The following is a 72089-nucleotide window of genomic DNA, read 5'->3' as shown; positions in this document are numbered from 1 at the left end:
AGTTATATTCTCAATGAGCGCTTCACGGGGTTAAATCAACTTTATTTTTGGATATAATTTAATCGATCACCAATGTAGTTGCTATGACCCAATTTGACACAATATACTGATTATATACATAACTAGCGATCCGCACCGGCTTTGCACGGGTTTACAAAAAAAAAATATATACACCTTTCTCAAGAATTACTCTATTGATAGGTGAAAACGTTCGGTTGTTTTTGAGTTTATCGCGAACATGCATACATATTGACAGACAAACGTGGCGGTGGCTTTGTTTTATTGTTATTTCTGATCAACTTATTTTAACTACATAATGTTTGTAAATACCACGGCTGTAAAGGAATTGCTGTAATTATTATCTGGCAATTTAATGACTTGTTCTCAAATTACTCAAATAAAAAAGTTAAACATTTAAGCATCCTTTTGTTGCCTTTCGCGTAATTAAAAGATTAAGGGGCATCATTTTCTCATTCTTTGACACAAACAAGCGTTCGTTGTTTGTTTTTATTTTCAACACGAATCTTTTATTTCAGAACGTCACTGCGGTACGAAGGTATTATAAAAACTTGTTTAATGTTTAAATATTTATAACTGGTTACAAAAACAATGAGTACATGGAGTAATATTTTTAATGTTGACTCGGAATCTTGTTGTTTTTATGAAAGATTAGTAACGTGATATGTGACAAAGCTTATAATGGCACCTCTGCTATGTAAATTTGTTATAAAGGTACTGCCTAAATGTACGACGTGTCAAAATATATTGTATTATTTTTCAATAAATAATCACATTCGCAATTTAAACATGTCAAAAAAAATTAAATAAATATGTACCTTAAAAACTACTACCTTTAATAAACCATTACTTACGTAAAACGAATACAACAAAACATACATCAAATACAAAAATTATCTAAATGAATAAATAACCTGAATTTAAATCTGAATTAGAGCATTTTTCCAGTCATGTTATAAAGGACCAATGGGTCATTTAATTAAATTGCACAGTACACTTTCTTGAGATATGGGTTTTTTTTTTAATTCTACTCATAAACACAAAAAAAGTGTAGTTCACAACTTTAAATACAATGGCTCATCTATCAAATAACTTTTTAATTCGGGTTAGTCCAAATATCTTGGTTTTTTTGTCTACCGAAGAAGGCGCACCGGAGAGATGTATTGATTATCTAATGTCACTACCGACTTATTTCTGAATATCGCATTATGTATGCATTTTTTACTGAAACATTATTTCACAATATAAAAAATAAAACGGGTGACTCCTCCAGTTTCCAGATGATGGTCTGCTTCAGTCAAGGAGTGCGCATTTCAATTCCGCGGACAAACTTTTGCTGCTCAGGATAAAGCCCATACTAAAGTAGATAACGCCGTGTTTAGCGTTGTCCATCAGGGTTTGGGGAAAAAAAATACAAATGCTGATTTAAATAATCTAAAGGTATTCTCTATCAGTCAACCACCAGTTCAAACAGAAACAGTAGTAAGTGCAGATATAAACAAAATGCATAACTTAAAACAAACAAGATAGCAATGAAATATTATAAATCGACGACCGGTCTGGCCTAGTGGATATTGGTAACCCTGCCTATGAAGCCGATGGTCCCGGGTTCGAAATCCCGGTAAGGGCATTTATTTGTGTGCATGATGAACACGGATAGTATGTATTTATCTATATAAGTATGATTATTGTCGCCTAGTACCATAGTACAAACTTTGCGTAGTTTGGGGCCAGGTGGATCTGTGTAAGAATATCCCCAAATATTTATTTATTTATTTCAATCGTTCAATCTACTGCATGAAAAATTACAATTAAAAGTATTGGAAACAAGTAAAATTATTTTCAGAAAATATTTTAATTTGTTTTTATTTCAAGTAAAAAGACTAGTTTATAAAATATAAACTGAAATAAATGTATTTTTCTTAGTATATGATATTTATTGAAAAAATCCCGGGGCTCTCAGCCTATAGAAATGCCACATAAATAACAGAAGTAAAAAACCCTAGGAATTTATGTTAAAGTCAGTTTACATGTTCCATTCCAAGTTGCGATTAATCGAGTTAATAGGCTGTTTACATTCGTTCAATCCCATTTATTTGGACAAGTGTTTAATCAACGTTTAGTTATTAGGAGTTCCGCTTATTTGATTGGCACTTGGTTAAGAGTCTCACGAACCTAAAGCCGTCGCTATACAATTACGTTCTCATTTTAAGATGCAGTAAGTTCATGTTCTTTTCTCACTCTCTCTAAGTGTGAGCGAGATGGAAGTGCGTGCCCGGGAGCGCGGATATAATGTTTTTTAATGTTAATATTTTTTACTCTTCTTCTTCCTCGCGTTGTCCCGGCATTTTTACCACGGCTCATGGGAGCCTGGGGACCGCTTGACAACTAATACCTAGAATTGGCATAGGCAGTAGTTTTTACGAAAGCGACTGCCATCTTACCTTCCAACCCAGATGATAAACTAAGCCTTATTGGGATTAGTCCGGTTTCCTCACGATATTTTCCTTCATCGAAAAGCGACTGGTAAAATATCAAATGATATTTTTTACATTAGTTCTTAAAAACTCATTGGTACGAACCGTTTGAAAAATTATAACGTTGGAATTAATAAAAAACCGGACGTGCGAGTAGAGACCGAGGGTTTCGTACTTTTTAGTATTCGTTGTTATAGCGGCAATAGAAATGCATCATCTGTGAAAGTTTCAACTGTCTAGCTGTCACGGTTCATGAGATACAGCCTGGTGACAGGCGGGCAGACGGAGAGATAGACGGGCGGACAGCGGAGTCTTAATAGGGTCCCGTTTTACCCTTTGGGTACGGAACTCTAAAAAGTAATCGATACGTTCTCTTATACATACATAGAAAACAATGACTCAGGAACAAATAAATATCTGTGTTCATTGCACACATACCGGGATGCGAACCCAGGACCATCGGCTTCATATGTACAAAGAGATTAGAGCAAGCATAATAAAATATGTTACGTAAATGTTCAAGCCAAGTTTCTTGTAATTTAAACATGTCGTTTTAAAATGAGATCGTAGCTTCGATTGTATGGAAGCGCTCTTTTTGGTAGCCGGTTCGTGTGATTCTTAAGGCGACATGAGCACAGAACGATATGTATGAAAAACATTGTCCGAAAGTTACTTTGTGTCAACAAGAACCTTTATTATTGAGACGAAGAAGTTTTGTAAACCTATATTTGGTACGACCTGCTTAAATAGAAAACGTGGTTAATTGACTCAAAATTTCCAGTCCCATGAGATCTCGTCTATCTTGGTTTCACTATTTGTAGTAAATATAGGATAATCATTTTGAGCACTTGATTTTGCGTACGATTTAGTTATACATCTTTCTTTAGTCCTTTTTATGAAGGGTAGGGTGATAATTGTTTTTTTTTTTCATTCCATGCCATTGACGTTTCAGACTAATCTATTTTTGACAAAAATTACTTGAATCCCAATAGGACAAAAAATACATAATCTTTGTAGCTTAGAATATCTCGTTAAAATAGACAAAATACCAAAATATTATGTCATAAAGTAAAAAGATACATTTTAATATCGTTGAGTTCCATTATATTAAACGGAACTCAATAGCAATAGAGTTTGACTCTTATCGACCGAATCTAATCCGCTCTCGTGTCAAATCGTTTAGTCGCGTCCAATTATGCAGGTCATTGACATATAATATCTAATCCAAGGCCTTAGGAACAATTAGAATGGGGCCAGTACAGCGGTGTCACGCACACGAATTCGGGCCAATCGTGCAGCCTAACGCCGCAACGCGATTGGTTGATGAGTTCACACCACGCGTGCGATTGGTCGCAACTAGTTCCGTTAGACTGCACGATTAGCTCGAATTCGAGAGTGACACCACTGAACTAGCGCCATTCTTAGTGCCCGTAAGGCCCGTCCTTAGATATATATGTCAATGATGCAGGTAAGTTTACTTAAAAATATAAATACACAGATTTAATCGAGAATCAGATAAAATCGTTTCTTATTTGCATTTTTCTAACCATATAATTGCTTTTTGAGACGTGTCAGCCTACCCTTCGAGTTTGAAAAAAAGACTATAACTGAAGAATCTATTTCAAGCATACTCGTATCGGGCGAGCATTTAGGATACTTTTACTGGCTCATATAAAATGTTAGATAAACCATTTATTCGCTTGCAACAATACACACAACTAAACAAAAAAATAATACAAATAATAGCAACACTAAAATAAAAATTAAATAAAGAACAAAAAGCATCAATAAAAGGTAATGTGTGTGTGTGCTGTGTGCGTTGCAGCAAAACAAAAGGGTTCTAGCTCAGTAATACGCTCCACTTTTTCGGGTGAAGCACTGAAAATGCCCGTTTGATGTCCCATCCAACCAAACGGCTAAAACCGATATCAAAAAAGGAGAAAATTTTATGGTCGCATCTTTTACTCCTGTGTTTAATTTAAATAAGAAATGATAAATACAACAGTTGAACTTTTTTGTGATATATGGAAAGTAGTTTCCAGCGAGATAAGACATTAATTATATTGAAACGAAGTTCCTTATCGGACGGTACGGAGTTGGCGGATGGGGGCTAGGCGAAAAAAAGTGAAAGAGTTTTCCGTCATGACACTCGCGTATTTTATTTTGTATCTCCCTTGCGATACATAGAGGTAACGCCGCCAGTGTCATGGGGTTCATGGGGTCCAACTTTCTGGACGGGGTGTTCTTTTGGTAAGTCCAGGTGGGTAAGAGAGACTTACAATACAATACAAATATCTCTTTATTGCACACCTCAATACAGAAACAGTAAATACTACAGTAAATAATACAACACATAAAGAAGAGGTAAACAACAGGTGGTCTTATCGCTAAAAAGCCATCTTACTTTATTTTTCTTGGAGCAAGAGAAACCATATGAGGTAACTCCTTCTTTTAATTTTATTTATACATTACTTTTTTTGTCTAGTATTATCATTTAGTGTTTAATATCCGTTTATCTATAAGTATTTTTTGTATTAAAGTACCTATAGTTTTATATTTGTATTGTTTCTTCTTAGTTTGCTACAATAAATTTTAAAGTTTAACTTTAATTTTAATTTTATAATATTATAATTTGTTCTTACCACACAGAATAACTGATGTAGCTGAAACTGCCGCGAAGCAAATGGGACTACCTATTCATAAAATAATTATTATTAATCCATAATATATATGTAGGAGATAAGATACATAGGTTCACATTTGAGAATTGTAATATTTGATGACATTTACCTTCATTGTTGTCAATGAAATTATGTAATATTATAATGTTGAATAAATATTGCTGTGTTATAAATTTAAACAAATAATTATTAATTCGTTATTGTATTTACAAAAACACTGCCTTATTTATTTAACTAACAGTACAGGAAAATCGTTTAAATCCTCGCACAAGTCCGGAAATTTCCAAGAATTACTAATTGAAAACGCCATTCAACCCTACGCTATTTCCATATGAATATAACGTATATTTATAGATAAGCCTCTTAAAGTATTAAAACGTATTGTCTGAAACTGAACGCACGCGTAACCTGATACAATGTCGAACAAACCTTTAAGGTACCATTCAGATTAAGACTGCAATAGCGTCATGCAGTATTGCGGCGCGCCACAAATCAGCCACCACCGCAAATGTTAAAGGTAACGTTTGGATGTCAACTAGAGATGCAACGGATGGTCACTATCCTGTATCCGGCTTATGCAGCCATATTTTTACAATTCGGCCGAAAACGAGATAGTTGCGTAGTATCCGGCCGAATACTGGATAGTAATTTAGCACGATATTTATGAATACGATATATATTTATATTTATATCATAGGCGTAACTAAATCCCACAGACTTCGCTGGCTCGGTCACCTACTCAGAATGGGGGAGGATCGCGTAGTCAAGGAAGCGTACTTGGGGCGACCAACCGGCCGTCGACCGATCGGGCGCCCCAGGTACCGCTGGTGTGATGTCGTGGAGGCGGACCTGCGTCGGCTGAATGCCAATTCATGGCAGGAAACCGCGCTGAAACAGGTGGCGTTCTCTCGTTTCGGAGGCCAAGATTCGTTTTGGATCGTTGATCCAAAGCAGTTAGTTAGTTTTTATGAATACGATATGCACTATAAACACTGAATCATCTTATAAATAACGAAACAAAGTTAGTTATTAAGCACTCGCAATGGATATATTTAAATACTTACGACAAAAAATTTTACGTTCCGATATCAAAGAGAATTTGAAATAGAGGTGGATTGTCAAAGTAAATGTTGTTACCACAGTAAATTTACGGCCATCTTTCGACACATGATTAAAACTTTTAGAACGCCATATGAAGGTATAGCGCTATAGTTCGATAAGATGCCACCATACCTTTGGCCTATGACGCCACTTTTTAATATTTAACAAATTTAATAGATATCAGTGAAAGAATAAGGATCAAAGTCAAATGGCGTTTCAAAAGTTTCAATCATGTTTTGGGAGCAAAACTTATGCACACCACCTAAGATTGTGCAAACTCGAATTACATGCATTTAGGATCAAATCAAGGTATTAAAAGATTTCCAGCTGCTGGGAATTAATCCTTCAAAACACCTTTTTATCTAATTTGATTGGTCTATATGAGTTTTTCGGATCTTATGTACGAAATATTATTTGATAACCTTTTCGGTGAGGAAAAACATCGTCAGGAAACCGGACTAATCCCAATCAGGTATAGTTTACCCTCTAGGCAGATGGCAGTAACTTTTGTAAACCTACGCCAATTCTTGGGATTAGTTGCCAAGCGGACCCTATGCTCCCATGAGCCGTAGCAAAAATTCCGGGGCAACACGAGGAAGATGAAGAACAATTTAATTGGCCTATAGGAAAAATATTCCTAAAAATTCTTTTTCAACCTATTTTTGGGCCACGTAGTAAAGCTAGTGCCGTCAGAATCCGAATAGCACCGTAAGAGACATTACGCGACGCACTGTACACTTAATAGGTATTTATGAGCACAATAACCCATTAGTGTGGCTGCCTTGTGTTTTGTTTGGTGCTGCCATATAAGAAATAGATACACAGTAGGCCCTTTCGAAAGCTAGTCACGAAAAAACATACGGTTAATTGCGAAATAGTTACATTTGACCAGTTTGAAATCCCAACCTAACACAGCTGAGGTACTTTTCTAAGTGTGGTGTCAGACGGCAGTCGCTTTTTAGGGTTCCGTAAACAACTAGGAACCCTTATTGTTTCTCAATGTCCATCTGTCTGTCCGTCCGAGGCTTTGCACCTTCGGGTACAACCCCTATAAATAAAGTGGAGATGTTTTTTTCGGATAGGTCAAAACGAATAACAACAACCATCTTCTCCAATCCTTCCTACATAAAGTAAATATTTTCGGAAATAATCGCTACTATAGAAAAAATACGTGCTCCCCCCCCCCCCCCCCCCCCCCCTCTCACTTCTGATTCATGGTTCTAAAATATGAAAAAATCGTGAAAATAAAGCTTAACAAAGACTTTCAATAAAAGTTATAATTATCAAATTAGATCGGTTAAGCAAATTCTCACAAACTCTTACAAAACTCTGCGAAGGTTGCTTGTATTGTACAGTCAGATGCAGAGAGAGGTGAACCCACCCCCTGCATAGACTGATTGCAGGGGGTGTCACCTCTCTTTGCAGCTGACTACATGAATTACATGATACTTACTAATAGCGCCCGTTAAGGCAACCTAATGATTAGATTAGATTAGATGATTAGATGATTTATTTCATGAAAGACAATTACATATTAAATTTGCATTGATGTCAAAAATATAAGAATTTCTATCATGATCGTCACAATAAAATATAAATGAAAATAATAACAATACTAATGTGACAGATTTGATGGGTAACTACCCTACACTGAGCAATGGGCATGGCCTAACATGCTCTTGTCTTACAATACACATGGCCTAGTCATCACAAACCTGTCCTACTGTGTGGTATATATCAGCTATGCTCCGGTAGCCGTAAAGGTCATTACATCTCTTGTAATGTGGTGCGATCGCCTATATTGGGTCTCCGTTGTTTTATGTCTCGGGGACTGTGTATTTCAGGCGAATAAATGCTTAGGCAAACCGGTATAAGTGCGTTAAACATTATCTTAATATTTGGAGGACATTATTGGTTACCTATATCATCTCCGAAACATTAAAGTCGATTATTAAAACTCGGAAATTTTCATTTAACCGAATGCATTTTTTCTAAGAACTGTTCCACGCAGCGGCACTGCCAAATATAGCTTCAACAGACAGATAAATAAAGATAAGTTTCTGGTAAAAGTTTCATTTTTGGTACAAGCTTTTATAGCTGACTGTACTTGTCTTACCACAGTCAACTAATATTCATCGAGACAATTCTAAAAACCAATAAGGAAATAAGGTTGAGTTGTTTTATCATAGAGTTTCCATGGCCACCGCCATTATTAGATACATACGTACATCTACATACATAAGAACAGGGAAAGTTCAATAAAAGCGCGTAATAAAACTTCTATTTTGAAAACAAAAACACACATTATTAAAATTTGAGTAAGTAAAAGTAAAAAAAACATTTCAGTAAGGTTTCTATAAACATAACAGCTGTCCCTAAATTCGGACAAAAGAAACATTTATAAACAAAAATGAAACACATCAGAAAACGTGAGAGACAATCACTCAACAACCGTTCCTCAAAACAAAAGCTCGCCTTGAGGCTATACCACACAGCACCAGTATACTTTGACCCATCATTGCTACCATTAACAACCAAAAAGTAAACTGATGTTGCATAAACGTAGGTCTTGGTGAGTGGTGACATGCGTTGATGGCAGAGGTTGCACTCTGCCTTTTGACGGTTGATCTTTTTTTGGATTACATTTTTAACGGTGAAATGCTTTTGAGTTTTAAAAACAACAATGGAAGTATTTTCACGGCGTTTTGTAGTTCGTCACAATCAGTGGACACTATTTCAATAGTATTTTTATACCAACATCGGGACAAACAAGCCGGCTTGCTGAATTGTAAGCGGACAGTAGCCTATGGATGCTTGAAATTTCAGCAGTGTCTCGATAAAGTTCACAGGTAATGCGAAAAGGGGATGAAAATATCACAGTGAATTTGTATTTACGAAACAAAAATTTCCCATAAAAACTGTATTTAATTTTTAGTTGAGTTATGAAATACCACACGTTTTCGTAAGTTTTTTTAGGAGATACGGTGGAATGAACTGTCGCCTGCGGTTTTTCAGGACCGATACGACCTTCAAGAAAAAAAGCGTTCTCCCATCTTAAAGGCCGGCAACGCACTTACAAACCATCTGGTGTGTGTCCATGGGCGGCGGTAATAGCACCCATCAGCTTACCATCAGGTGATCCGTCTGCTCGTTTGCCTCCAAAATCATAAAAAATATAATCTTGCCTTTTTAATTTTCTAGGTCCTAATTAAAGTAGTGTTCCTTATCACAAACTTAGTAAAACCTACCATCTCTCTGAAAAACATACAACAGAGTCCAGACAGACAAGACGAACAAGAGACTACGGCCCCATTCGAAGAAAGATTCGATAACGATAAGTTCTGGTTTAGATAAGTTCTTATTTAGATATCGTTTGTATGTCGTATAATTGACAGAAGCAGCTCGGTTAGGGCAACCAATGTAACTTTGACGTTAGAAATATCGTAGATAGATCTTATTGGGATCACAGCGGAATAAAGATCAATTTTGACCTGTCATTTAGTTATCGATGTTTTAAAGATATTTCCAACATCTTAAACGTGTCTTAATAGTTCTTCGAATCGGGCCGTAAGTGATAAAGTTCCAGTTAGGGTGCAGAATCCTAAAAGACAAAAATGACAGGAACGCAATATCAAAAAGCTCCTGGAAAACAAACGAATACCTAAAGTACAATTTATAACAGCAGTAGTTTTCTGTAACTAGCAGGTATTTACAAAATACCACCATTCAAGTTCTCGCTTAAAGCCAAGCACATACAAGTATACAACACCGCTTTACGCGCCACCGTTTCTCAAACAGTTTGAACCGGCAATAATGGTAAAAGTTAAAAACCCTCCCGGTTAAGACCACCATCAGAACTTGCGCCATCTGTTGTCGCGCCCGGGAACCATTACTCTCGTTTGATTTATAAATGCTGCTACGTATACTTTCAAGCGCGATGGATGGTGCAAGTTATACGCGTTTTCTTCTGTAATACGCCCTGTTAATAACGAGGGGCTTGCGATGCGAGTAACCAGTAAGACCAACAAAGAGTTGTAATGAGACTTAGAAAAAAATTGATGAGAATGGCTAACATCATACCATATACAATATACGTAAACAATTCATATCGACTTTGAATTGTTTCACACCAAATTTAACAACTTTTCTACCGTCCAGAATGACGAAAAGCTTCTGTCACTTTGAGATCTAATCAGCGGATATATATATAATATATACTTACTTAATGAAAATAAGAGTTCAGGGTTAGTTTTGTAAAAAAAGTAGCTGGTTTAATAAAATCCATCGCAGAGTGTAGTGTATGACCAAGGGTTGACTAAGCCAAATCTGGCCCCATATCCAACCACAACGGACACTCCCCGCTTCATCAGGTCACGAATTCCTGAATTTGGCCCGAAGATCCACTGGAAAACGCTTGTAACTTTTCCCACACCTTAACTCCAGAACTTAGCTAGACCAGCGAGAATTGATCCCAGCACTAAGCTCCGGGGACCGACAGCGGACAAAAAGAAAATATAACGAATGGAATACATTTCCTTTTGCGCCAATAATATTAATGGCTGTCGACGCTTACAACCTTTCAAATGAATTTATTGCGATGCAGTTGTAACCGAGATGTGTAAAAGAAATACAAAATCATAAGAAGGGTTATACATCAGTACGGGAATATTTCACCTTGTAGATGATATAATGGGATTTTTGGTGCGGGGTTTTTTTACACTAGACAAAAAAGTTAAAAACTGTAAAAAATTTGGAGCTTACCACCTTACTTATAGAAACACGAATCATTCCCGCACCAAAAACCCTGTTGTATGGTAATGATAGCTACAATAGTATACATGCTAACGACCATGAAAAATAAAATCCATAAAAATATCTTCTGAACTCCAAGTAGATTTCCATCTGATTTATGTGATCAACGGGCTACAAAAAAATATAACAAATTGGATTCTTCATTTTTTTTTTTTTTTTTTTTTTTTTTAATTTATTTAGGTAAACAAACAGTCACTACAAGAAAGGCTTAAATATAAAGTATTTTAAACAGTGTTTACAGTATGTGTGACCAACACCGTTCACCACTTATTAATTAGGTACAATTAGTTAGATTATTCGGAGATTTTATTTACAAGTTTTACAACACTGGAGCTTAAGGCTCCGGGAGGCATTGACATTGATAAATTCATGAAGAAGATTCAATAATCCTTAAAGCTTAACAGTTAACAGTGCATGCAGTGTTACTTTAATATTGAATAGTTACAATTTTTTTTTCGCTTCATATCAGTAGATGTTACATTTAGTTATTATCTCTAAGTACATCTATTACAAGTTTTTTATATACACCAGTACTGCAGCCAAAAATATCCACATGGTTAAAATGTGTGTTGTAAGTATGAACGAGCCTGCGAAGAGGAGCGCGCTCACCAGCGTGGGTGCGGCAGCGGCCGGTAACGAACAGCCGGTGCGGGCGCGTCTCTCGCTGTCTACTACGGTTGGGCACTTTATAACTCAGCTTATTATTAAGGGCAACGCAATCAAAGTGGTTATTGCAGAGGCCGTATAAAACCATTGCCTCCAGCAACATTCGCCTGGACCTTAAATCTAACAGATCATATTTTTTTAGTAACTGCTGGTAGGGTAATCTATTTTTGTAGCATCGAAAGTGCATAGTATTTAAGAATTTTTTTTGGACTGTTTCGAGCGCCTCCGAGTATTTAGTATAGTAGGGGTTCCAAATTGCGACAGCGTGTTCTAAATGGCAGCGAATTAAGGACTTGAATAACTGCAAATAAGTATTCGGTCGACGAAATTCCGTACTAGACCGCATAACAAAACCGTACATCTTGAATGCTTTACCTATTATACTATTTATGTGTAAGTCAAGGTGCAGCTTTGAGTCAAGTGTGATTCCAAGGTCCCTTATAGTTTCAACTATTGCAAGTTTTGCGTCACATAAGATATAAGAGCTATTAATATATAATCGTTTTTTGGTAAATTTAATAAGTTTGCATTTATCGAGGTTCAACTGAAGTTTATTTGCAGCACAATAGTCTGAGAAGCAATCAAGATCCTGCTGAAATTTAGTACAATCGTTTTCGTCATAAATTGTATGATATATTTTTAAATCGTCTGCGTATAAAAGGATATTACAAAATTTAAAACAAGCACCAATATCATTTATAAATAGTGTGAATAATAAGGGACCCAAAATTGAGCCCTGTGGTACACCAGAACTAATTTTTATAGCATGCGATTCGCATCCGTTAATTGTTACTTTCTGGGTTCGGTTTGTTATGTAGGATTTGAACCAGCGCCACAGATTTCCCCTTATACCATTATAAGCAATCTTTTCCAATAGTAATCGATGATCCACCCTATCAAAAGCCTTCCTGAAATCTGTGTACACACTGTCCACTTGCGTATTGTTGTCAAGGCTTTCAAATAAATATGAGGTATAAACAAGAAGATTAGTGGTTGTAGATCTATGTTGGACAAAGCCATGTTGATTAGGCAAAATTTGATTATGTAAATTTGGGTAGATTAGTTTATGTACTAACTTCTCGAAGACTTTTGACAGTGTGGACAAGATAGATATGGGTCTATAATTTTCTACGTTATTTTTGGAACCACCTTTGTGCACTGGAATTATGTTTGCAGTTTTCCATATAGAAGGGAAGACACCCTCGTTCAAGCACTTATTAAATAAAATAGCGAGAGGTGTAGTTATTGTTTTGACTGTATATTTGAGAAATATTGGGAGAATATTGTCCGGACCTTGTCCCTTTGATAAGTCAAGATGGTTTAATTCGTATGAAATATGGCTGGTTGAAATGTGCAAGTTGTGTATGTTAATATTAGATATTGGGTTATTTTCGGGAACGTCAAAGTTTTCTGGTACAGTAGAGGGCTGGTAGACCGACTGGAAAAAAGCTGAAAACATATTACAAATCTGTGTTTTGTTATCTGAAGTTATATTTTGATACTTCATAGTGTTAGGTATATCAGAACAATGGTTTCGATTAGAAATATAGGACCAAAAGTATTTTATGTTGTCGTGTATACTGTCCTCCACTCGTTCCAAATATCGTTTATAACATTTTTTTGTCTCTGTCTTAAATCTATCTCTTAACTTTGAGAATACTTCATAGTCAATCAAATTGTGGTACTTTTTCCATTTGATCCACGCTTTGTTTTTATTTTTAAATATGTGAATTAATGCAGGTGAGAACCAACATGGGAATTTATCTGAGTGTATTTTCTTATAAGGAACGTGATCCTTTTTAATTTTATAAATGCATTCATAGAACAATGACACGGCACTTTCCGCCGAGTGGTCCATTAGGAGGTCCGACCATGGAATCTTATCAATATCGTTATTAATATTAGTATAATCAGCTTTGTTAAAACAATACCTATATGTTGGTTTAGGAAAAAATGCTTTATTATGGGAATTAGGTAGGGTCATAACAACGTAGAATGGGGGATGATGGGCATCCGGGGGAACGAGTGCGAGGGGGGCAAGTGCGCTTGTGCAGCCAGTGTTGTTCGCGAGAAATAGATCTAAGATTTTACCGCGCTCGTTAAAATGTATGTTATATTGTGTGAGATTGAATACAGAAATAAAGTCAATAAGACACTTGTGGTGGCTAGATTCTCGTTCACCCGGAGACAGAGTTGCGAAATTTCCACAGTTCTTCCAAACCAAGGTCGAGAAATTATAGTCGCCTACAATCCAATAACTATTTGTGTTTGCTTGTAAAAGCAGAGTTTGCAGTTGTTCGAAGTGAATTTCATATGTTATGGTGGGTTGTTTGGGAGGTATGTACACCGCACTTATAATATGTTTGTGGTGAGTACCGAGCGGCAGAGCAACTACAATGTTATCAACGAGCGGTGAAATCGCTGGTCGGCCCGGCGGCGCGGGCAGCGGAGAGCACACGACAGCGCCAAGTTCGCGCAGCACCGCCACAAGCACGCCGCCGCCAACGCCGCGCCCGCTGCCCGTTCGATCCCTGTCACTTCGAAAAACTACATACCGAGTATCTATAAACTCATTATTCGCTATGTCAGGGCATAACCATGTTTCGGTTAAAATTATTACGTCATAATTGTGCGATAAAATGTTCATATATAGAGTATTCGTTTTAGTACGGAGACCTCGACAGTTTTGATAGTAAACTGAGAAAACACTATCCATTATTGCATAGAAGTATAATATAAATGTGTTTATAGACGGAGTGTTTAAAACGGACAAATAATGTAACATTGTAATGCAATAAGATAATGATCTCTGATAAGTTAACACCCTTGCTCATTACTATTAGGTACTTACGTATTTTGTTGTATAGGATAGATTTAAACGAAAATAATGGAATGCCCACGCGCAAATTTTGCGACTTTAATATTAAATAGGTAGTTATTATATGCCTGCAGCACTGGTATATGATTACCATAACGGAAAAAACACAACACGTATTTAGTTTAGTGAAAAATCTTGATCCATGTTGGTCAGGAACTACTCGGCGATATCTTACTCAGCTCATGGGCAGCTCGTATAGCTATTATTGGTGAAGTGTCATCTTTGCGCACCAATATAGTGGCATGTCGAACCCATACATACTTAAAGCTATGCTTCGCGGCTGCTTCGCGAGTCTGTCGTAGTAACAGCTTGTTTTTAAGTGTTAAATGCTCGTTCAGATATATTTTTTGCAGAGACCCAGTAATGTTTATTTGTGAAGTATTGAGTCCTTTCGCAAGGCGAAATGCAGCCAATATATTGTCACGTAGTATAACTGAGGTAAAACGCACTATTATGTTTTTCGGGCGAATACAGCTGGGGTCGGCGTGTGGTACACGATGTATTGAGACAATGTCACTGGGCGTAAAAGTAAATTTTATAGCGGTTCCTATGTCGCTGATAATACTAATTAAGTTTTCGCCGCGCTTCTCAGGCATGTTGCATATTTCTATGTTATTCATTCGCGATTGTTGTTCCATTTTATCTATGGTGCGTTCAAGAGTCTGGACTCTGGATACGATCCGCCTGCCATTTTTATCGTATTATGATTAGGACAGTTACTAAATGGTGAAGAAGGTCTTAGATTAACGAGTAAAGGATGACTCACGCTACACAGTGCCAGGGCCGGGCCGGGGCGGACCGGAGCGAGCCGTCACACGGACTTTCAGGAGCGCCACCGTCGCCGGACCGTTCCGGGGCCGGGGCGACCGGGCCATCATCTCTATATTATAGTATCTCTATGCGTTGACACTATCGTTGAGTCTCCGAGCGCGAGACAGGCCGGGCCGGGCTGTCCGAGCTCACCGAGCCGTCCAAATAACGGACTGTTCATGACAAATGTCACAAATGTCAATCATATTGAAAAAATTGGTTCGATGGGAAGCAAGTCGATATAGAAATAAATAATAAAATCAAAATATTGGCCCTGGCTGCCATAATAGCTGATGAAGAGAATACTGCATACTCTGGGCAATTGTGCATTTGGACATTTCGCGGACACTTTCGGAAAAAGGAGAATTACACAACATTATGTGAAGAGCTTTATTTCCACATGACCCGAGACTCTTTCGAAGCCACCGTGTTCTCTGCTTAAGGTAATGGAAATACAATGCGTGTATATTGTCTCAAATAATCATGTGCCGAAGCATATTAAACTATTAAAAGGAAAGGGGATGACCGGTTCTCCATACAAACATAGTCCCCATTTTCCTCTCTGGATATTGATATTCCCTTCGTTCTACATCCAATTTTGTAATAGTACATTACGATACAAGTGCGAAAAATAGGAAATTCGAAACAAGTGGCGATAAATTAAAACACGACCGAAGGGAATGTTTTAAATCGACACGAGTTGCGAATTACTTATTCGCACATGTATCGTACAACGTTTTACAGTACATGGCTCTTTAAATGTTCGACACAGTAACGTAATATGCTAATTTTCGCACTAGTGCGGTGAAGTAGCAACATATGTACTGTAAAAATATTATCCGTAATGGGGACTACGTTTGTATGGAAAAGCGGTCTCGTTTTGAGGTAGGTAACTACGCAGATTACTTAGAGATTGACTCATCACAAGCTGCCCTAAGTGCTTCTTAGCGAGTAGACAGGCCTATTGTTTTTCAGTATTATTTTCTTCTATTGAGGTGTGCATTTGTGTTGTATTGCAAAAATATATACGTTGGGGTTCAGTGATACCCGATAGATATTAACCCTGAATCACAAATGATCATTTTGCTTAATGCCGCGTTTTTGCATTATTTTCTCCCATCAATCCTATCATAGACTTGTTCCGTTTCAGGAATGCATGAAAAACTTAAGTTTAAAAAAGAAGATATTTAAAATGGCTGTTAGGAATACCACAACATTTTAAAGTATCGATATAAGATAATCATCTACAAACATTCAGCTACAGAGAAATACGCGTACACCACTAAGAATGTCGGTGGTGCGCTCTCAAAGTAAAAAAATAACTGTTAAGTTCGGTACACTAAGATAGAATTGTCTAACAAGTACAAAAAATAAACTACTTACTGGCTTACTTACTTCTTGCGAAAAAGGAATTTTTGATCTATAATACGAGTGGGTTAGGTAGTTGAAATTTACAGTGTGCATTTTATGGTTCCGTAGCCAAAATGGCAAAAACCCTTACAGTTTCGTCATGTCCATCTGTCTGTCTATCTGTCTGTCCGTATGTCACAGCTATTTTACTCAATAACTATAAGATAACCAAAAGAGAAAAGTGGAAAGTAGGTATTTTTTATACTACGTTGGTGGCCCGCCTGATGGTAAGCTACTACTTAGTTTAGAAGTTCAAATGTATAAAAACATAATTTTTAGGCACGCCATACATGTAACTAAAAGTGAAAAGGTTATTCAAGTAAAAGAGTATTAAATCTAAGATTTTTTTTAAGTAAGTGAGATGGCAAAGGAGTCTTGCGTAGCCCGTCATGCTAGCCCGAAATGATATGAACGCTCTGACGTCGGGCTACAGCGGCGGCCTCATATTGAGAAAGTCGGGCGTAGCCCTTGTGCTATGCGTACTCTAAGGCCGAGGGCTCCCTCATAACAAATGAATCGAGGGTAGCCTTACGTACCTAAGTAGCTTCCTCATACTAAAAAGTCGTGCAGAAGAAGATAACAATATAATTTTTTCAATATGTCAATTCCAGATTTCCTGTGTTTCTTAAATGTATAGTAACATGGCAGCAGTTTTCATCTTTAGGGTTCCGTACCCAAACGGGACCCTATTACTAAGACTCCGCTGTCCGTCCGTCCGTCCGTCTGTCACCAGGCTGTATCTCATGAACCGTGATAGACAGTTGAAATTTTCAAAGATGACGTATTTCTGTTGCCACTATAACAATATAGTATTGTGTTCCTGCCGGTGAGTAAGGTTGCCAGAGCTCAACGAGGGGAAGGAGGGTTGTTAGGCTCGGCAACGCGCATATAATTCCTCTGGAGTTGCAGGCGTACATAATAGGCTATGGAGACTGCTTACCATCAGGTGGGCCGTATGCTTGTTTGCCACCAAAGTAGTATATAAAAAACCAAATACTAAAAAGTACGGAATCACGTTGGGCGAGTCCGACTCGCCCTTGTCCGGTTTTTGTATTTATTCGTAAGCTTGCATTAATTGCCATGGCACTTTAGGCTTAGCTTGTAAGTACAGTCGAGGAAATTGATTCTTTAGCAGTTAATTTGTCACGTTACAATGGACAGCTCTTACCATAAGTATGTACAGCCAAATTTACTTGAACCGCAAGTTGCTAAAGAATCAATTTCCGCGACCGTACTAATAGGATATTCTTTGCTAATAGGTCTAATAAATAATATGTTGCGGACTCTTTTCTTAAACCTTTTTACTTGTATACTTTTTACGACATTTGACGCTGTCATGTTATTCAAATAGTAAAATAAATCTGACAAGAGAGAAAATAGTGATCTTATTTACAAAAAGATACTTAATGTATGAAAAAATAAGCAAAAATAAGAATGAATGTTTTGTGAGTGTGAAACAATTTTATTTTCTTTGACGAATAGAGCACTGCATTGCATTAACGATTATTATTATTTTAATTTGTATGTCTTTCCCATCACGGAACAATGGTATTCCGGACCTTTGAGAAGCGTGCGCCGAGCCCTAACCTAACGTAGAGGCCCTTTTGACACGTTCATGAAATGTAAGATGTACACCGAGCTGATGCTGCCCTTGCCCATGTCATAGGACGCACGCAGAGGCAGGCCCGACAGGGTGTAAGGACTATTGAGAGTTGTTGGAATCTAAAATAAACTAGGTTATTGTGTGAAAGCGATGGGCTAAACACTGAGCTATGGGATAAAAAACCAGACGCCTGCCTAATAAAACGGTATACAATTTTATTTCCGGCAGACGACACAAAAAGCGACATCTGGGATGGCTCAAGAGTAACACTGGTGTGAGCGGCTCAGGGGTATCGAGAGGCGTGCACCGCTTTCAACCCAGTGGCTGTAACAGCCACTGTGCCAACTCGCGTCTTGCACTTCCACCCTTGGAACTTATAGCTCTAACGACTCCATCCTGGCCGGCCGGCCAAGGCAACCAAGAAGAAGATAATCCTGTCCCACCCACCCTCCTTCGAATGACAGAACTCCCTAGGAACACTCGGGTACGTGAGATCGTTACTCCCCAACTGCATGCCACAAGCTGCCCGAAGTTGACTGATTGCACTGGTAAAATCAGCGGGCCATAGATTATTAGTTTGCACGACGACTTGTGATGATTTTGAAGTTTAAATATTTTTTGGCGTTGGTGTGGTAATTATACATTAATTCATAACGAGTTCAATTATTCACAACCAGTGGCAGTAAATTAAAACACGATCGAAAGGAGTGTTTTAAATCGAAACGAGTTGCCAATTATCTATTCGCACATATACAACGTTTTACAGTACATATGGCACTTTAAATTTTCGACATAGGCGCGTAAAGTGCTAATTAACGCCCTAGTGCGGTAAAGTAGTACCATATGTAGTATAAAAAATGTTGTGTTTCAGTCGTTAGAAAAAATTGTTTAACCCTCGTGTCTTCAAACCCCCGAAACGCTCAAGATTTCCACTTCTCTAAAATACATAACTGTTTTAGCCAAAAATATTAACTGTTGAACTATATTGAAGGCCCGGTTCACATTGAGTGGCTGCACCACTGTGCACATACAAAGTTTATTCTAACTGTAACTTTTTTGACCACATTATTTTCAATATTTCTCGATTTTTAGTGAGGTAATTTTTTTTTTATATTTTTTGTACCAAATAATACAAAAAAGGTACTAAAACTGGGAGTAAGCGTCAGGATGTCAGGACCATGATAGCTATTTATATCGTTATAAATAGCTATCATGGTCCTGACATCCTGACACGATACTACAATACAGTAAGGGCTATAACCGCGAACCACTTCATTAGTTCATCTATTCGCCTCTCTATCACTGCGCGATCTTTCTTTGTGCGAAAGAGAGGCGCATAGGCTTCCCCTTCCCCCTGACGCAATTATGCGTTCCACGTCTTAATCATTAATTTAAGAACAATAAAACATACGAAGAGTATTATTGTATTATTTCAGTAGTTACAGTAATAATAGGCATAAAATAGGGAATATTACGCAAAACTCTGCGTAGAGGGCGTTACTAACACACGGGGCCTACCGCGAAATGGAAAATCTAAATTGTGGTTTCTGCCTCCAGCATTCTTGCATATTCGATAGACAGAGAGGCAGATAGGTAACGAAATTTCATTTCGCGTTAGACCATCTGTAACCAAAACGCCTTGATGCATCAATGCCATAGTGAAAACTTGTCAAAAAACTGTTTAAGGCATAGTATGCATAAGTTACTCTCAGGTTTATAATACATGCTAGTGCTGCTCTCTACAGCCTGAAAAAATGTATGGCCTATCTATTTCAGGAGAATGCATCGTACGCGAGCAGTTAGCAATAATATCGCCAACGACAGATTGCAAATGAAATATAGGCACCTTTATGAGTAATTCAATAACTGCACTGAAATATGATGTTCGTACTCTCTGCAGGCAGATTTACAGAAGATCAGTTGGACTCTAAATTAAGTAAAAGAAATAGTTTCCCGTAATCTACAAATTTATTAACGAGATATTTCATTATATATAACTTCGTACGAAATGAAAAGTAATACGTGGGAATATGAGAAAAAATTAGTATATTTATATTAATTTATAACCTACATGCTCATTAATGAATAATTTTTACAAGCAGTAACATTACTAGATATCTCATTTAATATAATCCGACTAAATTACATTTCCGCAACACCTCCGTATTTCACAAAATAAATCAAGACATTATGCAACTTATATAATTTTGACGTATATATCCGAGTCGCCCGTGTTGCGACCGTTGCGACTTTCATGTAGTAACACCTAACATGGAAAAGTAAATAATAAAGACTGAATCTTCACGGATACCGCGTTGTTCGGGAAATATATATAGGTCAAATAAATACTTAACTAAGTCGCTTGTAATAAACCTTGCGTAGATAGATAGATAGATAGATGTATAAATAGAATACTCTTTATTGGAACACCTCAGTAAAATGATACAAAAGAAAATAAAAAACAAACAATTGATTAAATGTAGAGGCAGACAACAGGCGGCTACGTAACGACTTATATATACTTATAGTACGTTATTCTTTTGTTATATAATTTATTTCATTGTCAATAATATGATAATCCGACAATATGTACGAAACGGCAGTATTTAGTTCTTAAAGCTCTGCTTCTTCTGAACATTTTTTTATTCCACTTCATTTACTATTAAAATTGGTAACAAATTTTTAGGCAACTTGTCTGGCGCTATCAACTATCTCAAGTAAAATGTGGAGCCAGCGTGACTAAAATAAATATAAGTACTATTTTTTTATTGCTTTCCACAAAACCGGCAATATGTAGAATTGTGTAGCTTTATTTACAGAAATTTGGTTTCATATAGAGATTGGCAGTCATTGTTAATTAACTTCTCTCTGCGCCGAGTCAAATATAACCCGACCAAGTAATGTATTGGCTATACCATCCATATTTAACAAACAAATTTATGACGTTTTGTAACCTTCTTATTTTGGCAAATATATACCGACACATCCGAGCATGCACATTGCGAAGGGTGGTATTCTGGTTTTTCATCTTTCCAATATCTTGGTCCAATGTGTATTTGCGTCTGACATTTTGCTTAATGAGAGAGTGAGACGCAATGCACATTGGACAAAGATCTTAGACTAGTGGAATATCACCCGAAAGGAAGAATTGAGTCACCGGGTGGCCCGGAGGCTCCGGGAAGTCCGATTTTTGCTCATAGCATGACCGGCTAGTCTCCGGTCCGAGCCCGCACCGGGCCACTACAGAGCTCCGGTGATGACGTAATGCTTTCCATAGAAAACGAAGCGCCGGAAGCTCCGGCCCGGCCCTGCCCCTGTGTAGCGTGAGTCAACCTTTAGTCTATTTCTACTGTGTCGCAATCAAAATTTTATCAGTGAAATTACTGCCCTGAATTTTAGGAAGATAAAATTATTCAACGTCATACTTTTTGCTGACACCCCAAAATTACAATGCAAAATCCAAATAATAATCACAAGGCATATCAATAAAAGCCCCCTCAATTAAGTAGGGTAATAAATAAAACTACCCGCAATAAACACGGCTGGAGGGTTAAAAGTTTCCCCTTTGCATTTCAAAGCCACGTTTTTAATTTCCGAGCCGCTGAACACGTGTCGGCGTTAAAGGTTCCTTTTCTAACATCTCTACACACGGGATTGTAGTGCTGTGAACTTCGTTAGAACCTACACTTGTACCATATTGGGCTTGGTATTCTGAGATTTCTAAGTGGAAAATGTCTGTACATTCAAGGTGATACGAGACAGCCCCATGTGCAGAGCATGCATGGAAGAAGAGGAAACAACAAAACACATTCTCCTAGACTGCAAACAGGTAGACGTATACAGGAACAAATACCTAGGGACTCTGTGCACACTTAGGGAGGCAGTTAGAAACCTGAAAACATTGCTATGTTATGTGGAAGAGCTGGGATGGTTAGAGTAGCGCTACACGTTTCACGCAAAATAAGCACAATGGTTGTCGATTTGCGGAAAATGCCTCGAAAAACTAAGGTGACGCCAAGAATTTTGACACAATACTCTATATTATTCTTTGACACAATAGACTTCAATATTTTACAATATAAGACATTACGTCATTATGTGAGCCCTCCGACGTCCCTATCCATCGACAATGACAAAGTAGTTCTGAAATATCAACCACGTAAAATTTATTTCCATCATAAAACGTAATATTCATACCAAGTTTCATGTAATATAAGTGTCATTTTAAAATGAGAGCACAATTTCGATTGTATGGAAGCGGCCTATTGACGGCGGGTTCGTGTGACTCTGAATCCTCATTTTCCTTAGTCTACCTACTTAACTTGCTGTTCTCTACATTCATATGTCTTCTTTATATATTTTGCGAAACAAGTTGCAACGATTACGCGGTTGTATCTCCCATGCTAACTCCGGTACAAGTTTCCCCTGTTCTATTAGTACGGCGTATATTAAAAGTTTCTAACGTCCATTAACCGAGCCTTTCGCTCGCTGTCTTGTTCTGGAGTTCGGGAACTGGGAAAAATACTCCTACATGGGGGATTTAAACTGTTTCAGGTTACGTAACTCTTAAGACTTAGCAATATTTATGTGTTTGAGAAAAAGTTTGAGAAACATTGGAATTTTATGACTATTAAAGTTAGCTAGTTGAAAACATTGTATTGGACAGAAGTGGGAACGTTTTGCCCTAAGGGTTATGATTTGTATAGTTATATACACGGTGTTTTCTTAAACTCCGGTCACTTCGGGATAGCGGGATCATTTAAGAAAACTGAATGGCGTAGCTAATTTTAAATTTTAATTTACTTTTTTTTTCGAAAAAAGTAATTTAATCCTGCATGTAGCGTTGTTGTAACATTAACATGCTATTTAACTTAACGAAACAATTAAAAACTTTAACATATCAATATCATTTCTAACATCGATCGTCCGAGATAGCACTTGCGTTTAGTAGCAAATCCATAAATTCATACTAAACATTAATCAATATGTAAATAAGCCCTAAGGGAAGTGTAAACGTTCATAGGGGCCTTATGATATAAAATTATATCTCCGAAACAGAGTTAATTGGAATACCGGTGTCTCCGAGACAGTAACTTAATTTAAGTTCAAGAATGCACCCTTAAAATTAAAGGATATTAAGAAACATCGTATATATGGGTGTGAATGAGTTGGGTAAATTGGTTTCCCTGCAGAATCAAAACGATTGAACCGATTTTTAAATACAGGTTACCATTTAAGAGAGACTCATGGTAGAACGGTCTCCGCCCGGGCCGAGGTGTCCAACACTTCGTTTTCTTTGACGTATGATCGGTGATAACGTAACGTGACATTTTCTATGACGGGCTTTGCTTTCTATGTATAGAAAACTGAAGTGCCGAACGCTTCGGCCCGAACCTGGACCGTGCTAACGTAAGTCATCGGTTGATACATTGTATATATTCAGTGTCAGATTCGTGGTAAAGCTACTGGTAAAATTTGAGTACCTACTTATAAAAATTGGTAAAATGTAAATTAGTATTTTTTTGTTTACGCATTCGACATAGGTACATACCTAATGCAATAAAGGAATTTATTATTTTTCCTGTAATAATACTAAAGGTTGTGTGGAGCTCTCCTAGTTTTTTTTATACCACGACGGTGGCAAATAAGCATAAGGCCCGCCTGATAGTAAGCAGTTACCGTAGCCTATGGATGCCTGCAACACATAGAGGTATTACATGTGCATTGCCGACCTTTAAAAAACCTGTACACAAATTTTTTGAAGAACCCCATACTGTAGCCCCTCGGGAAAACTTCGGCAGGAAGCTCATTCCACAGCCGAAGCGTTTGCGGGAGGAAATTCCTCTTAAACCGCACAGTACGCGACCATTTAGGTTCTAGGGTGTGAGGATGAACACCCTGCCGACGGCGGGCGGTGCGGTGATAGCAAGCGGCCGTTGGCATCATGTCAAATAATTATTCAGAGCACAGCTCATTGTACAAGCGGTAGAACACACACAAGGAGGTAAAGTCTGCAGGTGCTTCTGCCCAAAGGTGACAGCAATACTCCATATGGGGTCTGACTTGCGATTTATAAAGCAGCAGTCTTTGCCCCGGAGTAAAGTTGTAGGAATTATGCGAACAAACGTTTATATTTCGTATTTGAAGTATAGGCAATAATAATTTTAAATAAGGACCGTATGTAATGTAAGGTCCTTATTTAAAAACATTAATGCCCAACTGATTACAATAACCTTACACAACTATACAAATACAATAGCGTTTCAAATTTCAAACAAGGTACTTACATGTCGCTAATAGTTTATAATTGCCCACGCAATCCCGAAAACCAGTGAAACCTCAAGCCCAAACAATTAATACTATTGTATCCATACTAAATACCAGAATGGTGGTCAGACAGCGCCCTAAGGAATTGTTTCGACAAATTGGAACTTAGGAATTTAATATAAATCCGGGGTGAAAAGGGGTTGGCCCTCGATTATTAGTCTGGGATGCCTAAAATTCCACTTGTCTGGCTTTGAAGACCCCTATTCAGGTGCTGGCAGGAACGGGAAATTCAATGGGTTTACTAATATAGTGGACATGGAATTTAACCTTTTGTTTTGAGCAAGAGAATGCTGCTGATTAACTAAGAAGGAATTCCGTACGCACAATACAGAGCACTGATTTCAAAGTTCAAGAACGCCGATCCGAGCGTATATTTTGACATCAAAATGATAATATTTTGATTTTTAAGCAGAAATGTCTACAAAAGATGCCATAAAGCGCAGGACGGACGGTAGGGTATTCGGTACGCGAAGCATGGCCGTTTCGTGAACGCTGTTCACACTGTTAGTGCTTGCGAAAGGAGACCTAGGCCGTCCGAAACATGTCTCGCGAGTGACTAAAACAACCGTAAAATTAGTTTATTGTTAGTATATCTCGCGACTGTTTAAATTTGATGCCATAAAACTTATAAATTAAATAAAAGTGGAAAAATTCACTGTCTCGGGCGCGGTACAAACCCGCGACTCTGGATCGCCCATCGCTCTGCCATGTGAGTTACCTTTAATTCAAACTTGGTTCTTATAATTATAAATAAGATGTTCTTGTTCTTATTAATAAGAGCCGATTAAAAAAGTTCAAATTACAATTTTGTCCCCACTCCGATCAAATGGGAGATCTTGTGTATTTGTGCGAGATTAAAACTTACAGCAAAATCGTCTAACATTTTACAATATTGCTTTGAAACGGTTTCTTGCATAAAACGTTTTTTTAAAACACAACTGACACGTACAATTTTACCATTCGCTTCTTTTCTTCCATTGCAATTGGTCGGTGCAAATCCAATTTGGACTCGTATTAAAATGCAGGCAGCATTTTAGCGGCGCCGCCGGCAGATTCCTATCTGCTAAGCGCGGAATTACTTTCTTCGTAGACCTTGGCAGTCATTTGTTTTATTTTACGTATTAAATATAAGGTTACGATTTATGCATACAAATTTGCTGGAAGGTAAACGAGCTGATAGCAATGATTCTGGCAGGGAGAGATAGGAGAATTTACTTTGTATTAGGTACATTAAATTTGTTGTCTTGTTTAATAAATTACAGTAGGGAAGTTTTGGCAATCTTACCCCTTTATAGAGATAAAACCAGGCAACTATGAAGTATAGAAATGAATACCACAAATTCTAATGCTGTAGGCTGCGTCTTCTTTCGGCGTGTAAGTGTATAACCACAGTAAGGGAGTCGTGCAAAATGCCTAACAATTAAAAAGACGTATACAATTTTCAAGGTGTAAAAGTACAATAGGCGCTCGATAATCCGGCACCCAATATTTTTCCCTTTGTTGGGACTGCCGGATTAGTGCATTTGTATGGGAAATAAAAGCATGAAGCCAACACCAACACGTGAAGCCACCGCTCTGTAATCCGGCGTTCGGCTATGTATACTGCCGGATAAAGCGGACCATCAAAGATGCAACTTCCGGATTACTGCCGAGCGCCTACTCTATGAATGAGTGGATGGAATACAAGATGATTCTATCTCAACTTGACAAATAATCAAGATTTTTCTACTGAATTTACCCGAACGATTCCGTAAACGTTGCCCTACCGTATACCGGAGATAGAGTTTTAGTTCCCACCTTTTTTTTAATGTAATATGAAGCAAACGAGTAGACGAGCCGCCTGATGGGAAGCAGTCATCGCCGCCCATGGACATAAGCAACAACGGAGGAGCCACTTATGCGTTGCCAACCTTTGAGAACCCTAAATACCTGCTTCTTGAAGAACCCCATGTCATAGCGCAAGAGAAGCACCTCAGAAGGTAGCTCATTCCACAACTTGCACGTTCTGGGCAAAAACGAGCGAGATGCCCGCTTGTTCTTGGTTTGCCACGTGCCAAGAAAGTGAGGTTGAACTTTGTTTCTTTGTACTCTTTACAATCTTCGAATCTATCAGTTTTAGGTTCAATTATTCAACTAGCTAAATTATATCATATTAAAAAAAATATCTAATGTTACCCCTCTGGTCTATAGTTTAAAAGTTCAAAGCATTACAAACAAACACCATCCTTCTTTACAAAGAAATGTTGGCCGCAGCTCTTGTTAAGTCTAGGGCAAAATTTCACAAAAGATACCAATAGGGCAAAGTCTATCCGAAAGAATTTTCAAACACAGAAAAAAAATAGGTATACTAGCTATGTACTATGCCCAATGGAGAAAACTCTGTGCCAAATGAATGGGCTTACAAACATAGCGCACCTTTAGAATGAAACTGGCTTAAAACAAAATGTTAACTTTTTGGCAAATCGCAAAATAAGATTCGACGTTGAGTCATTTCTGCATTCTTTTAACGATAACTCCTAAAATAATTGAGGTGCATGCATTTTTTGTACTGAAAAGTAAACACCAACTATAAACCTTCGTCATTGGAGGTAAAATTAGGTTAAGTTTTATGAAATAGTAGTTTAAAAATACGATTTACTGAAACTAGTCACTATAAGGTCACTTTTCGACCAAACTTTTTTTCTCTTTGTTCGGCGTAATATGAATTAGGTCAGGTTCATTTTAATTATCTAAGCATATTTTATGACCTTTTTGATAATATGCCTCTTTATTATTAAAATAGGAGTGAATTATGCCAACAAAATAATTTTAATAGGTCATATTACTGGAAGGAACTCTATAGTAATAAAACGAATTTTATAGTTAATGTATTTAATATACCATAAAGAAACACATTGAGATCAATAGACAAGAGCAGGTCTTCGTACAAAAACACAACGTCTAAGTCTTTTAAAGTTACATACAGATCAAAGTAAAGCAATAAAATTATGGTCGTATCACATTATCGTAACTAAAAAAATTTGAAAACACTTCTGAAATAAAATAAACATGGTAACTCTTTTACCTATTAAATGCAATAACAATCGCCTTACACAGTTTCATTACAATTTAATGTTGAGAAATAAGACACCTCAAATAAGTCTATAATATAACAGGAACATGTTTTAAAGTGTTTTTCACCTAATTCTCCGAAACAATACGACTTTGATAGTAATCTACATAGTAATCAGGTTTTTTTTTTCTTAAAAGCTCTTTAAGACTTTTTATTATATTTTGAGTTAGTTTCAATTTTCCTGAAAACTCTTTCTTTGTTACAATTTCTTCAACACAAGGCATCTCCTTTCTTTTCCTCCGCATGTTTGCCGGAAAGAATCCTGTGTACGAGAAGTCTTGTAGTAAAATACAAATGGATCATTTTTAACAAACTGCAATACTTAACTCTAATTTTATTTCCATTTATACTGAAAAAAAAAATGCATTGTTTTGAGCTCTAGGGTTTTGCGTGTAGGAGTATTTATACTTGGGTTGAATTTCCAACATGCAAGATTTAATAAACATTCTTTGCAACTCAACGGATCCTAACTGCCAAAAAAGTCAAATATTTCTTTACGACAGGTTTCATCAATGTTTTCGGGGCATTCCATAATTTAGGTACAAAATATAAATAATAAATAATAATTCAGCCTATATACGTCCCACTGCTGGGCACAGGCCTCCTCTCAAGCGCGAGAGGGCTCGGGCTATAGAGTCCCCACGCTAGCCCAATACGCATTGGGGACTTCACATACACCTTTGAATTTCTTCGCAGATGTATGCAGGTTTCCTCACGATGTTTTAATTCACCGAAAAGCTAGTAATAAATATCAAATGATATTTCGTACATATGTAAGTTCCGAATAACTCATTGGTACGAGCCAAACAAAATAGGTATAAACATGCACTAAAACCACTCCCTTTTTCATAAGCAAGGTAGAAACTGCCATCTCATAAAAACGTGTACCCACATAATATTTTCAAGACCGCACTTTAGAAATCACGCTACGTGTCCGCACAGGCCAATTTTTCTTTATTTCCGCCCCCATAATACGACAAAATGTGCGCAACATCACTGGAGCCTTAATACAATATTGGACCGCCCTTAACTAACAAAAATGTCGTCCTAACAACTAGAACTGACGTTGTGGCAAGTGGTTGCTCGTAAAAACCGGGACAAGCCGTGTGGTACGTTAATATCGCTTGAAGAGTATAGCGTCAAGCCAGGGCGACCAGTGTAAGAACTTGGCCCCCGGCTAAACAAATCTACGATGTATAAGATTACCTGTCAAATATCGCGCGAAAAAGTGCGACCGAAGTCGGAATGATGTCAAGTGTGATTGAAGATATTTCTCATTTATTTACATAGGTATTACAGTAACTGCACAAATACTAAACTAAATTAATAACTAGCTTAAATCTAAAATAGGCTCTTGAGGCATTGTACCAAGGATGCTGGCGGCATTTCCTCGTTGTATCGCAAGCGAGTTATCGTTTGCGAGGAAGCCGCCATCGCCAGCTCTTCGGTCATGAGTTATGTCAACCAGACGCTTCGCAATTTCTGCAAGAAACTTGTGCTCGCTAGGACCCCATGGCCTTTCATGGACTTTGGAGTTTCAAGTTGAAGGTATTCAATTCAGGAATAATATGGTGTTTTTGTAAATTAATTGCTTCTCTAATCACCCACCACATCTCCGTAATTCAGCTTTGCGTATCTTTCAGTCAGTAGTACGTTTTGGTATGTTCAAGTGGCCGCCAAGAGACTCCAAAAGTGGTCACGTTTTTTCATTTGTAGTCAGCCTCTTTCGCACTCATGAAATGTTCATATACGTTTACTACTTACTTTCTACTTACTTAAGATAAGATGAGATGAGATGAGATGATATGAGATGAGATGAGATAAGATAAGATTTTATTGTCAAAATTGTGTAAAAAGTACTTACTGCACATTACACATTGTTACTTTTTGCACATTTCAGTTATCTTTAAGCTTAGGTGTCATCCAAATCTGTGGGCAAAACTTTGATCAACGCAAGAAGAGATTTCTAAACTAGAGTCCTTGGAAAGGAAGGGCCAAAGTTCTATCACTAGCCATAAAACAAGTTTTGGCCCACACGGATTATCTAAGGTGTAATGTATGCAGTCGAAAACTTTGGAGACCTGGACAAGTTGTAACGCAACGTTTGGAAATAGACAAAAATATTACACTTGGGAACTTCTTGGTATTTCCGCTGGTAATTTAACTACCAAATCGTGTTTTTATACACCATTATTTGTAGCAATATGTTAGATTTTTAAATACCTACGTGTTTAGATAGTTAATAAGCGAACGCCGCAACTAGTAACTTTTGGAAACTAAAAGCGACATCGCACATGGTACGGAAAATGTTCATAGCGTCCCAGTCATTTCTGCAGTTCTGAATTCCATTATAATTAAAAACACGATTTGAATTTGTTACTTTAAAAGGATGAATAATGAAGATCGAAGCGTGAAAAGAGCTTGGGCCGCCTATCAGGACGACATCCTATCGAACGCCCCGAGTAATCGCTGGAGCGACGTGGTGGAGGCAGACCTGCGCGAAACTCCGAGACAACAGTTGGCGTGAAGAAACGCATGACTCAGAAAAGTGGCGCTATCTTGTGTCGGAGGCCAAGTCTCATTTTAGGTCAATAAATTTTTTAAAGGATATAGGAGCAGTGCCGGATTAAGAAATTTTGATGCCCTAAGCATTTCTAGATCTTGGTGCCCCCTCTGCCTAGGCTCATCCAGATTACATTGACAACATTGATTTTTTTTGGTATACTAAGTGACGTTCATGGTCGCATTACTGCTGCAATTTGTATTTTCAATCCATTACTTATTTTATCAAGGAAATTGACAGTGCTGCAGCAGTAACGTTGCAACAGTAACGCTGGTGCAGTCGCCATCCTATTGTCACCTTTATCAAAGCATGCGTGAACTAAATGACTGAAATTACCTATATCTATGATTGTGTACTTGCCTTTCCGGCTAACTATGTGATTAAAACCTGCTTTGGTTCACTTCACAAATAAACTCTAGAAGTAACATGACCAAAAGTAACCCGAAAGTTACATAAGGACTGAGGCCCAAAGGCAATTGTAAATTCGTATGTGCGACAGGGAGACAACACGTCGAACGTGGTTCGCGGTTGACCCTCAGTTGTTTCTACCGTGGCGAGCAATCGTGCGAGGCCGAAGGCCGAACTGCAGGATAGCAGTGCTTGGAATTGAACCAATGGTGGCAATAGTCAAAAAACGAATCCAACGGCCATGCTCATAAGGTTTAAGATCCAGAGTGCCCACTTGGCGCTTCCGAGCAAGACCTAAAGGCGGAGTTGCGAGAGAGCTGGGGAGCTAAAAAATACCCAGTGTAAGCGAGGACTAAGGTCGAGCTCCACACAGGGTTGAAAAGAGAGCTTTTCTGAGAAGCGCATTCATGTGAGGCCAAAGGTCGAGCTTCAGCAGGGCCGAGCTCTGGCAAGAATCTATGGCCTTAAAAAACTAAGTCGAAAGCTGAGCTCTTCATAAGGCTTAAAGCGCGGTCCGATCGGCGCTTTTACGTATGAGGCCAAAGGCCACGCTGCAAGAAAGCAGAACTTGGAATTGAGAAATTGTGTGAATGAGGTCGAAGGCTGAGGTCCTCATAAGGTTAGATGCCCGGAGAGACTGATGGCGGCGCGCTATAAAAAAAACCAATGGCGAATTGTTAACAAGGCATAATGCCCAGCCGCGAGAAACGAAAGCCTGGATTTGGACACATGGCCAAATTTATGTGACTTTTGCATAAAGTAAAAAGCCGAGTATGAATAAGACCTAACGAAATCGAACCAATGTGATCATGGCTCTCCTGCTGCTCGGCGTTTGGCCTCGCTCAAAAGAGCACTTGATTAGAGTTAATTGCAGCCGATGAAATAGGCGTTTCGAACCGAAGATTCCCTTGGCAGGATTGGCCCCTAGGAGTTAGGACCTAAAGGTTGATTTAGTTAAGAAGTGGAGCCACCAAGTTTTGTAGTGTACATTTTTAGAGGAGGGGGTGGGCTCTCAACTTTATCTTGATATCTACATCAGTTAAGCTTACTAGCTATGTTTGTTATCGTTTTCGAGTCTCGAACTCATTTACGAGTATGGTATCACATTGACACCATTCCGAAGTGGAAACATGTAAAATTTTAATTTTTTTTAATATTCCTCTTCACGCTTCAACCGCTGAACCAATTTAGTTGAAATTTGGTATAGACATAATTAGTTTAGTCTCAAGAAAGGACAGGATAGTTTTAATCTAAAAAATCATCGCTAAGGATGTGTAAAGGAGGGTGGAAGTTTATGTGGGGAATCAATAACCGCTGCACCTATTTGAATGAAATTTGGTATGATCTACATTTTAGATTTTGTCGAGAATGATACCAAACGTAACTTAGAACCTAAACTTAAACAGTTATTGACCTCCGACTGACCGACTTCGCCGAAGCTGAAATAAACCTGAATCAAAAATCTGGGTGGCATCACTTTTTAATTACATCTTAGGAAAACAAAGATTAATTCTGCTAAAGGAAACCTTTGGTTAAAATAAAACCGTATGCTTTTGGTTTTCGACCTTTGTGGGGCCCCGAACCTGCACTTTAGCCTTTGATTCCGTCATCAGTCTTTTTATAATAAAACTTTGGCAATTAGGTCGCACGATCGCGGCTCTGCAGCTTGGCCGTGTGCAATACGTCGCAAACCAATCTGGTGTGCAAGAGCTCGAGCAGCATGAGTGACAAATTCCGATCCTCGAAAATCTGTTAAGACTTCGGTGCGAAGCCGAAGGCCGAGTTGCAAGCGAGCGAAATTCGGACACGACAAAATTATGAATTAAGACAAAAGTGTAGATCTACTATTAAATTCGACACTCCGAGAAGGCTGAAGAACAAGCTCCACGTAGGGTTGAAGACAAGTAGGTTTCTAGAACTGAGCTCTACGTTGGGTGTAAGGCCCTTTGGCCCAAAGGCTGACAGATTTGCAGAATGCTGGAAATCAAAAATCAACCACGAACCAATGGGTAAAGTATGGGGAAAAAATCAGCATATTGCAAGCCACTCGTTTTTTTGCCAACGATTTTGGTGCCCCCCTAGACGTGGTGCCCTAAGCAAGTGCTTATTTTGCTTAATGGTTAATCCGGCACTGTATAGGAGGATAAGTAACATTTGATGGATGTAAGTCAAATAACCACGGTCTCACCGCCAGGGCAGCGCCACGTCCATATACCGATTCAATATTGGTTCAACTAAGTCCTTGACTTGCCAACGCTCGACAGCGATACGAATACCACCCTGGATGCGGCTCGCCGCCTTTTACGTTCTAACAAATATGGGAGAAAGTTTTTAGAGTACCGAACGTCCACTAACTTCAACACACTCGTATCTACCCTAACTAGCTATCGTAAGAATAACTTTAGTGGTTGGGATTAAAGTTGAAATTTTATTCTCAGGCTGGAGGATAAAGATGTTGTGAGGGTTGTCGTGTTTGGGAGTTTAAAAAGAGAAATATTTTGACTACATTTTAGTTGGAGCATATGGCTGAACAGGGTTCGGGGTTTGTTTTTTATTACCATTTTTCAACATGTTATGTGGCCGAAAAGTTTGGTGAAATCGGAGCTATTTTGAGGAAGGTATTTTTCACCAATATGTATAGACTGTGCCGTTGCTTAAAAACTGACAGACAATGCAGAGGCCATATCGTTAAATGTAGCACATTTAAAATATAATTATGCTTGAAAAGTTGAAAAAAAATCTTTAAAACTATTTTATTAAGAGCCCGGTAACGATTTTAGAGCAAAAATGTAAAATTGATAGATTTAGTCGTTGAAATTGTACAAGTACGAGTATTGGTTTCTATTAGCACGTCTTCTCATCTTGCCTTTTAATAATGAGGTCGCAAGCGTGCGTCCCCGGTAATATGTGACGATAAGGGGCAGTTTTTAAAAATTCATCAAAAAATTATGGTGGTTAATAATACAAAATAATGTATAAGAACAGAATCAGCAAATGTTGTAGATTGTTTAAGTATCAAAATTACGTTGAAATTAGGTAGATTTTTAGAGAAATTGTCACTTGTTTTAAAATAATGTCTGGAGAAAATTGATTTTGTCTAACTTTCATTTACACTAGGTACTTCAAATTTATAGAGATATTGTCACTTGTTTTAAAATAATGTCTGGAGAAAATTGATTTTGTCTAACTTTCATTTACACTAGGTACTTCAAATTTATAGAGAAATTGTCACTTGTTTTAAAGTAATTTCTGGAGAAAATTGATTTTGTCTAACTTTCATTTACACTAGGTACTTCAAATTTATAGTAACAAAAATGTAGTTTATTATAGTTGAAGTATAGTTTATTTTGTATATATGTATATAAAAAATTACCAATTTTAGCAGTCCAAACTTTACGAAATTTACAAATAAGATCGACAAAACTAGTGCTTTACGCGTGTTTACCTAATCCTCCCTTTGGTCGTTTTATAGAATTTATCACCACTCGTTGCGAATTTCCTATTTTCTGCACTTCTATCGTAAATAACTGTTGCAATGCTACAATATAGTGGACACTGCCCCAATAGTTACCGTCTTCAATCTTTTTTTTTTCCTGGCTTTCCCCCTCTTGTGTTTTGGCAGGAGGGATTTTGCCAATGACGACGTTTTAAGACGTACCACGCACGATAAGCATGTTCGGTGTATGATAAATTTTGGTTTGGTAAAAGGACTTATGGTAGGTACCTAAAACAAAAAACATTTATTGTTATGGACATCACAGACAACACAGGACATGTACAGTTTATTAGAAAAAGAGCGGGAAAGGTAACAGTTTTGACAACTAGAAGGCATACCAACATAAGGAGAGATAAGAAATGGACAATAGACATAAGATGATTTTACTAGAAAATGTAGAGCCGTTAAAGTTTTATATTATTTTCTTGTATGTGTTTAAGAAGAATTCCAGTGATGGGAGTCTTCAATCTTAATAATTCCAAGCAATAGAGTTGACAATCGATCTGTCAAATTTTGGAAGTAGGTATGCAATAAAATTATGAGGATCCCTATAAGAAAAAAAAAGAAAACATATTGAAGTGAAACAAAAAAAAATGTTATGGATAAGCCATGGTTTTATTTTTATATCATAGTTTTTTTTGGTGTAATTTGACATTTAGAGACAGTATACATCTCTAATAAAGTATATATTATTTCATAGATTCCATATTTGTAATTGTATTTTGTAATTTTTATTGATTGTAAAAATGGACATGTAAAAGTGCCCCTGTGGCCTATTTGCTGAATAAATGTTTGATTGTTTGTACGGTAAAACATATTTCTTCAATTATTACTTACACTCACCTCAACCAAATGAGACTTGAAGGAGCTTTCATAGAGACCATCATTCGACGTGAGAGGTATATTTACAAAGTATAAATATATAGATCGTGTCATTCACAACGACCCATGCCTTGATTCGTATTAACATGTTATTAAAGGTTAGATTTGACAAATCTGAGCGTCATCGTGGATGACACGTACTATAACAGTATTAGCCTATTTATCGTTCCTTCAATAACGCAACATTACTTTCCAACATAGAAAGTAAGGATGGTAAACAACAAACAAACAATAATAATAGCACTTATACTTTATGACGGTATCGTAAACCTTCATGGTTTATGTTTATGACGTATCTTCCACTGATATGATTATATTGCTTGGTGAGAAAACATGGTTCTTTAACAACATGTCTTGCTTGAGTATATTTGTAACCTGAGTCCCTAGTGTAAACTTATTAGATTTCGAAATGTGACGTGCGCGTTTGCGTTAAGTCTCATTTAGTATGGGATTTAGTTAGACACAGCGCGCCAAGCGGAACGCTTTGGAAACTCAAATTCCCATACAAAATGAGACTTAACGCAAACGCGTACATCACGTTACGCCATCGAATAAATTTACACTTAACTAGGGGTACTGGTGGGTAAAATAGGGCCTACAAGCCTTATTTTAGCTTATTGTGAGACTTAGTTTGCCAAGGAAGGTCCCATTTACAACATAAAAAATCATGTTTCTCGGAAACCGCGTGAAATAGTTTGTAAATATCTGAAATTTCATACAAAGTATAAATAACTTCAAGGTTCATGATGCCTTAGAAGTCGCAAGGGATCGTAAAGCCTGGAAATCTGCCATCCGGAATCATATAGTCCACGTAGGAGGTCACAACTCTCAGCACTGAGGAGATCGAACCAAGGAGAGAGGAGGAGGATGAATAAATTGATAATACAATATAAACTTATTAATTAGGTAGGTAGCTATATCATAGAGAAATAAAAAAAAGGTAGAAAGCTCGCTCCATATATCAGTTTCCTTACATAATAAATATAAAATTGTAGGTATGGGAGGTATGGTAAAACATATTATAAATATGTATATAAGGGCCACCAATCACTAACCCGTGGTAAACCGGTTAAACCTGGAGTAACCATGGTTTCAGTACAATTTGACACTGGGTTAACGGTTTAACCGCTTAACCCTGGGTAGTGGAATGGTGGAAGTAGCCCTAACACGCTTAAAAGTGACAATGCGAGGAGTGGAAAATGAGAGATTCCACTGTTTTCCTTGATTATTTTTTAATGGAATTATTTCATAAATTGACTAAGTCCCACATTAAGCTCATTAAGCCTTGTGTTGTGGGTACTTAGACAACGATATAAATACTTAAATACATAGAAAACACCCATGAAGCAGGAACAAATATCCGTGCTCATCACAAGAATAAATGCCCTTACCAGAATATGAACCCTACCATGGTCTGCATATGCATAGGCAGGGTCACAACCCACTAGGCCAGACAGATCGTCAATTGCGTTCAAAATATTTCAAGACCTCAAACAACCCGCAGACGGCCAATCCTAGAGCTCACGGGTCTTATCCAACGCATTTTCGTATAATTAAATTTTCAATTCCGACCAGCAAGCTAATACCATCTGGTATTTTCATCAAAATCTTTTGCATAGATGTCTTTATCTGATGCTTAAGCCTGCCGTATTTACATAGTCTTCAAAACGTTGTGGCCCTTAAATTTGCATCGGAATGAGCGTAAAATGACCGGGACCGGCATTAGGCTGTGGGATGAGAACGGACCTTTATTCTTTTGTATTGACTACCTCCCGTAGTCACCGCATTATGAACTTATGAAGCACAGACACGATCACTGTTTGAAATAAAGAAAAAAATTAATTTTTGCCAGGCAGACCACTTCTACATGATGTCAGTGGCGCGTGCGGCATTTGCTAGTTGTTGTCCGTGCATGGATTGGGGTGAGGGAGACGAGACGCCCGAAAGACTAACTTCATTTAGATATAATTTTGATGTCACTGTGTAAGCTTATTATTGTCTCCGGGACTTTGTCCGTAACCATTTCTATTACTGTCTGGTTTATAACATTCCTATGAAAATATATAAATACCCTGTCCATTTAATTTACTTAGAGTTGAATTTTAGAATCAATAGGTATTCAGCAATGTTTACATAAAATAATACTAAATAAACATATATACTGTAGATACTCAATAACTTATAGAATTGTACGTAATTAGTAAATAGGAACCATAGAATATGACCCTGTGAGTGGCGCTACTCAGACAGGTCCAATATTGATTTCTCCTTATTTATAAAACTACCCTCATGAAATTTTGTCTTTTTCCAGTAAACACAAATATCAACATGATAGATTTTCAACTATTTGTTGGAATTGAAAGACGCTTAACGTAGGTATATTACGTCGTTAAATTTATCACTGCGACCAAGTTTATATTTAACAATAAAATATGTGTGTTGTAATTTTTAAATGATCACATAACTCATAAACGTCGATGGACTTAACGCTTGCGTATTATACGAAAACCCAAATAGTTTAGTAGACACCTGTGTGAACGTGAATATGTGGTAAGTGCGAGTAATCTCAAACTTCATCTAGTGGGTAATGATCTATATTCTTTTGTCTACGTATAGCGGCCATTTTGTTGAAGTCGCCATCTTGTTTAGCGACATTATGAGGCGCGGTTTTTGTGATTGTAATGTAATGTGCCATGTAACGTCGAATTAACATAAACAGGGCTTCCAAAGTATTCTTATGTTTTTTGCAATTTAGAACAGTAAATATTTCCTCTGGAAACATGGTTTCTCTTAAAACAGTAGTATGAGTAATTTGCATATTAACTTTGTGAATACTCGTGTAACATCAGCCGCACAGCTAAATTCTCGCTCTGCCACGAGAAGATGAAGTTGGCCGACTTTGTAGAAGAATTAAAGTCTTGTGCGGATAAGGTATATAATGAGCCAAAATATAAACAAATCCTCGACAGTATGTATAACTACATTATCAGTACAATGACGGAGGCGGCTGGGAGGTCGAGTAGGAAGCGGAGAGGCAGATCGAGTAGGCATACAGAAGGGTGGAATAAATATGTTGCGGACGCTCACAAGGACGCTAGGATTAAGTTCACATCTGCTGGCTTAATCTATGAGGAAATGTGTGAAAACAAAAGACTTTTTAAGTCATGGTTGAAATGGTGCCGGGATAGGCAGGATCAGATAAAAAGCGACATCCTGGCGTCAAATCAGACTAAAAAAGACTTCATATCCTTCTCTCTGTCACTTTTAAATTTATTCTAAGCTTAATAGCATGGTTCGCAAATGTTTCTGTCTGTTAAAAATCAATCAGCGTTTAATACGATTCTTCTCTGTATATTTTTAATGCTACCTATTTAAAGAATCTAAATCCCGACATATAGGCTGAAAGGCAATACAACCCACGTTAAAACAATATTAACAGACCATTTCGAACATGCGCTTGATATCGTGCGATATCTGAATGATGTCAGTTAAATGGGCCAAAATACTTTTTGATACCTAAAAACTTGCCCCTTCCAAATTGAAATCAATAACTTATGGAGAACATTACACTTATATTTGTAATTTTATTAAATATTATGTATATAATAATAGTGTATACATAATATTTAATAAAATTCTGTAATTTTCCTTATGTCAACTGTTTTACTATTATTATTACCACTGCGTTACCTTTTTGCCCCAAATATTTATTAGCATAATTTATAAAATGAAACATAACACAGAAATATTTATGATTCAAATACGGATTCCAAAAGATTTTTGTTGTTTACTAATTTTACTATTAACCAATGCTCTTCCTGCGACATTTTTTCTAACAGAATTATTTTAAGGTTTTTTATTGTATACAGTTGTTGTTGGGACATCCCATGTCTTTTAAATATCGGCATAAGTAATATAAGTACTCGTAGTAATCGTGAAACCTTCGCTGCAATGATGATAGACTATTATAGAAAACAATATAAATATTCTGAATTAATTAAAAATAAATAAAATGTATTTTCTTATAAACTAATTTGTCCTACGAAACAAAACTTTTACACAATTTCTATTAGGCATTAAAACATATTTTGGTCCAGATATCATTTGCGCATTCATTTCTGTCCGTACATGTATTAACGTGAGCAAGACACAGGTGCGAATAATAACTAGTATCATTTAGATATCAAAGTTCAAAGTTCATTAATATACTTTATTCATGTAGGCCTAGCAACAAGCACTTATGAATAGTAAGACAGTATTACGTATTATTATCAGAAATATCTTAAGCTAATTATCAGACCTATTTATTGATGATCAAACGAACTTCTTGAAGTGAAGTTCGGAACCAGTAAGCGGAAGTGGGTGGAAGTTGTTTTTCACAGTTTTAATCAAAATAGTTACTCTTAAATGTGTGCGATGCTATCTGTACAATAGGGAAACTACATGGTTAATATAAAATTATATCTTCAAATGAAGTGACTCATATAATTGATGTAAATATTATTCCATATAAAATACTAATTAATATAATTCATTCATATCGTTTTGTATGCCAGTAGTTGCACATTCGAATTGGCCTGTAAAGGTTTACACCACAATCACAAAAACTCCTAATCTAAAATAGTATTGTGTGCGGTTGTGTGTGGGAGATCAAAATAAATGGATAAAAATAAAGACATACTTAATTCTTAATTGGGGCTTAAGGTCAAAAAGTCAAAAGTCAAGTCATTCTTTTTATCGGGCGTATTTCTCTAGGGCGTGGTTATGCCCTACATTGAGTATGGCCCGACATGCTCTTGGCCGATTTTTTATTATATATAATTTAGCTCTGATACTTAGAGACTTTTACATCTCTTAATAATTTACAATACAATACAATACAATACAAATCCCCTTTATTGCACAACCTCTGAAAAAATGTACATGGAAACACATATAATACATGAAGATAGAGGTAAACAACAGGCGGCCTTATCGCTACAGAGCGATCTCTTCCAGACAACCTTTAGGTAGTGGAGAAATGAAACTTAAATTAACTAATTAGGAGGTGCAAAAAACAAAAAAATTGTATTTGTCAATGTTTTTTATTAAAATTCTTTATAAATAAATAAATAAATAATAAATATTATAGGACATTATTACACAAATTGACTAAATCCCACAGTAAGCTCATTAAGGCTTATGTTGAGGGTACTTAGACAACGATATATATAATATATAAATATTTATAAAAACTTAAATACATAGAAAACACCCATGACTCAGGAACAAATATCCATGCTCATCACACGAATAAATGCCCTTACCAGGATTTGAACCCGGGACCATCAGCTTCGTAGGCAGGGTCACTACCCACTAGGCCAAACCGGTAGGTACCGGTAGGTTTATTGTAAAGATGTTAAATGTTAGTTACATTAATAGGGATGTTGACAAATTTTTAGAACAGTTTCTATTTAAGATAAATACTTAATTATTAAATAGGTACAAAATATTCTTAACTTTTGGTTATTTTATTGCTTGTAAAAATTTGACTTGTATAATTGCCTGTATTTAGCCTATTTTCTGAAAAGATTTTTCAATTTTGAATTATAATTTTTGAATTTTTACCGGGTATTCTGTAATACTTTACTATAAAGGAAAGTAACGTTGATAAACTGTAGTTATATTCAGTGGAGCACTGCGTTAGTAGTGAAGTGAGCTCGGGGGACATCGGAATGCGTCCGTTGTCCCGCCGCGTGCTTTATTGCATTACCCGGTTAACTTATAAGCTTATAGCGATAGTTTTTTTATACTACTCAAGCTATGGTACTTATGGCGATTATGGGACCCCTGAACGCATTTACCAGAATGACCTCCGACCGCGTAAAATGGCGAGATATCGTACAGCAAGTGACATCTGCGCGTGGTGTCAGCAGTTGACCAGTTGACCACGACATTCTGCAAAGAGTACAATGACAGGAAGATGGTACTTACTTGAAGGCCACGTACCGAATGCTCGACGCTTACGAAGCCCGCCATACATTGGTTAAAACAAATGGAGCCATAATCACCGGTTTAAATATCTCTGAATACCGCGTTTTGTCTCACTGGTGTCGCACTTGTGCGTCGTCAACTTTGGAAACCTCATGACCAGAACTCGTATATTTTACTGATGAGCAATCAGGACGGACGGATAATACGAGTATGGTTGCGTTTTTGTCGTGTTACTTTCGCACTTACACACTTCTTAGAACGTGAGAGGCATAGTGACAGACGATAAAAAGGCCACCATCTTAGCCATACAGTTGTACAGTTGATAAACTGTAGTTATATTAGCAGTTATACTAGTAGTAGTATACTCGTAATATAGCACTGCGTTAGTAGTGAAGTGAGCTCGGGGGACATCGGTATGCGTCCGTTGTCCCGCCGCGTGCTTTATTGCATTACCCGGTTAACTTACAAGCTTATTGCGTTTTTTGGCTAGCGTTTAGTTTATGAATAATTATTCTACCCATTTTTTGCATTCATAGTACCTATGCGCCAAAGACGCAGCATTTCTGAGTTAAAATATCCGGACAGCAATATCGATTTTGACATTTACGGCAGCAGTCAGCAGTAATGTCACGCTGTATTAGTGCAGCGGTAATACATTGCATTGCTGCAAGAAACGTCAAAAAGTTCATTGTATCGAGAAAGCATCAGATTTGCCGTTTCTTGCAGTAAAGCAATCGGCACTTCGGCAGCATTTCTGCAGCACTACTGCCGTAAGTGTGAATACCGATGCTGATGCCAGGATTTTTGCAATCCGAACCGTACCTTTATTATATTGAACTATGGGACCTCACTCTTCTGACTTGCACCACTCTAAGCCTTACATGCCCCGGTTACTCTTATACAGTCAATTTCGCAACCGCGCTGCATGGTTATAAGCTGCCCGCTGTACTGTGCGACATGGATAAAACGAATATAATAAACTTCGAGATTCGAATACTGGAGAAATCGCGTCACTTTAATATTTTTCCTTACGACCGAACACTTATGAGCTCTTGGGGATATTGACTTACTTTGACTTAAAGTCCTACGTTCCCTAGGTGGAGCAGAGGGCGTCCTGTGCGCCGCCATCTTGGGCTGCGTGCTTCGTCTCAGGCCATGATAGCCCGATTGCTGTCAACTCGGATGCCACTGAGCGTCGCCAGGATTCTTTTGGACGGCCTGATCCTCTCTTGCCTTGCGGGGTCCATTCTAGGGCCTGCCTAGGGATGTGGTTGGAATCCCTTCTAAGAGTGTGACCGATCCAGGTCCACTTGCGGCGCGCGATCTACGATTTTATTTAATTAAATAGATTGTACAGCAACTATATCTATATACATAAACTCAATAGGTATTTCACCGTCAAATCACAATTTTCTTGTTTTCCATACTAAAATTTGATCGTGAAATCATGATCAAGTAGCGTTTCGCGCGTAGAGTACGGTTGATAGACTTTGACTGTTATTTCTGACTTTTGTATTGCTTTAACGCAATGGGCCCCATGTACACCGTGGGTCGATTAAACCTGACTAATTTTAAAGGTGTATTCTTGACCGCATTTAGAGACTTAGTGTCATACAAAGTTTCCTGAAATTAATCTTGTTTTAGAGATAATGACAATTTTTGTGAAAATTTGTTTCTTAACTTATTGAAACGACATTTTATCTGTCACGCTGCCACTTTGAATCTTGGTTTAGACATACGATCGTACCTACTGACAGATATTTAAGTTTCAGAGCAAACTAATTTTTATCTGTAAATAAAATAAAATAACTTTTCTTATACGTTTTTTTTTCATCACTGTGAACGCAATTTTTTTTGGCGAATTTGGCCAAAACTTATATAACATATTTTTTGCTCCTTATGACTTCCTTTACGGAATGCGTGGTTAAAATCTGTCGGGTTTAATTGGCCCACGGTGTACATATTTCATCCTCGAAACAAACCGGATTGACAGATACCATACCATTAAGAACATCATGGCATTCTAATGCTTATTCTGCTGGTTTAACGATACTTTCGTAATTAAGTTTAGTATTGTTAATTACATATCTGAATATATAAATAAATGAAAATAGTAAATATTAAATTCAAGTTTTAAACAGCCAAAATTTTATAATAGCATAAAAAAGATTCATGCCTGTTTTTTGGTCGGAAACAAAGTTATCACACCGGCGCGGATAAGAAGGCTGCTCCGATGTATGAGTGAGACAATGATGTCCCGCTTGCACACCGGAGTAGCGTGCGAATCCGCATCCAATGTCAAAATGGCCTAAATCAGAGACCCAATGCCACTGAAAACCATTCTGACACAACTATTAAAATATATTAAAGATAATGTGTTAGTGCCACCCAAAGTAACGTCTTTTGAGCGTCAGCGTCTAGTCAGCGCTATGGAAAATGGCGCCGCTGCGCAGTTCTTTGCGCCAACGTACCGTTGACTAGACGCCGACGCTCGGGAAACGCTAATGTGTTGTGGCCCTTATCGCTTTTAAGTATCCTATATTAAAGCCACCAACGCACTTGCAACTCCTCTGGTTATTGCAGGTGTCCATGGGCGACGGTAATTGCTTACCATCAGGTAATTCGTCTGCTCTTATACCTCCTATATCATAAAAAAGTACCAATACACTGTAGGTAATCATATTATCTCCCAACTCCAGTCAAACTTCCCGTAATTTCCTCGTATTTTTTCGCGGAATCATCAATATCCTTTAACATTCATATAAATCTGCTCCATCCTATGATCTTCGGCTGTAACATAAATCGCCGATTAACTGCTCTTATATGCCTTCAAAGATAACTTGGAAGTACAGAAGTTTAACTACATGAAGTAAGTAAATTTGAAATCTGTACTGAGCCTCATTGTTTGTCCGCTAGAGTTTGTGTGATTGATTATAGACGTCCCCATTTGATTTACAATGAAATTACACATTATTTGTCAATTTCGTTAAACTGCGGCACCAGCTCCTGGTACAGGAATCTCGTGACCACCATGAGCAAGCTAGACTCCTGGCTATGTCAGAAAAGTCGGGTTATTGGCTACACGAGCTCCCTTCGCGCAACCTTGGCACGGCACTAGAACCGAATGCTCTGCAGATCGCGGTTTGCCTTCGTCCGGGCATGAAGATCTGTGAGGCCCATGCCTGCAGTCACTGCACTGCGCCCAGCCGGTGGACGCTTTAGGATTCTCCTTAGTATATGTCATCTATTTCGGTATTACATTATTGTCTAAGTACTGCGCTACTATGTTTTCTGTGCCCATGACCTTGAGTGAAGCTTATAACGTGAGTTATCCTTAATATTGAATAAGATGTTGGAATAAGTGGCTGAATAAAACCTTATAGCTATAAGTAGAATTGAATTCGTAATATTTTAGAGACTCAAATATATTTTTGGACTAAAGGTTTTTTGGAACATCATATTACTTATTTAAAATTCGATATTACGTGTTGAAGATTTTTTTTTTATTACTACTGTTAACGTTAAACGATGTAGTCAGATATAAATACGAATCGGTCCTAATGTAAAACTAAATTAGAGAAGATCTTCATTTGTAAAATAAAACAATTGTGCACTTAACTAAAAGTATAGATCAAACATAATATGTTTATTATTATACAACGTGGTTTTAGTGGACTTAAGTAAAATGCACTGGTTTTCTTTGAGAAACAAAATGTAATCTGACAAATAGTAAAAATAGACAAAAACGGTATAAAAAACCATAGACAAAAATAAGTAAAAAAAGGTAAAATTATATAAAAGGTTGTGCAGTCTTGCACATTCTCCCCTTTTTTAAAGAGAAACAGAAACGGGAACTTTAGCGAGCTTTTTGAGGGGTCTCCGTAAAACCCCTGCGGCGGTGGCGATATCTGCTACTCTTACTATCCCGTCTCTACCGGGGTACAATGCGGTAATACGACCCTTGGGCCACGAGCCTCTAGGCAGGTTGGAGTCACACACTATTACGACGTCGCCCACTGCAATATTAGGTGGAGAGCCTCCTCCGGTGCGTGGTGACAAGCAAGGCAGGTATTCTTTCACCCAGCGCTGCCAGAAGTGGTCAGCAAGTCTTACTGCTCTGCGCCACTTGTTCCTGCTGAGAAGATCCGCCTCGGTCAGGGTAGCGGGAATAGGGCGTCCAGATGGAGATGTGAGTATAAAATGGGCCGGTGTTAAAGCCTCATCAGCATCGGAATCGAGTGAGACATGCGTAAGTGGTCGCGTATTGACAAGGGCTTCAGCCTCTGCTAACAGTGTGCTTAAAACTTCGTCTGAGGGAGCCTGTTCTCTGAGGGTCACTTTCAAAGCTTCTTTGACACTGCGAACTAATCGCTCCCACGCTCCACCCATAAAAGGTGCTGCGGGAGGAATAAAACGCCAATTGATTGATTCGTTGGCAGCAAAATCTTCAACAGAGTCGCCGTAAAGAGCTCGTAACTCCCTGTTTGCTCCAACAAAGGCTGTTCCGTGGTCTGACCAGATCTCTTGTGGTGTTCCTCGACGAGCAATAAAACGGCGTAGACACATTATGGCCGCGTCTGTCGTTAAACTGTGTACCACTTCAAGATGTACGGCGCGTATGACAAGACACGTAAATAGGGCAACGTAGCGTTTCTCCCTTCTGCGACCAACTGAAACAAGGACGGGTCCAAAGTAGTCCAGGCCGACAAAGGAAAAGGGTCTTTGATGATGAGCCAATCGACACTCCGGTAGATTTCCCATCGGTGGCGTGAATGTTCTGGCACGGCGTAGTTTACAAAACTGGCAATCATGGGCTACTGATCGGGCAGCATTTCTAAGACCTAAAATCCAAAATCTTTGGTGGAGCTCGTTCAAGACTTTTTCTTTGTTCGCATGGCCAGCTTTTTGATGATATCTGGCTATTAAGAGGCGTACTGCCGGATGCTTTCCGTCTAAAATCAGCGGTCGCTTAACTTCATCAGTGACGCCTGCGGCTGCCGCTATACGACTGAACATTCGAAGTTGATCGTTGTCATCTAAGAAGGGGGACAGTTTGAAAAGGCGGCTGCTTCGAGGCAACGGGTCTCGGTTCTTTATCCGCAAGATATCTTCTTTGAAGGAATCCAGTTGGCTTTGCCGTAAAATATGGGATTCTGCTAGGCTTATATCGCTCGCGGTTATTTTCAGTGGGATATTAGGAGAATTAGAAGTACCAGGAGAGGATGTGCAAGTTGGACGGAAGGTACATAAGAGTCCTTCATGACGAGGAAGGTTGAAGTTTACGTCTCGTCTTCTCATACTACGCATTCGCAATAATGATAGGAATAAATGCGCCTTTGCCGTTGCTCGCACCATTCTCAGCCATGAGCTGAATCGACTTGGATCCGCAGAGACTAGTACGGGCAGATCAGTCTCGGTGATAAGATGAATGATATTTTTATACTCTTCGCGGCCTAGTCCGCTAACATCAATTTGAGGTTCAGCGGGCCAGTCCGAGGAAAGGAGAAAGCTGGGTCCTGAGATCCAGCGAGATTCTGGAGAGAGCACAAAGCGTTTGACGCGTGTGGCATCATCGGCTACGTTTAGGTCGCTCGGTACCCAGTGCCACTCGCTGATGTTTGTAAGCTCTAGAATCTCGCCTACTCTATGAGATACAAAGGTTTTAAGGGTGCGCGCATCACTACGAAGCCAACCCAGCGCAGTCATCGAGTCGCACCAGAAAACTCGTCTCATTGGCTTCAGTCGGTGGGCTTCGCATATCGACATGGCAAGGCGCGCAGCTATTAGAGCACCTTGAAGTTCTAAACGGGGAATGGAGACAGGCCTGATTGGAGAAACACGGACTTTACTGCAGATGAGGGAGAGTCTTACATCACCATTCACATAAAGAAAGCGCCAATAGGCCACAGCAGCAAAGGCGGATTCACTTGCATCCGAGAACACATGTAATTCGCACCCTGCTACCTCGAGATCGCTCAAGTTATAGCGGCGTGGTATCCTCAAACTGGAAGTGGAGATCAGATCTTGAAACCAAGACTTCCACGCGACGCTGTCACATTGAGAGAGCTCTTGGTCCCAGTTCAAACCCTTGCGCCAAGCGTCTTGAAACATTATACGACCACGAACGACGATTGGTGCAAGGATTCCAAGCGGATCATAAATTCTCATTACGTGCACTAGAACCCCTCGCTTTGTTAACTTCTCCGGCAACACGGTCTCTTTTTTTACACCTGTATTAAAACCTATCAGGTCGTTAGCGGGTTGCCAGATAAGGCCTAGTGTGCGAACGGGCGTAGCCAGGCGACCTAATTCGACGTCAATATTATTAGCGCGAGGCACCTCGAGCAAGGATTCCTTCGGCAACAACGAGAGCGCGCTTGGACTATTTGACGTCCAGCTGCGCATCTCAAAACCGGCGTGAGCATGTACGGTATAAATATCAGCTGCCAGCTTGGCAGCTTTGTCAATGTCGTCTAAGCTAGTAATGCAATCGTCCATGTAATGGTCATCGATGATTACTCGAGCTGCCTCAGGATAAGTTTCCTGCCATTCTAGAGCATTTTTATTTTTGATGTGTATGGCAGTAAATGGGCTCGATGCGGCGCCAAAAATCATGGATGACATGCGGAATGTTCTTATTGGTTCACCTGGGGTATCTCGCCACAGAAACCTTTGCGCGTCTCTATCTTTTTCAATTATTTTGATTTGCGGAAACATTTCACGAATATCGGCATTTAAAGCTACAGCACCCTCACGAAAACGCATTAGAATACCCAGCAAAGGTTGCAAAAGGTCAGGGCCAGTCAATAACAAAGAGTTTAATGACACGCCGTGAGATTTTGCAGCCGCGTCGTGAACAGTTCGCAACTTATTGGGTTTATTTGGGTTAATCACGCCAAAGTGAGGAAGATACCAAACAGGACGTCCAGAAGCAGGGCCAGAAGAACATTGTTCAGCGTATTCTTTAGACAACATGTCATGTATATTGCGACGATAACGTTCGGCATAGCAAGGATCTTTAATCATTTTATTTTCTAAGCTTAGGAATCTGGACAGTGCTAACTTGTAACTGTTAGGAATGTCCAGATTATCAGCCTTCCATAGCAATCCTACCTCAAAACGGCCACCCGGCAGACGGTGAGCCGTGCTCTCTAGTACTTGTATGGCACGCTCATCGTCAGCATTGCGGGCCTCTTTTTTCGATATACCAATTGAATCGATCTTAAATTGCTCCCTAATAAGTCGTTCAAGAGTGAAGCAATCACTATCAGAGTCAGGCTCGCTTAATGTAATATGGTTTACAACGTCAACCCGTTTAGTCTTGCTGCAACCGAAACCAAACAAAACCCAGCCAAGGGCTGTTAAAATGGCTGCAGGTTGTGTCTTGGTTCCTTTGCGCACGTCTGTAGCAAGTGATAAGTGCCAGTTGTCAAGTCCTATTATCAGCATGGGCTTTACGTCCCCGTAGCAAAATTCACCGGCTATATCTGCTAAGTAAGGGTATTTGCGCACACTATCTTGATACGCACACTGTCGTGCAGCGCCTAAACCGTTAATTGATCTAGCCTTTTTAATAGAGTGAACTTCGGTTGAATGACGACCCTGTATATTAAAATTAACATACTGCACTTTAATGTCCTTGCTTAAACCAACTACGCAATCTAAGTGAATTAGCCTATCGGAAGCCTTCGCTCCAATTCGAGAAGAAATTTCAGAGTCAATATACGTTCCTGAGGACCCATCGTCCAATAACGCGAATGTGTCAACGCTACCAGTGGGTCCGGACACAGTGACAGCTACTATTTTTAATAACGGCCGTGCAGAAGGCACTTTGGGAGATGAAGAGGTCGCATGCGTCAGAATATCGTGTTCCGAGTCGTCGAGCAGCGGTGCCGCTTCGGATACATTGCAGGCCGCGGGCGCAGTTACGCTAGATGTCGATGGCACTTGCTCGTCGTCGGCGTCGGAGTCGTCGTCGGCGGCGTCGTCGTCCTCCACATCGACGTGCGCAGTAACGACGCGTTCAGACTTTGACCCGTGTAACAAATTATGATGACGCATCTCGCAACCTTCTACGCTACATACCTTTTTCATGCATGAAGTTTTGTTCTTATGAAAACCTTTTTTCAAACACCTATGACACATTTTATTCTTTTTGATAAATTGCCACCTATCATTTATTGACAGTTTGATAAACTTGTCACAAACAGTTAAGTCATGATTTTGTTTACATAATGAACAATTATTTTCAAAATTGTTATGGGTATTTAACGATGTTGGAATACTATCGGACGAATGATTATTTTCAGCAATAATGTTTATTTTGTCCCTATTACCAATCGGCCGGGAAACTAGGGCAGGCGCGTGGTCAATAGCGCCTCCGAATCTGCATTGCAGGTCGACTTCGCGCGAGAGGAAATCCGCAAACATTTCAATTTTTGAAGCGCTACTATTGCAAGAATGAGCATAATCCAACCACCGTGGACGCAGCAGCGCAGGCAGTTTGCTCCACAGTGCTTGAAACAGCTCTGGCGAGCGTAAATGGTCGGGCTTATTTAACATGCGAATTACTTCTACGCAGTTACGAATACGACTTGCGAAAATCAGTAAATCCTTACCGTCGTAGTTTACCTTAGGTAGGGCACGCACCGCTGTCACTTCATGCATGACAACAAGCTCGGGGCGGCCGAAACGCGCATCGAGCGCAGCCACCACCGCGCCGGGGTCGCGGGCTGCTGCCAACAGGCCCGCCACGGCCTCGCGCGCTGTACCTCGTAGGGCGCGTGACCAGGGACCGGACCCGCTTACCCTAACCCGTTCAAAAACCCGGGTTATTGTAAAGCTGTGTTCCCAAAACCGCTTCATTTCGGTAAGCTTTTGATTGGCTTACCGGTTAAGAAGCTAATCCTTTTATTTGAATTAATTCAGGTTAGCGCTTACCGATATTAAAAACCCGGGAAAGGGTTATCGCTTCAAGCGCTGATTAAATACGAACAAGCTGTTTTAGCTTTTACGTAAATTGCATATGGTCTATTAACGTAGCGCCCGACGCGAAACACGGCGGTTCCATTCCCTACGTGCACGTGCGAGTGCGCGGCGCGGCGCGGCGGCAGTCGGTATTTGTCAAGGGCTTTGTAATTTGCCGACCTAATATTGCTAATTCAAACAAAAGTGTACGTTAAGTCAAGTAGCGCACAACGTAGATTTCAAAACACATGCTAAGGTTTAAGGCAAATTACCTAATAGGTAACTTAGTATTTAAGTTATTATTTTTCTTTTGGTCCTCAAGCTCTTGCCTCAGTGTAGTTTCTTTTTGTTTTATGTAACAATATAATTCGTCGAATGTATTTAAAATACTATAACTCGGCAGAGCCTCAGGATTTTCTTTGAGTTGCTCAATCATAAGTTTATCTACCGTTTCAATATAATCTGAACGCGTTTTATCAGCGGATTGAGCCCTAGCTAAGAATTGTGTGCGAGTGACATCGTCGGAAACCTTCAAGCTTAAGTTATAGACTTCTTGGATCATTTGAAATAGAAATTGTTTTTTATGTTCCAAAAATCTAATCATGACATCTTCGTCGCTTGAACCCTCTTTCGATTTCTTGTTTCCCGGCATATTGGCGATGAGTTAATTAATAATGAGTTATGCGTAATTTGCGTGAAGTTTTAAAATGAAAGTTTTGTCGTAAAATAAAATATATCGACGAACTGTGCGCGGCGCGTATCTAAAGTGATATGGCGGGTAGGGAAATATAAATGGCTCGAGCGGCGAACAAATTTTTACGATTGACTATGTGAAATATACGGAATCTACCAAAAATATGCTTTAAATCTTAAAGACTGAGTAAAATAACTGGTATTTAATGATAACTAGTTGCAAAATAAAATGAAATAAGCGTGATGCGAATCAATTAAAGTATGTTGGCACGTTGCGGGTTTTTAACAAATATGCGTGTAAATTATATTTTTGAGTGTGTAAATAATGTAAATATGTACGAGATAATGGGATATTTATATAGGAAGGATCAGGATTCGAAGGACCAGACTTGGAGGGGCAGGGACTCACCTTCGAATAGCTCATATCCCGCCGACTCCAATTTTGAGTTCGTATTTCACCACAAACACGAAAATTTGGTTGTTCACAATACACAGCGTTAAAAGTGATGTCACTGATCTTCTTGGAGTATTTTTTCACATGTATTTTGAGTTTTAATTAGAGGAGTGCGAGTTTTTGGGCGCGCGCGCGATGGGATTTTATTTTGCACTGGCGGTTTAAGGTGAGGGTGGGGGTATAGGACAAAGGATGTTGCCATATATAAAATATATAAGAGGTGCGTTCTAGTTGTGTGTATGAGATATTTAAATAAACTTAAATTAATTTTAAAAATGTATGAAATTATCACAATGGCGTAGCCAGTGAGGAAACCGGACTAATCCCAACAAGGCCTAGTTTACCCTTTGGGTTGGAAGGTCAGATGGCAGTCGCTTTCTTAAAAACTAGTGCCCACGTCAAATCTTGGGATTAATTGTCAAGCGGACCCCAGGCTCCCATGAGCCGTGGCAAAATGCCGGGACAACGCGAGGAAGGAGGAGATGGTTTTTTTTGTGGGTATTCCTACTTTTTTTGTGAATTTCGTAGACCAAGAAATCTTTAACTAAACTTTACGAGAAATCTCGAAAAGCGCTGATAATGATCATAATTTCATTTAAAACTTTAAATGAGTACACTGTAGACAGACAAACAAGTTTATGTGCTGACAAAGTCCTTAAAAGTCCTTAGAGCCGAAGCCAAATCATGCCCGAAACTGTCGGCGACGCATCGTAGCAAAAGTCTTGCGTTACGTGGATTACCACCTTGAGACTCCGCATACGGCGACGTACTTGTTAGGGTCATGGCAAACTGCGTCCGATTCGCTCGTCGCTCCGAAGTTTTAACGAGACAACGCTATGCGCGTATTATAGCGACATCCCGCTCGCACGTCGGAGCGGTAGTGGGCGCCCCTTCATCCTTTGCGAATTTAAATAACGTGGCTATACATTGAGTTAGAGAAAACAAGCAGTAGGTACTGTGAGGACTGATGACTTGACTGCATGGGTGCATATTAATAAGTAAGTCTATGTCACTTTAATTACAATTCATTAAAATAATGATCAACAATTGAAGTAAAATAAAATAAAACAATAAATAACACGTAATAAATAATCAATACAATTTACATGTCCAAAAATAAAACATTATTATTATATCCCGACTTTTCGTAAAATGCATTTGTAGTCAGCCATTTTTTAGGGCTCCGTACCCAAAGGGTCAAACGGGACCTTATTACTGAGACTTCGCTGTCCGTCCGTCCGTCTATCTGTATGTCACCAGGCTGGGTCTCATGAACCGTGATATACAGTTGAAATTTTCACAGATGATGATGACGGACAGCGGAGTCTTAGTAATAGGGTCCCGTTTTGCCCTTTGGGTACGGAACTCTTTAAAAGCAGTTGTTTTCTTAAACTGTTCGCCAATATATAAATACCACATGTCGTGTCATATGTTCCATCTATTATATAAGTCTATGGTTGGTTATAATTATACTGCACTAATTGCACAAAGTTTGGGGTCTCGTTAAAACTTCATTTTGCCCAGTCAGGCCTTCCCGTTGTCCTGGATTGATCTGTGTCTAGCTCAACGTAGAGTTTTCGAATTCAAATGAGTTTTGAGCGCATTCCAGCAAGATTTAAGCGACGGTATTTTTAATCGGCTTCAAAAAGGATACACATATAATAATAGATAGAATAGATTTATTTATTATAAAATTAGTTACACAGCGTCAGTATTACTTCCAAATAAACGAAAATACAAAGAAACAAAATACTTAAGAGGAAAGAATAGTTTTGCGTTCCTAGCGAAATAACGGTACTTTTTCTATGAAATTCCACTTCGGGAGAAAACGTTTTCCACTAAATCCCTTTGATTTTGATGTCGATCGCTACAGCATAATATATTCTAGGTTTATAGGTGTCACTTTAAAAAACAAAATAAATAAATAAATAATTATTATATTTACATAAAAGGAAACCTATAAAGCTAGTTTTTCATTGTATATAATATTTACAGGTAGGAAAACGTTTTCTCTTATTTTATAGAGGATCACGTGGTACTTCCCTCTTAAACAATATACTGGAAAACACTAATTCGGTATGGACGACATGCCCGTGAAGTTGACCACCCCAAATCGCAAAAGGGTGGCTAGCGTGAAGACAGCCACCCCACAAAAAAAATGAAAAAAAAATTAAGGAATCGGGTCCTTACGATTTTAATGCCTGAATAATCATGAACTAACGAAAATCTTGCTATTTAGACAAAAAAAAATTACAAAAAGTGGTTTGGGGTGGCTAGCGTGAAGACAGCCACCCCATTTTGTTTTTTTAAAAAAATGCATGTTAAAATCGGATCCTTACGATTTTACCTACTGAACAAACGTGAACTAACGATGAACAAACGATATAGATATGCCATTTGCGGGCAAACGATTTGGGGTGGTATATATAATACTACCTCAAAAAAAACGTTTAAAAAGAACACTACTGACAAATTATAATATATAGTAATATCTACAGAAAACAAGCGGTTTCATCGCTAAAATGCGATCTCTTCCAGACAACATTTGGGAAGTGGAGTCCGATGATGTTAATCAATAAAAGTAGAAGAACAGGGAGATTTCATGCGATTTGTTTGTGTTTTTTTTTTCTTTTTACTGGGGTTCTCTGATTTCTTGTGGATGGCTGGCGAAAATGAAACTGTCTTATTTTGTACCACCTTACACGATAATAATAAATATAAATAATAAATAAACGTTTATTCACGTTTCATGCCTTATAACTATTTACAATATACTGCCAAACCACAGAGTAGTTTGTTGGCAGACGAGGCTCCTGTAATAATTGTGTAATAAGCTAGGTAGTTTATACGTAAATTAAACTAATATTATTATCTATTTAACCCCTTACCGCATGCGCAGCCCTATATGGCAGTAATAATTTTCAATTCTATTGATAGCTATTAAAGAGTATTTATTTTTAAACAGATATACTTTTATTTGCGACATGAAGTAAGGGGTTAACGCTAACATTATAGGTATTTCATTGTTCATACTTCATATGCCTAAAAAGAACGGTTCATTTTATTAAACAATTTTATAGTTGTTAGCTTTGTAGCTGGTCCGCAACGGCTTATCCTTTGTCTATTGTTAACTAAAACCGCACGTGCCACTACCTGCAAAAAAAGGGTCGTATAATTCTAATTGGCACCTGAGCGCGGGCTAGTCCAACGCTCAAAAAACCAGTGTAGGTGTGCTCTCCGATAACGCGCCTTTGTTCCGCATATCGAGGACATATTTTAGACTGGTTCGGTAGCGTTCGACTCGCAGGCACTCAGTAACCGTATAGGAACCACACAAGAAAACACAAATTATTTTTCCATTTGTTCATTTTAAATTTTATTTCAGTTACCATAGGAGTTCTTATTAAATAACCGCTTATAGTCGCCCGGCCCTTTTTTTTGCAGGTAAGTGGCACGCGCGGTTTTAGTTAACAATAGACAAAGGATAAGCCGTTGGGGGCCAGCTACAAAACTAACAACTATAATACTTACGTCTACCTATATAAGTTTCGGTTTCGGCCGAAACTAGAGGTTTTGGTTATGGAAAAAAAAGACATCTTTACGTCGGACACTACTTCAAAGGAATATTAAATATCAATACAAGAATACTCAAAGTAAACAAATACATAAAGGTTCCCATTCTTACTCATTATCATATTTTAACGGTATATTTTGCCGTCGATAAAGGTGTATCTGCATTGCAAAAGTTCTTCAAGCATTTTGAAATATTTCAAGTATAAGTGTTGGCATAACAAATTCCTTTTTCTTCTTTCATATTCCTAAGTTATCTTTATATTTATAAACGAACGTGTTGTGTTCCTGCCGGTAAGTAAGGTTGCCAGAGTTCAACGAGGGAGCGGAGTGTTAGGGACGGCAACGCGCCTCTGGAGTTGCACGCGTACATAGGCTACGGAGACTTCTAACCATCAGGCAGGCCGTATGCTTGTTTGCCACCGATGTAGTATACACCGTGTTTGAACCAAAGAGGTTCGCCACTAACTTGATAATGAAGACGGGTGATAATCGAACGATCGGTACTGATATCAGAATGACATCTAGCCTAGCCAACGAGCCAATCGCTAACGTACTGTAGCGTAGTCATCTCTCTATCACTTTTCCTTGTTACAGTTGTAGTGCGACAGTGACAGTTGCGTTTCGTTTGGAGCGTAAATGATTGGCATGTTGGCTACGCACCTTGATGTCATTTACTTATCGCTCGTACTTGTGCGGACATGTACCTATTAGAGCGGGAAAGACGATAACTAAATAATATGATTCAAATATGATTTTGATATAAATGTACCTTCGATTGATAAAACAATGAAACGAAACGAAACGTATTTGAGTATTAGATTGACTGTGAAAAGAATAGTATAAAAGCTTGTATTAAAAATTAAGTTTTGTGCAAAATATTTTTTATAATATTTTTAAGCGAGTTCTATAAGGGCTATAAGGTGGTGGTAATTATAGGTAGCGTGACGATCTAGCAAAAAAAAAAAGTAATTTGTTAAATTACAATCTGAAGGGGTAAGATGGTCGCCTTTTTATCGTCTGTCAGACTCTGTCACCATGCCTGTCACATTCTAACAAGTAATACAAGTGTGAAAGTGATGCATGACACGTCAGTCGAAAAAGACGCCACCATGCAATTCCTGCTGGTGCCTCTTCTTAAGTACCGTAAAAGGGTGCTATTTGGTACGTTTTTTGAACAAAAACATTAATAACTCCCCTATTTTATATCTTTATGGTACTTGTTATATTTTTAGTGGATAAAACGCACACTGTTGCATCCTTTTATAATACAACACATGTCTGATTTGTTGGCACAGACCGAGTTATGATTTTTTAAAGAGGTGTCCCAAATAACCTCGTGGTTGGGGCTTTATGGAAATCGACAGGTTGTGTATTGGTTTTAAGTAAATTTTGAAGCTTGTGGGGTTTAAAACCTTACAGGCGCTATTTAAGACACTAAAGGATGAACTCCTTAAGGTATTAAAAGTAGTGTGACCATAAATACATAAAAAGGTGAGACAAAAAAAAATCACAAACTTTTTACTCCAGAATCAAATTTTATTCAATTACTTTCGTAACAATTTTTTCCCTATATATTTATAACAAACTTTTTCCCTTACGACAATTACGATACGTTCTTTTATACCTTCGCACCATCGTCCTGTTGAAAAGAAATAAAGATGGTCAGCCTACTTTTATACAGAAATGTGTATAGAGGGATATTTGGTACTAGGAACCAAATAACCCCAAAAACTGTCTCAAATAGCCCCATCGCAAAAAAACATCAATTTCTATGTCAAAATAAACGGCTAAAATTATCTAACATCGCTTAAAAAACCCTCAAGGATATGTACTTTAAGATACGTACAGTAAAAACAAGCTTACTCCACATACAAACAAAATCTGAACAAAAGTAGGACGGTCTAAAATTTCGTAAAAAATTCACTAACTCACCTTCGAATTGTTTTACGCGCGCGTGTGACCTGCTCGGCGTCGCGGCGACCACTGAGCAACTCCGCATTAGATTTAGGGTTGCCAGACCAAGATTTACGTTTCCACCATTGCGACGAAAAAAGATATAGGGACTCAAAACTTATAATTTTTTTAAACCAAATAGCCTCATGGTTCTTAAATAGCCCCAGTTTACGGTATTGTAAATACTTGTGTTAAGAAATCAACGCGTTTCTACATGTATCGTAACGAAAAAATGATATAATTCTCTTTTCATTTTGTTACCCCCTGCTGAGGTGTAAGGCTCGAACCATTTTCTACCACTGACGCCGGTCCTTGGCAGATTGGGTAACCTCCTCCCACCCCATCCCCATTCACCCAACTCTTGCTCCACGGAACGGCGCCAAGTAGCTTTAAAGGCTCCTCTACACAATGGACAGCGTAGGCCAGTCTAAGGGACGCAGCTATGCGGTGGAAAGAGATAGCAATATCACTTGCTCCCTCTAACGCATAAATGCGTCACTTGGACTGGCCTATGCTGGGCCATCGTGTAGAGGAGCCATAAAGCGACCATGTTTTCCGTTTTCCGGGCATCTTCCAAGTCATGGCCACTTTGGATATGTGGGTGTTAGGCTTCCCGGGGATATGCCCAGTCCAATGCCATTTGCAAACGCGCAATCTTTTTGTGTACTGGTCTTCCTTGCTTGTCCGGTTTAAAATTGGATGGGGGTAGTAATACTAGGTACTTTATGTTATAGGCCGGATATCGGATAGACGACCTTCAATCCAATTATCAATAAACGCAATTATATTATCAACTATTTATATACAGTACGCAGTCGAAAGTGATTCTATTTCGAAGCTGAAAGTATGATACAAATTTGATTACAATATCAGTCAAATTGTTTATTTTTATATAGGGGGCAAAGGAGCAGACGGATCACGGATCAGAGACACCCGCACCACTAGAAGGGTTGTAACTGCGTTGCCGGTCTTGTTTACATCACCACTGCGTTCAATCATACTAATAGCTATTATACCTTCTTTAAGGCAGATGTGAAAAAGTATTTTGACATTATTAATTCTCTCTTATTCAGCCCAACATCAACCTTTCCCGGTATTAGGGCGACTCTTACCGAGTTAATAGACAACTCTTATTACCCTTACCACTGTTACCCTTTATAATTCCGATAAATTGCTGTTACAAAGCTCTTAAGCAGCTATGTGAACTTAAGGCTATATAAACTTGTGCCCATTTAAGAATTATAAAAGCTGAAAACTCGCTGATAAAGCTCTTATGCAGCTTTTATATTCAGCTTCAAGTGTATTCGTATTCCATTATTCGGCTGCTATAAAGCTATCTGTGCTACTTGGGAATGTACCAAAATTATTTCAATCAGAAATAAGACACGCGCACTCACTAAAAAAAAAATCGTTTTTGATAAAATATTTTAGCGCTGACTGTTTTTTTTTTTTCAATATGCTACTAATACTCATCGAGACAATTGTAACAAACCCAAACATTAGGTTGTATTGTTTTATCACGGAGTTCTTATTGCTACCTTCTGTGTCCATCATCAGATTATCTCCATGGTACCGTAATATTGCATTGTCACCCAACTTTACTTATGCATCTCTATCTTTAAGTTCAGCTCAATCGAATAATAATGGGTCTAATTTTGCTTGCAAGATTTGATCCGAAAAAACCTATTACATACAAACATTGCAGGTTAAATAAAAGCTAGTAAAGAATCTTTATTTTAGGAAACAATATGCCTATAGAATACCTTAAAACCAGCATACATACTATAAACGCTGGTGGTCTAGCTGTAAGAGCGGGTGACTTGCAATCCGGAGGTCGCGGGTTCAAACCCCGGCTCTTACCAATAAGTTTTTCAGAACTTATGTACGATTTATGATTTGATATTTCCTAGTAGTTTTTCTGTGAAGGAAAACATCGTGAGGAAACCGAACTAATCCCAGTAAGGCCTAGTTTACCATCTGACTTGGAAGTGCAGATGGCAGTCGTTTACGTACAAACGAGTGCCCTACGCAAATTCTAGAAATAACATTGTATTATTTATTAAAACTACTTTACAAAGAAATACAATCATGATATAAAATAATTATTAAAATTAATAATAAAAATTATAAGTGAACTAAAATATGACTAGATTAGGTATATAAATCTAAAATTAGGATTAGTTGCCAAGCGGACCCTAGGCTCCTATGAGCCGTAGCAAAATGCCGTAGCAAATATTATAAAATAATATATAATTCATTAATAATATATAATTTCATGCCGTTGACGTAAAAATTACGTCACACTACAAAGGGTATGATTCCAATTAGTATTTTCGTAATAATAATCAACCTCTTTAGTTAAATGATACTTGACAATAGTTACAGAAACGCCTAATTTCAAATTATTGTCACTCAATAAATAATGGATAATTAGTTTATTAAATAACACGAGTACATATTTTTGATTTTTAACAGTGTATTTGACATAACAAGCTTTTATTTTCTACGCGTCAATAGGTAACTTATCTAAATCTATAGTGTTATAAAAAAATCTCCCTGTATGTAATATTATGTAATTTTTGCGTCAACGGCATGAAATATACGGGCCCTGTGTACCCCTAGTGTAAATTTATTCGATAGCGTAACGTGACGTACGCGTTTGCGTTAAGTCTCATTTTGTATGGGATTTTGAGTTTCAAAACGTCCCGCTTGGCGCGCTGTGTCTAAATCCCTTACAAAATGAAACTTAACGCAAACGCGTACGTCATATCACGCTATCGAATAAATTTACACTAGGGGTTCTGTTGAGAATTGCGACCAGTAGAAGAGAACATCCGGACATACGAAAGCAGTTTGCCCGAGACAAAATGGAGACGTTCGCTAACGTTTCGGTCAATGAGGTATAAGTAGGTATCCCACTAATTGAAAAGCTGGTACATAAAATATCGGCTTTATTCATGAAATAAAACAATTTCAACGGATTGTATTTTTTTATATATACAGGGTGGACAAATAAGAATGATACACTTTGTTTTTAAATTTTAATTACATTAAATGGAAATTTTATTAAATATTTTTTCATAAATATATTATTCAGGGTTGGCAATTGTATACGGAAGATAATTTCTGCCAAATGTATACCACTAGCAGCAAGCAATTTTATCTCAAATGTTTCTGTGGTTAAAAACACGTTGTTTGCTCGATTAATTTTGAAAAAAAGTGACAGTGATTGGCACCCAAATTCTCCAAATATTGTAGCTCTTGACTTATTTCTGTGGGGCTATCTAAAATTACGTGTCTATGCTAACGAGCTGATGAAATTTAAACAGTTAAAACCGACTATTCGACACAAATGTACTAAGATAATGCCAAAAATGTGCGAATAGATGCTGAACATTGGGATGATAAGGGCTTACATTTGCCTGCTGTTAGAGGTGGACATATGTCAGACATTATGTTTCGCATGAATTTGCCAACCCTGAAGTATATATTTTTAAAACAATACCTAATAATTTTTGAACTTAATACAGTTAAAATTTAAAAACAAAATGTATACTTCTTATTTGGCCACCCTGTATTTCTATTTTCACTATATATAACGGTAGTTTGTTAGTTTAGCTTAATCTTAATTTATAATGAATGACATTATTATCTATTGACGTAATAAAAATGTATTGTGGACAATTGTAATAGTTAGGGAGGCGAATAGGGGAATTTTCGGTAATACTCGAGCGTGGCAGTTTAAGATATGAGAGATACCTTAGACCTAATAGAACAACCTAGTAAAGTATTTAGCTCTATATGTAGTGACGCGCGCCTAGGATAGACGATCAGATTAGTAAAAAAAAATCGATAGTCTGAAATACTCGAGCGCGTCAGATTAAGATATTGGGGGTTGATTTTAGTGTTTTAAGACTAAATTTAACTAATCTGACGATAAGTCCTTGACGCCGCCGAGTTATAGGGTCGCGAACTTGTAAAAAAAAAACGTTAATCCGGCATTCTCGAGCGCGATTTCTTTTAATTTTATTTTGAAGAATATAATCTAAAACTTACTAAAAATACAAAATCTGCCGGTTTCCGCATGACCGGAAGTGTGGAGGAGCCATTTAGTCTTCCGAAAAACGCGTTGCGGCATATAAGTCGCAAACGATACATTTTACAAAAAAAAGTTTAAATAAACAAAAAAGGTAATTTTATTATACACAAAAAAGGTCTCTTTACATTTTTGTCCAAAGTTAAAACTTTTTGGACTTGAAGCATCATAAAAACTCAAACTCCCGGTTTTTTTTGAGTATATCTCGAAAACTGAGGGTGTTAAAAATAATTGATATGAAATAACGATGATTAAATTATGTGAAAGAAGAAGAAGATGAATTGTATTGAGCAAAAATGTAAAGGTCATATATATTAATTATTATTATTATTGTAGTTTGTGGGCCTTTGACTGCCACGTCGACCAGGCATTGGTCTATTGTGACAGCCCTTTAAAGTTCATTACTGATGTCCGTTGAATCCAGGAAATTCCAGATTCTTTGGGCCGTAATGTTGTGTACCTCATAGGGTTGCAATACGTACCGCCCTAAGTGGGTACTTCTTTTTGACATTAGTGGTCCACAGGAGCAGAGAATGTGCATTGCAGTCTCCTCTGAGTCATGGCAGAACCTGCATGTCGCGTCTTGTTTCTTTCCAATTTGAAACATGTGTTTGTTCAATTTACAGTGTCCAGTCAAAATTCTGGGCACCGCGCAGGCTTTGTGTCTTTTGAGCCCTAGAAGCTCCCTAGCAGTTTTGCTGTTGCAGCAGTGTTCTTGTCCTTTTACGAACTTCCACCAATCGTTTGCCCTTATTTTTTCTAAATTGCTGAGCAGTGAATATGCATCCCGTTTTGTGATTCCACAGATCGGTTCTGGGCTGACCAGGGGTGTGTCTGCGCCCTTTCTAGCAAGTTCGTCCGCTTCTTCGTTTCCGTTAATGTCGGAGTGCCCTGGTACCCATCTAAGTGTGACTTTGTTGGAGTTTGTCAGTGCATTGAGGTTTGTTTTACAGTTCTGGACTAGTTTTGAGTTTGACTCAAGGGATTCTAGTGCCAGCAGAGCAGCCTAGCTGTCTGAGTTGATGTAGATATGTTGGTGTCGTAGGTTTTTATCCAGGTTAATCTCCGCACATTTGTTGATGGCGTAGACTTCAGCCTGGAAGATTGAGGCCTATGTGCCCATGCTGACGCTGGCTCTGAGCTTAGGTCTCTCACCATAGATCCCACATCCTACACCAATGCCTTTCTTGGAACCATCCGGGTACCAAATATGGCTTCCCTCTTAGACGTACATTTGGTCGTTGGTCCATTTGTCTCTAGGAGGTATTTCTACTGTGTACAGTTTAGTGAAATGACATTCAGTGTGCGTGTCATCGGTGGGCATGCTAAGGGTTCTATTTGCAAAAACCCAGGCCTTTAGTTTGGTTAATGCTTGAGAGCGCCATTTTGGCCTGTTTAGCATGCATATTCTGTAGACGCACTGCTTAGCCTCCTTTTGCACCTGCAAGTGGAGTGGTATAATATCCAGCAGTGCGTCTAGGGCCGCCCCCGGTGTCGAGGAGAAGGCCATATATAACAATACAATTATAATACAATTTTTATATCATTTCATTTTTTTATACAATAAATAATACAATTCGTACTATATTTCATCTACATTTACGTTGGTTGCATCTATCGCTTTATTGTCATTCTTAAAATCCCCGTTTTATCAAGGAGAAAGAAAGGAAAAAAAAGAAACCAAAAATCTTTTTCGGTCAGATTAAGAGAACCCACCAACATTTTTGTCAGATTAAGAAAATATGCTTTCAGGATACCGAGATAAACCTCCCCTATGAAAATCTGACGCGCTCGAGTATTTCAAAGAAACTTTTTTTTTTTGCATTTTCAAAAATTCATCGTAACTTATCGTCACGCCGAAATCGTCAGTTTTTTTAAAGGGAGCTTCCTTGGGGCCTACTTAACACCCCTTCCGAAAATCTGACGCGCTCGAGTAATTTTTTTTATTTTGAATTTTTGACTACTTTATATTCCTACCCCCACCACGCAAACCGGCAGATTAGTATACCGTTGTTATCAGAGGCACTTGGGGCATACGTAGTATGAATATCTGACGCGCTCGAGAATGCCCAAGTAACTGTTTTTTTTTAACATTTTTGAAAAACCGTACACGCCAAACCCACCGCTAAAATGGTTTTTATCATACGAGCTTTTCTTTTCGAAATTATTTGATCTTTCGATTTTGATAGGTCTCGACGGCGCCGTTGAATTACGCCATTTAGCTACCTCGCCTCCCTAACTATAATCCTTGACATGTAATTTTCATATAATTAATAAACTACTTATTTCACTATATCACAAATTTAATAATATATACCATACACGTTTATTTAATCAAGCACTATATATTATGCGTATTTTTTAATGAATAATTATCGCGATAAACTAGATAAGTCAATATAATCTACATTATTATTCTGTCGGTGTATTGCAAAATCAAAGTCACTACCACAAAGTAGAAGTAATCAAAAATAGGAAACCTTTAAAAAGTTAATTCCTGTAGAAAAGGTAATAATTACCTATTGTCTGTTTTGAAAACGAATTTAATTCGCGAAAGTCATTTAACATTTCCAAGGCACGCTTCACGTGCGAAGTTAAAGTAAAACAGGGGGCCAATTTTTGGGATTCGAGCACTCGAAATCGAAGACGAGTGGTCGAAATTAATCACTAAAGATAAATTTTCACGACTACTTTCGAATTAAATTTATAAATAGACGATCCGACTTTTTGACTGAAATGTCCTCACAACTTTTAAACTTCGTTGTAAAATTTCAACTTTAAATGGCTTTTCTATGTTTCAGTTTACGGTGTATGTTAAAACATTCAAGGACCCAATTCTTGAACCTAAAAAACAGAAACTATATAGCACTACCACCACTGAGAGGGTAAGTAGGGGGTATAGCGAAATTCCCACTACTAGGCATTTACTATCTATACTTGGTTATTTTAACATAAGAAAGTAGGTGAGCAATTATGATGTGATTTTTTATTGAAAAACACATACGAAAAATAAGTTGCAGCTAATATGTAACTATTATATAACTTGCTTGTCAGGATCATAGCATGTGGAAAATCCGTGATCTCTGCCTACTCCCCCGGGAAATAATATGTATATATGTATATAGCTTACCTACTTATATAACTATGCTATATACATAGGTACGTCGTACGTTGTTGGTGCAATAAAGAATATTTACTTACTTACTTACTTACGTCATATGATTATTTACTTTAATTTGGTTTCCTAAGTAATAGTTAATATTTTTAAAAGCGTATTCAATAAAAAGACATAGGTATTAACATTGTTTGCCCCTTATCTAATGCTCAAAAAACAAAGTATAGTATAATATAATTGAAAACGAGTGGTCAACACGAATCTTTTTAATTTTTCTATCGCTCGCCTTTCATGGCGTTTCATCGTTTTCCACCAATTTTTGGGTGATAAAATAGAGCGCTCGTAATTCGACAATCGGCCCCCAGAGCTGAAAATCAAAATGGCCGCCAAAACTTTATAAGGCATTAAATGGTTTAAGTCTTTTATCGAATATCGAACTTTGCTACTTTCCAAGTCTCAAGATTTACAAGTTAATTTAAGTGCTTTAAAGCTTAATTATAACGAAGATTATTCGTAACTGATGTCTGATATTGGATATTCTTGTACAGAGGTGATTATGTATACAGAGTGGGCTCCAATTACGCAACGGACATTAACAACATTTTTTATATTGATTCACAAAATGTACACAGCATTACAGCAAACGAATACACTGTGAAATTATTACAGACAGTAGGTTTTTATACAAACTAGGTACATGATACAGTCTAAAAAAGGCAAAAAGAACAAATGTAAGAAAGAAAAACTAATACAATCAATCAATCAATCAATTCTTTATTTCAAGATAACAGTGATCCCATTTTTTTTGTTAGTATTACATAAGATATGACTTAAAAACTAATGTTAATACTTAAAAGTTATATTAGACTTAATTATTTTAATTAAACTTATCATTATGGGACAACAAACGTGATCAGCAATCATCTTCAGAATGCTGTTTGTGCTATCCCTGGTTCTACGTAGTAAGGAGGCCGCTTTCTTGCGTATAATTGCTGCGAAGCCGTCGGTTCGAGCCTCCGCAAACATGGCGGAGGCGCTGCAGAACCTAGGCAGCCCAACCAGCACCCTGAAGGCATTGTTGTACACCACTCGCAGAGCATTATACGATTTTTGGGTATAGCTGACCCAAAGGCTACCTGTGTAAAAAGATGAACAAAACGCCTTAAACAAAGTTACTTTTACCCCTTTTGAACATCTAGCAAACCTTCGGGCCAGCATGTTCGCCCTTACACACAACGCTCTCCGTTCTCTCTCTATATCCTCATCGTCCTTTAAGTCGTCGGTAACAATATGCCCTAAGTATTTAAACCTATTGACTCTTACGAGACCGGTCCCGTTGAGTCGAACTGGGGGCACATGCGAGGGGCATTTGTTCCCGGCTTTAAAGACCATTACCTCGCTCTTTTTACCATTGTAAATCAAACCGTGTGACGAGGCATAGGACTCGCATATGGCTACAAGCTTGCGGAGAGCGCCGACCGAGGGCGCCAGCAGCACCATGTCGTCTGCGTAACTGATGTTGTTTAGACATACGCCATCAACATGGCAGCCGATATGAGTGCTGCTAAGCTGCTCAATCAGCGCGTCCACATACAGGTTGAATAATATTGGTGAGCTTAACCCACCTTGTCGTACGCCACATTCGAGCCTATATGTTTCCGTAACCTCACCCGCCCATCTCACACGGTTTTCTTGATTAAGATACCAGTACCTAAGAAGGTGAATGAACTCTGATGGTAGCCTCGACTTCTGTAATTTCTTCCATAAGATGTCGTAAGAGACGAGATCGAATGCCTTAGACAGGTCCAAAAAACAGGCGTATATAGGCGTTTTTCTATCTGTGTAGTATTTGACAGTGTGCTTTAAGCTAAGGATTGCAGTTTCTGTAGACAGCCCAGGTCGAAATCCGAACTGATTGTCGTGAAGTTTGACATAGGTTCTCAAATATGAGTTAATCACACTGTCAAACACCTTGGCCACAACTGTAGCCAGGGAGATAGGCCTGTAATTTGACCCATCCGATGCATCACCTGTCCGGTTTTTAATAATGGGCACCACCAGAGTCTCCAACAACTCAGGCGGCAGATAAGAGTGGCTCAGGCACAGGTTGAACAGCAGAGACAGCACACGCGGTAGATGAGGGCCCGCGTGCCTCAGGTGTTCGATGCATAAACCGTCGCGTCCAGGTGACTTCCCTTTTGTCATGTTTTTAATCACTTTACAAATATCTTTAGCATAGATAAAAACAGACAACTCACCTTTCTGCGACCCAGCACCGTCAGCCCTACACGCAGGCCCCAAGGGAGAACTAACTGTAAATTTGCGCTTGAACAAGTCTGCTATTTCCCTGGGATTGGAAATACCATCGACACTCACAGGTACGCTGCTGTTAGGGTTTAGTTTGTTTGTAGCTTTCCAGAAGCTCGCAAAGTCACCGCTAGCGTGATGAGACGCCAACCGGTCCATTTTAATTTGGTCCTGGTGGTTCTGACACCACTTTAGCCTTCCTTTAAAAACTTTACGAGCGTCTATCATTTCGGAGAAAACCGAGCCTGTTTGTGGTTTCCCGTGCCACTCCCAGATTGCAAATTTAAGCTTCGCGTACCTGTGAGCCTCGCTCACGTGCTTGTTCCAGCCAGCCAACCGGCGCCTCCCCGCACTCTTGTTCGCTATGTGCGTCACTGCGGCAGCGTGACATAGGGCCCCGATGGTTTCCTTATATAGTTTGTCGATTAACTGCCTATGGGACACATTGCCACAGTAACTCCCACAACAAACTTGACATTCGCCTGGGAAATCGATTTCTTTAAGTTTAGAGGTACAAATTTTAAGGTACTCACTTACTTGGTAATCGTTTCTCTCGCCCCATTTTATTTTATTAAGCTCTAAATTACTTACAGTTTTTTTCTTAGTTATTAAATCCAAGTTACACTTAACTATGAGCGGAAAATGGTCAGACCAGAGGACATCATACATAACATAGACATCAGTGACACACGGCGCTGCGGCTTTCGTCACTATACAATGATCAAGCCAACGTCTGCAGCCGTGTGCATCACTTACAAACAAGACAGATGATTCAGGTTTATCCATTGCCTCACAGTGCTTTATACATTCTTTACACAGATCCATTCAACTACTTGCAAATACATCACATTCCGGTGCTGATGCGAGGAGCGTGTTAATATACATGGCACGAGGAACCCGAAAGATTTTAACCATGCACTTCTGAGGCCAAAAGAAGGAAAAATGTAATATAAGTTTAAGTCAATTTGGCAAAAAAAAAACAATTTTGTTATTTTTTTCGTATGTACACATTTAAAAATTACCATAACATTATTTTTATGGTAAAACTGGCACTGGAAATGATTGTTTACGATTTTTTTAAAATAAAACCTAGTTTTTGCAAATGTTACTTGTCACTTTTTGACATCTGTCAATAAGGATATCTAGACTACGCCCCATAATGGCATCATCAACATCAAAAAGGCATTTTTGCACTAAGTTACATTCAGAAAATGTTTTTATTTTTATTTGTATTAACTCTGGAACTAGGCGAATTCCAAAAAAGTTTATATGATTTTTAGTCTCTAAATGTGATCAGGAATACACTGTTAAAATCTTTCGGTTTCCTCATGTTACACCGTGTATTGTAGAGCTGAGCCGTGTATGGGACGTAGTGCGTGTTTTAGGCACAGCTTAAGTGACGATTTCGTGGTCAGATATTAAATTGAGCCTTAGCCATAATTATATTCCTATTTCTAGCATATTGCTATTTAAGTGTGCGTATAACACTGTTCTGTGGAAGGTAACTTTGCCATTTTAAAATAGAGTTAAATCGCGCTCCAGTAATAGCAACTGATAACTGACCAATTGATTAATGTCCAATTCGTCATTTTATTTTAGTCACACTCTGGAACAATTATTTCACTCAGTATCTTTTTTGCAAAAAGAGTTGTGCTTCGATAATTAACATCAACATCTCCCTTGCCCTTATCCCATTCACATGGGGTCGGCGCAGCATGTCTTTTTCTTCCATACCTCTCTGTCGCCCGTCATCAACTCATTCACTTGCGTTCGTTTCATATCATCTCTTACACAGTCCATCACCTTTTCCTCAGTTTTCCTTTCCTCTTACCTCCCTCGACATTCATTCGATAATAACAACTGAGAATTACATATACACCGTGGGCCTATTAAATCTGACACGCATTCCTGTAGTCATAAGGAGCAAAAAATGTTACACAAGTTAAAGGATTCGGTAAAAAAATGACAATTTATTTTGTTTTCTGCACACGACACGTTATTTCTTTTTACATAAAAAAATACAATGAATAAGTAAAGTTTTTTTTATTAACAGGTAGGTATAAACTTTTATGTCTGTCAGTATGTATGTCTAAACCAAGTCATATAGTGGCAGTATCACAGCTAAAAGGGCGTTTTTCACTAAGTTATTTCAAATACAAATTTTCACAAAAATTGGCATTACAGTAGCGGAAAAAAATCTATCATATTGTGATTTTTCTGTGAAATATTTCAAATTAGATGAAACTTAGAGCTGAATTTATTGATAACTAATCAAAAAAGGTTATATTGATTTATTCTCAACCAATTATACGCTAACAGGCCGGTACATATTTCGAAATTCAATTTGAATAAACTTTTCTGGAATTTAGCGTCCGTCACTAGTAGTATTTAAGTCTATAAAAAACGGAATATCGTGCCAATTCATAATCATATTTGTAAGATATATCAGTTCCATCATGGGGAGACCTCGTGGAAATATAACTTAACAGTAGCTATACAAGAAGTAATTATAAATGGCTATAGAAATGGCTTCACACAATCGACGCCGGCTAAGCAATTTCAAGTTCATCGGTCTACTATATCGAAGGTTTTGAAACGGAAAAAAGCTCACGGAGGTGTTAAAAGGCTCCATAGACCTGGTTGCCCACGCTGCACATCAAGTTTGGTAGACCGCAATATTTTGCGAATAGCAAGACACAATCCACGACTCACGGCGAGCGACATTATGCGGGAAATATCGTGTGGAAATTCAGTTTCTTTGTCCGTACGTACTGTAGTAAGAAATCGCCTGATGGATGGTGGTTTCTGCTCGTCTTCCGGCAAAGAAACCACTGATTTCCAAGAAAAATCGAGCAGCTAGAAAAATATATGCGGGAATGTGGGAAAAGGTAATCTGGAGCGATGAATCCAAGTTTTTACTGTTCGGAACAGATGAAATTACCTACGTACTCGTACGACGTCCCAACAATGCTCGCTATAAGCACAAGTATCAGCTCCCTACAGTCAAACACGGCGGCGGCACCCTTATGGTGTGGAACTGTTTCAGTGCAAGTGGAGTTGGTCCTTTACATCGAATAAACGGCATCATGACGAAGGAAGTTTATGATGGAATATAACACGATGTGTTTCTTCCCTGGGCACGCCAAAATTTCGGCAGAGCGTTTATGTTTCAGCCAGATAATGACCCGAAACATTCGTCTAATCTTGTTAAACAATGGTTCAAAAAACGTAGAGTGAGGGTTTTGGAATGGCCCAGCCAAAGTCCGGACTTGAATCCTATAGAAAACCTATGGAAGGAGCTAGGTCGTCGTGTGAGTGCAAGAAATGTCAACGAAAGATTTGAACAATTAAAGGAAGAGGAACTTGGAATGCGTTCCCAGCATTCCAAGTTCTTTCCTCGCGAAGTTGATTGCATCACTGCCCCGAAGATGCCAAGCTGTTCTTGATGCAAAGGGTTTCAGTACCAAGTACTAATCTAATATTTTGATTTTCAGTGCAGAATCTGTAATTTTTGTTGTTTTCTTTATCAATAAACCACTTTTACTTATATTTCGAGTATTACTTATTTTATGCACTTTTTAATAAACTCGTACAAAACGAGTTTCTTATATGGTGTCATACAAATGTAGTATATGATTTTACTCTCCATCTAAAGGACTTTCACATGATAATCGTTTAGGCAGCCTTAGTCGTTCTCATAAAAAATACTTAAAAAAAACACAAATATGATAGATTATTTGTAAGTATATCATTTTTCTAAATTCGGTCAAGAATACAACTTTAAAATTTGTCGGGTTTAATAAGCCCACGTTGTATATATACCTAGCATTCAATTGATTAGAATGAACTTATAAACAGCACGCCAAGCGGGACGTTTTGGTAACTCAAAATCCCATATATAATGAGACTTAACGCAAGTGTCGCTATTGAATAAATTTACACTAGGGGTACAGATTTTTAAACGGTCGACGACGTGCATGTAATATCTCGGGGGTTGCAGGCATCCATACGCTACGGTGACTGTTTACCATCAGGCAGGTCATATGCCTATTTGCCACCGACGTGGTATAAAAAAAAAGTTGCTTGTTAAGACTCAACCTGTATTGCGAGGTCAAGTTTTGCGACTTTCTTGACTTATCTTCAAGTAGTTAGAATGTTCTGTTTCGGCCTAACTTAAGCGTAGGTAAGTTGGGAGGACTCTTCATTTTCAAGCCACTTGTCTCAGTCTTCCTCTCTTGAGTTCGTCGACTGGCAACAGATATCTGTTTAACTTTAAGTGCACGACGTAAGTTTAATCTCATTCTTCTAGAATCTCTCCTAGATATCTACAAAAAAGGTCCTAAGCTCAATCAAAATGTATAGTAAAATACCCAACCATTTAAAAGTAATAGAAAAACCTAGTCTTTTTGCAAATTCACTTCGTAGCATGTTCCGCCGAATTTCACCTTCCCATACAAATGGAGTTTCATTCTCAGTTTAAAACTACGTTTTGGATCGTAATAGTAATTGTTTGCACATACAATGACATGAGGCCTATCTATGCCTGTAATTTTTTGCTTATTTAACAAACGAAACAGAGCGATAACAAGTTTTGTATGAAAAACTTAAATACGCTGTGACATATAATGTATGTACATATTCTCATTTCTTTATTAATTTTATTTTTTTCCCTTTGTAAGAATTCAATATGTTTTTTGAAAGAGCTACTATTTAGAGTATTTGTATGATTTGATATGGCATATATATTTTGTTTATCAAATTTCTATAAAGAAAAGTAGCTACTGTATGTAATTTCATGATTTCTATAGTAATCTAAAATATTTTTTTTTCTTATTTAATGCATGTTAATTATAAGATGTAATGTTTTGAAAATATGTGTCCCGCCGAGTTTCGTGCCGGTCCATATTGGGATACCCTCCAACTGAGGGGGGATTTAAATCTTCTCGGGTCAGAGGTGTAGGGTTACAGCCGGTGTATGCCCTTACCAGGATTTGAACCCGGGACCATCAGCTTCGTAGGCAGGGTCACTATCCACTAAAAGGCCTAACTTTTTTTTTAGGCCTAACCAGTCGTCAAAAACCAAAAGTTATCAATTCCGCAACAAGCTTCGTCAAATACATCTACAAACTAACGCCCATCCCCACTCTGCAACAAGCCCGACCCAAAAGCTGCCATTATTCCGGCAGCATTCCCCCGCTGTATGGCGATGGAAACCTGTTGGACCAGCTAAAACCCAGAGCGGGGATCATTATCCTTCTCCCGTAAACGCCTGCCCTGTAACTTAAAAGACTTCTTAATCAATGATCACATGGGTATATTCCATATCTCGTTTAATTTATAGCCCGTATTGGATTTACACACTGTATCTGCCAATGTGTGGCGGAATTTAGTCACAGATGTGTTTCAAGACAGATCTAAAGATACAGCATCTGTGCAAATGCTACCACAAGCAGGCCTACCGCTCGCACTCTGTATCAGAATTAAATTCTGCTTATAAATTGTTTTCAGTCTTGTTGTTTTCAGCTATAGTTATTTGTTTTTAGGACGCCCCTTCCCTAATTTATGTGGACATAATAGAACGCTATTAAAACTTTGAGAGCGCTGCGAAGTCAATGGGGAATTCTTTCGTGTCCGGGCGCGAGCAATAAATGCAGTGTCGACATCAACTTTACGATAAACAGGGAATAAGATCGTGACTGGAACTAACTGGGAAA

At 38.2% G+C, this 72089-nt stretch overlaps 2 protein-coding genes across 2 annotated transcripts; both read right to left on the bottom strand.

Annotated features, from left to right (window-relative positions):
* Positions 1–14447: 14447 nt before the first annotated feature.
* On the bottom strand, positions 14448–35246 carry LOC133527125 (uncharacterized). The gene is made up of 2 exons (XM_061864014.1): positions 35206–35246; positions 14448–15317 (listed from the first exon to the last, which is right to left on the bottom strand). The coding sequence occupies exons 1-2, from the start codon at positions 35244–35246 to the stop codon at positions 14783–14785; spliced, it is 576 nt and encodes a 191-aa protein (XP_061719998.1). The 3' UTR covers positions 14448–14782.
* A 7064-nt stretch (positions 35247–42310) lies between these two features.
* LOC133527124 (uncharacterized) lies at positions 42311–66273 on the bottom strand. The gene is made up of 4 exons (XM_061864013.1): positions 65493–66273; positions 64978–65204; positions 45139–49245; positions 42311–42541 (listed from the first exon to the last, which is right to left on the bottom strand). The coding sequence occupies exons 1-4, from the start codon at positions 66271–66273 to the stop codon at positions 42311–42313; spliced, it is 5346 nt and encodes a 1781-aa protein (XP_061719997.1).
* Positions 66274–72089: the final 5816 nt, after the last annotated feature.

Source organism: Cydia pomonella, chromosome 17, assembly GCF_033807575.1.
Source record: "Cydia pomonella isolate Wapato2018A chromosome 17, ilCydPomo1, whole genome shotgun sequence".
Lineage (NCBI taxonomy): Eukaryota > Metazoa > Arthropoda > Insecta > Lepidoptera > Tortricidae > Cydia > Cydia pomonella.
Note: the sequence above shows the minus strand (reverse complement) of the source record. Positions and strands in the feature narration are given on the sequence as shown.

Excerpts from the sequence above, each read along its gene's own strand:
- LOC133527125 (XM_061864014.1), bottom strand. The coding sequence starts at position 35,246 with ATGGTCTCTATGAAAGCTCCTTCAAGTCTCATTTGGTTGAG. Across the intron at positions 15,318-35,205 it reads TCAAGTCTCATTTGGTTGAG|GCGGATCGTATCCAGAGTCC; the intron begins GTGAGTGTAAGT and ends TAAAAATGGCAG.
- LOC133527124 (XM_061864013.1), bottom strand. The coding sequence starts at position 66,273 with ATGACAAAAGGGAAGTCACCTGGACGCGACGGTTTATGCATCGAACAC. Across the intron at positions 49,246-64,977 it reads TGAAGATGATTGCTGATCAC|TCTGAACGCGTCGTTACTGC; the intron begins GTTTGTTGTCCC and ends CACGGGTCAAAG. Across the intron at positions 42,542-45,138 it reads ACCCCGGTAGAGACGGGATA|ATCGCGCGCCGCAAGTGGAC; the intron begins GTAAGAGTAGCA and ends ATAAAATCGTAG.